The sequence below is a fragment of the Alligator mississippiensis genome, chromosome 3 (genome assembly GCF_030867095.1).
Source record: "Alligator mississippiensis isolate rAllMis1 chromosome 3, rAllMis1, whole genome shotgun sequence".
Taxonomy (NCBI): Eukaryota; Metazoa; Chordata; order Crocodylia; family Alligatoridae; genus Alligator; species Alligator mississippiensis.
In genome coordinates this window covers 236,725,781-236,797,869 of record NC_081826.1, presented here as the reverse complement: position 1 = coordinate 236,797,869, position 72,089 = coordinate 236,725,781, and positions in this window count along the sequence as shown.

The following is a 72,089-nucleotide window of genomic DNA, read 5'->3' as shown; positions in this document are numbered from 1 at the left end:
GCAGTCTGCCCCACAATACCTCAATTTGTCCCTCCTCTGATCCCATCTTGATTATGGAAGTTGTATATTGTTCCTTTACATAGAGAGCAACACCTCCCCCTTTTCTCCCTACTCTGTTTCATCTGTACAGCCTATAGCCCTCAATGCTCACTGCTCAATTGTGGGTAGGGTCTCACTAAGTTTCAGTTAGCCCAACTAAATCGAAATTCCTGTTTGCAAGCAGGAGTGCAAGGTTCCTCCTGCTTGTTCCCCATGCTCCTAGCATGAGTGTAGAGACAGTTGAACCCTCCAATAGGTGCCCTTGGTGCCCCCCTGTCCTGAAACCCATTGGGCCCCTTATTACTTATGTGGGTTGTTCCAGCACGGGGCTCGTGGTTTGTTGATCCTAGGTTCACACTGTTGTCTGCGTCCTCATTCCCCAACAAATCTAGTTTAAAGCCCTTTATTTGGAGTGTCCCCCTAGACTTAAGTTACACTAGGAAATAAAAAGTAACTGATGAGGGAACATAGCTCTGACTGTGCCTGTATCTTGCTCCTTTAACATCTATTTAAGAAAAAAAGGCATACAGCAGCAAAATGACATTTGAAAATTAATTAAAAAAATATTTCTTATTGGGAAAGAATGTGAATGATATGGTATAAATATCTAAAGATATGCAGCTCCTCTCTCACAGTAATACTGTAACTGTTGAACAATTAACATCCATCCTGATAAACAGCATAATATTTGGATCCCTGGATAGAAGTTAGTGAGAAGATTTAACTTCCATTTAAAGATTAGTCAGCACTCAGGTCTCAGTGGACAGATGTCATTTTCTACAATTTAATTTCTCAAGACTGTTAAATGTAGTAAGAGATCTCAAGAAAGCCATCAATGTATATCAAAAAAACTTATTTGGGAAATTCTTATTTCTAAGGCAAGTTGCAACTATATAGCCCTCAGGCAAAAAGACTTTTGCTTCCAAATGGGACTTTTATGGGAAGGTAAAGGTTTGGGGGGGGGGGGGGGGGAGGGGAGGGGAATGACATTTACACAAAGGCAGTGTTTTTTTTCAGCTACTTTTCAGGCTGTGTGGTTTTTTTTTTTTGGAGATCTTTTTTGCAAAAAATGTTGCAACTTTTCCTGTGCTCTTTGTGATATCTATTACCAACAGATTACAAATTCAGTATTTTCACTTGATTGGACTAGCATGAAGAATATGGACTGGGATCATATATATTGCTGTTGGTCTCTGCGTTTGTTACCTCTGTACAAGTATACTAAAATTATGAAACAGATGCTAAGGACAATGTGCATTATGATCCATTTGTAAATTTCAGCTCAGGGTAAGTGTCATTTTTAAATGCAAAAATATCACAACCATAGCTATGACTTTACTTATTTTAGTAGGCCAGAAAGGGCTGAGTTGGTATGACCATTTTTTGCTTAGATTGCCAAAGTTGTAGACATCAGTTGTCTTAACACTGCTGAGGCATGATGCACCTATACATATCTATATAGCAATTCTATAATATCAGTTCTGAAAATTTGAATCTGCTGTGAAATCCTCTACAAAATAATTTCCTGAGGTCCCTCCCTATATAGATTCATAGATGCTAGGGTCGGAAGGGACCTCAATAGATCATCAAGTCCGACCCCCTGCATAAGCAGGAAAGAGTGCTGGGTCTAGATGACCCCAGCTAGATACTCATCTAACCTCCGCTTGAAGAACCCCAGGGTAGGGGAGAGCACCACCTTCCTTGGGAGCCCGTTCCAGACCTTGGCCACTCGAACTGTGAAGAAGTTCTTCCTAATGTCCAATCTAAATCTGCTCTCTGCTAGCTTGTGGCCATTATTTCTTGTAACCCCCAGGGGCGCTTTGATGAATAAATACTCACCTATTCCCTTCTGTGCCCCCGTGATGAACTTATAGGCAGCCACAAGTTCACCTCTCAACCTTCTCTTGCGGAGGCTGAAAAGGTCCAGTTTCTCTACTCTCTCGTCGTAGGGCTTGGTCTTCAGGCCCTTAACCATACGACTGGCCCTTCTCTGGACCCTCTCCAGGTTATCCGCATCCTTCTTGAAGTGTGGTGCCCAGAATTGCATGCAGTACTACAATTGCGGTCTGACCAGTGCCCGATAGAGGGGAATTATCACCTCCTTGGACCTATTTGTCATGCATCTGCTGATGCACGATAAAGTGCCATTGGCTTTTCTGATGGCTTCGTCACACTGCCGACTCCAAGATCCCTTTCCACTTCCGTGCCACCCAGCAGGTCATTCCCTAGGCTGTAGGTGTGCTGGACATTTTTCCTCCCTAGGTGCAGCACTTTGCATTTCTCCTTGTTGAACTGCATCCTGTTGTTTTCTGCCCACTTGTCCAACCTATCCAGGTCTGCCTGCAGCTGTTCCCTGCCCTCCGGCATGTCCACTTCTCACCATAGCTTTGTGTCATCTGCAAACTTGGACAGAGTACATTTCACTCCCTCGTCCAAGTCACTGATGAAGACATTATGTCCCTGTCTGTCTATAGCCTCTCAGCTGGTTCCTTATATTACCATTCTGGTCTTGTAACAAGGTGGTCTGTCTCCTTAAGAAGGAAAAACTTCAGCACTGTGGCATTTGGCTAATGAGGGAGCATTTCACTAAAAAGCTCCCACAAGAAGTAAGGAGTGAGTGTGGTTGTGCTAATAGTTTGTTATTGCAAGAAATAGTCGGGATGCTGTGCTGGGGATGAAGCATAAATGGAATAACTCACTTCTAATGTCTAGAGAAGACAAAGGATTTTGGTTTGTTTTAATGGTCTTGGCCATAGCTGAAATTTGGTGGAAAATGAACTGTCTAACAAACTAACAACAGAACTAACTGATCTGCAAAAGGCAGCAGGATAAAAGGACCTACTTACGGGATTTCTCATAGTTCCTTACTCCTATGTCTCCTTTGCTACAAGTATGTCCAATGTATGGCTGTTTTCCTCTAGCCATAATAATAGAGGGTATCTTAATACTCGTATTTTAATGCTACCTGGAACCAAAAATTCTCCACCTTCCAAAAAACACATAATCATCTCTCCCCATGTAGCGTCCCCATTCATCAGTGCTTCTTTATTGAAAATGTCCATTTCTGTAACTTCTGTGCAACATCAGATATTTATATTAACAATACACAGCCAAGTTTAAGATGCAGTGCAGTGTATCTACTGGCTCCAACAGCAGAGAAACAATACTGCTTTGAGTATGGATTGTTATTGAAGTTAGTAAGACACAGGATCACTTCTGCTGGGATTTATAAGCATAACCTGCAGCTTTTAAACCAAATCTTATCTCATAAATGCATCACTTCTTAGCAAATTAAACTTGTATTCAATTTAAGGAATTTTACTTTATTTTTTATTCATTGCTATAATATGTATATATGTCCATCATGATGATCAAGATGCAAAGAGCTAGAGAAATGTGACTGAGATGAACAAATACTTAAATCTGTTAAGGGTCCAGAGAGTAAGTAGTAATAGATTTTTGGCTCCCTCTAGTGGAAAAATGTACTAGGTTTCAATTCACAACTTGAACATTCAGAGATGCATAAGGAAACTCAGTCAAGCTAGGTAGTGCATTATATTTTTACATCCTTTAACTCTTGTACAAAATCCTTATGCAAAATGTTTTTTGCTTCCATACCTGTTGCCACTATGTGGTCTCTTAAGGGAATTTTAGAAGCTGGTGTTTGTTTATTCTCTATCACAGAGATGGGTATCCACAGATAAGTTTTTAATTCTTTTCTTTGTTCTTTAGATTTTACACCACTAGTTCCATTGCTGAACATGTAGAAATAAACTTGGAAATATAGTTTAACAGTATTCTAAAAATATCCTAAAATGAAAACAAGAAATTAGGAGCTGCATAACACAAACATGATAAAAAGCCGAATTATCTGGTAGTCAGGGTCCTAATTTGAAAGTTTAGAGACATAAATTAATTTTCAAGCTCCTTCATAGACTGTGTGTGACCCTTATACTAATCACTTTTGGAAAGTCTAAACCTGAACCATGTAGATATAGCTTATACTGTCTCTTTCAAACACGTACATGAGTGCTTTTGCTAATAGAATTAATACCAGTTCCTTTCCATGAAATAAGTTTCCTTCCAGTCTAGCTACACCTCGGGAAAGTGACTTTTTACTCAGGAATATTTTTTTATTATTGAGTAGTTGTCACATGTTTAGTTCTTGGTCTTTTAAAAAAAAATCCTGAGATGCCCCTTTGTTTAATTAAACCAGCTGTCCTAGCCCCAGTGACTGTAAGATGCTATAAGAGCACCTACTGTACACAGCTATTTTGGGACAGCAAGGTATATGTCTCATCCTCATTACAGAGAAAAATCTGGAGTACATTACTTCGCAGTAATTGTGCAGTGTCCATCTTCTTCTGAACTTAATATCCTAACTTCTTCTCTTAATTGGCATATATCCATGTGGAGGAGCGGTGGCAAGTTCCTTAATGCTAACTGTAACCAGCCAAAAATATGAAGACTGGAAAAGTCATTTTCATTTGGAAATTGTGAAAGAATACATTTTCCATTTCCTTATTCTTTTCTACTACATGGCTCTGTGCATCTACCAGCTGCTTTTCATAAGAAAAACAGGAAACAGCTTTCTTAGGTTCTTGAGAATCAACACTAAGTGGCACATGTGTGTGTGTAGACTTGTGTACTTAAATACTTAAAATGAACATCTTTTCCTCCCCCTCCCCCCTCAACATGGCTTAGCTTCTTACAAGGTAAGTTTCCTCAGTTAGTATTCAGGTTTTTTTTTTTTAAATTGCTGACCTACAGTGACTTTCTTTAAATAAAATTATGCATTACCTGTTCTCTATTTTAGATTTCTTTGTAATAAAGATAATTCTGGGTAGAATAAAGAAGCTAGAAACCATTATATTTTAAATGAAAATAGGGAAAGGTAGGGTGAACTAAATACTGAAACAAAATGTGTACCACTTGTTTAGACTCTATACTCACATAGCGGGGGAAAAAGTGTAAACAGGGAGAAGAATGAATGGCAAAAAAAACCTGTTGGTTTCCACTCCACGCCCCACTTCCTTTTCCCTTGGGAAAAGTTACTATTTGAGCCTTGAATTTCTTAGTGTAGAATCATAGAAAGTGTGGGTTGGAAGGGACCTCAGGAGGTCATCTAGTCTAACCCCCTGCTCGATATGGGACCAGCCCCAACTAGGAGAACCCACCCAAGGCTTTTATTTAACCAGGTCTTAAAAGCCTCCAAGGATGGAGATTCTACAAACTCTCTGGTAACTTGTCCCAGTGTTTTACTACCGTTGTAGTGAGAAAACTCTTCCTAATAGCTAACCTCAACTTCCCTTGGTGCAACTTGAAACCATTGTTCCTTGTTCTGTCATCCATTATCACTGAGAACAGTCTAGCTCTGTCCTCCATTTTCATTGCCCTCTCCTGGACTCTCTACCTTGTCCACATCCTTTCTGTAGTGAGGGGCCCAAAACTGGACACAGTACTCCAGATGTGGTTTCACCAGTGCCGAAGAGGGGAATAATCACTTCCCTCAGTTTGCTGCCAATGCTTTTCCTAATGCAGCCCAGTATGCTGTTAGTCTTCTAGGCAACGAGGGTATGCTGTTGGCTCATATTCAGATTATTGTCCAGAGTAACCCCCACGTCCTCTTCTATGGAGTGCTGCCCAGCTAGTCAGCCCCCAGACTGTACCAGTGTATGGGATTGTTCTGTCCTAAGTGAAGGATTTTTTACTTGTCCTTGTTGAACCTCATGAGATTTGTTTTAGTCCAATCCTCCAATTTGTCAAGGTCTCTGAATCCTAGCCCTATCCTCCAGTATATCTACTCCCCCCCACAATCTGCAGCTTGGTGTCATCTGCAAACTTGACAGAGCCATCTATTTTTCTACCCTCTGAGCCCAATGTTTCAGCCCACTTTCTATCCACCTCACAGTCCATTCACCCAAGCCATATGTCCTTAGCTTGCTTCCAAGAATTTTGTGGGAGACTAACTTACTGCCACCTCAAGAAGCCTGCCAATGCAAGAGGCCTGGGAGTGGTCTGCAGGCTGTAGAGACTCCAGCACAGCTGTGAACAGAAACCCTAATTACAGGCTGCTCAAAAGGACTGAGTAGTAATCGCAGGAAGTCAAAAGGCTCCCAGGGAGGGGAAGTCAGAGGGATACTTCCAGAAGGGACCAGAGGACTTCTGTGTGGAGAGCCTGGAAAAAGAGACAGATGGGGTCAGATGGAATTGGGAACAAACACAGCTAGAAGGACTCCCAGAGGGGAGACCTGAGAGGGCAGGATCAGACTCCTCTAAGAGCTGGAAGATGAGAGCTGAGAACAGAGTCAGAGACCACCTGAGAAGTAGGACTGTGTGTGGGCTGAGCAGTTGTGAGTCTAAGGCTTCTTCTCAGGGGCTAGAAAAGGCTCAGTACTGTGAGTTAACCTTTGAGGGACTGGGTGGATGGTTGATGCTGAGGGCAGACTGAGCTGTGTTTAAGGGTTGCCTGTGGGGCTAGTCTGCTCAGAAAACAAGGGACTGATATGAAGCTGAAGACTGTTTGAGCTAGCAATACTCCAAATCCACTGCAGACACCACGTCAAAAGTCTTGCTAAAGTCAAGGTATATCACAACCACTACTCTTTCTGCATCCACATGGCCAGTCATCTCATCGTAGAAGGCATTCAAGTTGGTCAGGCATGACTTGTCCTTGGTGAATCCATGCTGACTGTTCCTAATCACCTTCTCCAAGTGCTTAGAAATGGATTCCTTGATGGCTCTGTGGTTTGTGTGTTTGTTTTCCCTTTTCCAGTGACTTGGGTGAGGCTGACTGGCCTGTAGTTTCCTGGATCATCCTCCTTTCTTTTCTTAAAAGGTGGGCACCATGGGCACCCATGCACATACATTGAAGTTGCTTTGACCCACTGTAATTATAGTGCACTGGAGCAGACTTGATTAATTGAGTCTGTTGGAGCATGGTAATTACTATGGTAAATCCAGCAGACTCTAGCATCATGTGTCCCTATGCTGAAAAATGGTGGCAGGGGCACTTTAACTAAAGCTCATTTGAGTGCCCCTGTCACTGTTTTTTAGCACAGGGACGATGATACACATGATGCTCTGGGTGCTTTTAATTATAGTGGCTCTTGAAGCCGCTGTTTGTTTAAAATACAACCAGCTTTCCTGAACTCCCCCTCAGACTGGTTTCCCAGGGGATCCTGCCCATCAGTTCCCTGAGCGAGTCAAGTCTGCTTTCCTTTCCTCAGGTTCCTGAATTCTCATGGTGGCTGCTGCCCATCTTGTTCACTACTATATTTCTCACTATTTGTTCCCTGTTTGTGAGCAGCAGGTCAAGAAGAGCATGGCCCCTAGTTGGCCTCTCCAACACTTGTACCAAGAAGTTATCCCCAACATGTTCCAAAAACTTTCTGGATTGCCTGTGTACTGCTGCATTGCCCTCCCAGCAGCACTTAGGGTGATTGAAGTCCCCCATGAGAACCAGGGCCTCTGATTGGGAAGCTTCCACTAGCTGTATGAAGAAAGCCTCATCCATTTCAACCTCTTGGTCTAGTGGTCTATAGCAGATACCCATAATAACATCACCTTGTTTCTCTCCCCTCTGACCCTAAGCCAGAGAATTTCAACAGGCCTATCTCCAGTTTTATATGGGAACTCTGAGCAATCATACAGCTCTTTTACATAAAGCACAAGTCTTCCTCCTCTTCTCCCCTGTCTGTACTTCCTGAAAAATTTATACCCATCTATACAGTGCTCCAGTCATGCAAGCTGTCCCCCCAAGTCTCTGTAATTCCAATCACATTATAGTTCTGTGACTGTGCATTCTTCCTACTTGTTTCCCAGGCTCTGTGCATTCAGGTACACACACCTGAAGTAGCTAGCTGATGGCCCTACTTTCTCAGGAAAAATGAGAAGGCTTCCCTTGTTGCCCCCTTCTGCTTGTGCTTCCATTACTCCACTTACCTCAGGACTTTGGTCTCCATCCCCTGGCAAACATTGTTTCAAGCCCTCCTCACTAGGTTAGTGAACCTGTCTGTGAACATGCTCTTCCTTCTTTGTCAGATGGATCCCATCTTTCTAGAAATCCTTCTTGGAACAGAAGCCGAAGCCCTAGTGATGTTGCAATCTGTGTAGCCATGCACTGATCTGCAGGATGCATCCACTCCTGCCCAGGCCCTTTCCTTTGATTAGAGGGATCAAGGAGAACAACACATGAGCCTCTGTCCCCTTCATCTTTGTAGCCAGAGCCTGGTAGTCACTTTTGATTTGCTCACGGTCACCCCTGGAAGTGTCATTGGTACCCATATGGATGAGCAGCATAGGGTAACAGTCAGAGGGCCAGATGAGTCTCAGTAATCCTTCCATAACCTCTCCAATTCAGGCTTTAGGCAAGCAGCAGACCTCCCAAGACAATAGTTCAGGTTGGCAGATGGATGTCTCCATCTCTTGCAAAAGGGAGCCTCCTGGCCTCCTTCCACCAATGGAATGTGCTCCTCCTCATCTGTTGCTGGGGCTCCATGTCTGTTTTCTAGGCAGACTCTTGCAGATGGAAATGAAGAGTTTTGCTTGCTGCCAGAGGTTACAAGCTTCTTGCTTTCACCTTCTTTGGAGTCCATGTCCTCTTCCTTCTCCAGCACTGCCTCTGGCAGTCCTTCCTCTGCAGTCCTAGAGGTCTCTTCCAGCATTGAATCAATGATGTCCTCATGGTGAAGGATGCTTTGGAGCTGTGCCACCTCCCCCAGTAGCTCTCTTACTGGCTCCATGAGGCTTTCTGGCGGTCACTGGAAGGACCCTGCAAGCCAGTCTCCACAACACCAGATCAGGACCTCAGTGGCGAACCATCCTTCCTGGACAGACACCTACCTCACAGGTGCAAGTAGAAAAAGCACTGGCAGTGGCTCTAGCATTGTGACTGTCCTCCAGCCATTTCTTTGGGACTCTAAATTTGCCACTTCTCTCTTCCTGCCCCTCTTTTCAAGCAGACCTTCCCTACTAGACTTGCATGTAAGCTGGTCTGTTTGCTGCTCCTTGGTTCTGAAAGGTTCCCTTTTCCCTGCTTCCTCTCACCAAGCTTACAGTGAGGAAAGCTGAGATTTTCCAGGCAAGTTCCCTAGCAAACTCCTCTTTGCTCAGGACTCTGTAGTTAAGCAAGGGGTTTAAGTATTGGTTTAACTCCTGAGCTTTAACTATTTACATTACGTATATGTAAGTTAGCTACTCTTGATTTAAAGAAAGGTTCCCCTTCAGAGAGTGGGGTTGGGGGACAGCAATCTGACCTGAGAACTGACTTGCAAACTGCTCACTTGCTGTTCCTGTTTGCTTGGGGAGTCTCCTTCTTATATCCTGCTGTGCCTGGCTCTTCCTCCTTGTTGGGGCTTGTGTCAGCCACAGGCAACAATACTTGGAGCATGCTCCATGCCTTCTAGGATGATTTTGTGAGGAAGCCTGCACCTGACAGAGATTAGCTTAAGATTTCTACTAATTCCTTGACTAGGAGTCTGGGGATGCTTTTCTTTGTCTCACATCCCTTTCAACCTTGTGAATCTGGGGGGTATGAATCTATGTGAGTGAATGTGACAGACTATGTAGTTAAGCTCTTGTTAAAAACACTTTCCTTTCTCTTGTCCCCCATTAGGAGAAAAATCTTAAATTTCTTAATAACTTATACACACATCCTGGGGAAAACCCTTAATAATTTTATTTCTGTAGGGAAAGAGTATTGTGTGCTTGCAGCTCTGCTGATAGGAGAAGGAAAGATAAGGGTTTGCTAGTAAAAAAAAACCCCGCAACTTTTGCATAGATTGACTCTCTTCTTGATTGCCTTTCTTATCTGAAGTTGTAGTTGTATCCTCTCTCCTTGGATTTAAGGAGCAAATGCACTTCCTAGTTTGCAGCAGTCATACAAAAACATAGCTATACTAACTGTGGATAACAGACAGTCAGAGATACAGTCCTTCAACTTGGCAGAACCTAAGACCTACCTAAGGCAATTTTCATAGTTGTGTATAAAAATGCAGCTTATGAATTAGAGAAGGAGGGGTTTGGAGGGAGACAATGCTTTAGGAAAGGAGGAGGGAAAAGACCTGAACATCTCTCAATCAGTTTACCTCTTATGAAATCATTTGTGTTTGTGATAAGTCTCCTCCAATTACCATATTTCTTTTGCCTGCTTTCTTGGGCAGGAGCTACCAAATTAATTTATTTCCACTTGGTTCAGAGCTTTTGTTTTAAAACCAAAACAAACTAAGCCAATCCATATATTGGATCTGCAACAAAGTATAGTAATTGTTTTGTGCAAGGGCATGAGTCTTTTCTCCTCTTAAACTAGTGTTGTTCTTCCTACTTTACAGTGGCATATGACAGGGGCGATTCATACCTAGTGTTTCCTAGGTTGAGTGGGGGTGGGGTTAGTATATTATATTTATCTGTAGTTTGATTTGAAAACAGTCACTAATATTACACGACACAAAAAATAGCAACTATGATGTTGATACTTTGTAAAGATTGTAGCCTGGCCATTAGCAACAGATTGCTGCATAAGGCATTTTCTCCAAATCTCAAAACAATTCTAATTTTCGAAGTGCCATACAAGGTAGGGTGTGGTTATAGTCTTCCTTGTTTTGTGAAGAGATCTTGCTTCCAGTTAAAAGCTATTTTACATGGCTGTAATAATATACTATAAAATAAGTGAATAATTGTGCTAGTTCTGCACAACTGTAGGCAACTACAAGTTGCAAAGCTTTGGAGAATTAGCCTTGTGTATATGAGGTATGTATAAACCACTAATCTGATCAACATTTGTTAGGTTAATGTACAACACTATGAGTGGCATGCCCTTACACTGAATTCGAGTCTGCCTTGTGAGAAGATGCACTGGCATGCTTTAACTAAACAAAAATTATTGGCAGGGCAAGGATTTTTTTGCATCCTTGTAATTGTAAAAGGAGAGAGAATTACAGTAATCAATTCAAGTTTCCTTTAAAAATGTGGAGTCATTTGCCAGACTATTTTGGAAAACCAATTATAGCTTAGTTTGCTGTTGAGCTTGGAATGTGTTTATAGAAGTATTCTTCATTTCTAGTAGCTGATCCCACAAAGCTAGGAAGTCAGCATTCTAAATAATGCACAGAACCCACTGTCTGGGGAGCAAATAGATTGCATTAATCTAAGGCATGACCTGAATAGATCAATATTTATCAGTTTTCTTCTTATTTAGAAACTGCACTGAAAGAGAATTTCTCAAATTTGAGAAGCAGGTCAGGCCCCAATGAATATTTAAACATCAGGATATCTCCATCCAAAATGCATACTTATGCCACCTTCCCCCCCGCCTCCCCCCCTCCCCCCCCCAAAAAGCCAACCCAAACAAACATTCACTGCTAATTCAGAAAATGAATATTTGCCAGACAAGGTGCAGAGTATTTTGAATATTTTGGTATTGCTTTGAAGCTGTTTCCTTACCTTAGCAAAATTACTTGTGGCTCTACCAAACAGTGGTATAGAGTAGCACTGGTTGCATCATAATCAGGTTGAAACTAGCTCACTGTTGTTAGCCTTTTTGTCTACAAATTTTGCTTTTGTTCTGTGAACTGATTTAAATGTATGCAGGGGAGCCAGGCAGATCCTCATTGCCATATATTTCTTTCTTGTTCAGTAAGATTCTTATTTTTTGTAAATTTTAAGCAAAATTCAAGATAAGTTACTAAACACTTATAGAATATAATTTCTTATTCAAGAGATTAAGTTAACATGGGAATCAGTCACAGGACCAATGACCAAGCAAACCAGCAACCAGGGGAGATTGAGGCGGAGTCCTGCTTGGGAGAGGATCAGGAAGATGTAGTTGCCTGTGAGGGCTTTGTCCAGGCCTGGCCACTAACAGCTGAGGCTTTTACCCAAGTTCTGGTTTGGCTGTGCAGGTTCTGTGGCCTGCATGTCCCTGCCAAGGACAGCCAAGTGGGGGAAGTATTTGTGATGTGAGATGTGCTTCCTGATGGATTCTCTCAAAAATCAGGTAAAGGAACTAGCTGCAAGAGGAAGTGGATAGGCTTAGAAGCATCCACGAGCATGAGGCCTTCATCAGCTCAATGCACAAAGAGACCTTCAGCATCATGGAAAAGGAACAGCTAGAGAAAGCACTGGAAGACACAGGTACTCTGCAGGGTGGAAGCTGCCATCTTGCCCCCGCTGGCAACATACAACACTACTCTTCTGAACCTGTGGCTATCCAGCTGGAGAACAGGTATGAAGCTGTGGAATCAGATAAGGACCCCACTCTAGTGGCAGGATAGAGCAAGCCATGCATCCTTAGAAGGGGGAGGATTGAAACTACTGCTGCCAAGAGTTGGCACTGTCACTTGCAAAGCATGGAGGACTCAATCTGCTTGCCCGACCTGTTAGCTTGAAATCTGCTGCCTGCCAGGAGCCTGCATCTGAGAAATCATGGAAAAATTGCTGAAAATCATCTGGCTATGCTATCCCATGCTGCTCATCCATGTGGGCATTCACAATACTGCCAGTAGTGACCCTGAACAGATCAAAAGTGACTACATGGCTCTTGGTGCACAAGTGAAGAGGGACGGGGTCCAGGTTGTGTTCTCTTTGATCCTTCCTGTCGAGGGTAAAACCTGGCTAGGAGCAAGCACATCTTGGAGATAAACACATAGCTTCATAGATAGGTTCACCAGCAGGGCTTTGGCTTCTTTGACTACGAGGTGATGTCCCAAAAAGCTGGACTACAGGGAAAAGATGGGGGACTAAGAGGGGAAAGTGTCTTTGTATATAGGCTTGCTAACTTAGTGAGGAGGACTTTAACCTTGTTTCATCAGGGTATGGAGACAAAAGCCTGGAGGCATGTAAAGAGCGTGGATAACCTTAGTAATGGGAAGCTATAATGGCAACCTTAGTGATGTTCTTAAAGAGAGGATAGGACAGTCAGATACCTATAATGTTTATACACTAATGTGAGAAGTATGAGGAGCAAACAGAAAGAACTAGGGTCCTAGTACAAGCACAGAATTATGATGTCATTAGAATTACAGAGATGTTTTGGGGTAGTTCTCATGATTTGAGTATGGTCATGGAAGTGCATAGCTGGTTCAGGAAGGATGGGCAGGGGGAAAACGAGGGAAATATTTCTGTGTATATATAAAGGTAATGTGTTCTGAGATGCAGTATGAAGTGGGAAGGTAGGCCTGTTGAAAACCTCTGGGTAATAGTCAGAGGGAAGGACAGCAGAGGGGATGTCATGGTGGGTGTCTGCTATAGGCCACCAACCATGAGGAGGAGGAGGTGCACGAGGCCGTTAAACAACTGATGGAAGCTTCCAGATCCCAAGACTTGTTTTTTGTGAGGGACTTTATTTATTGGAACATCTGCTTAGAGAAAAACACAGCAGTGCACAAGCAGTTCAGCAAATTCCTGTAGTGAATTGGGGATAACTTTTTGATACAGATGATAGAGAAAGCTCTTCTTGACTTACTGCTCACAAGCAGGGATGACTTGGTTGAAATTGTGAAGGTACATGGTAATTTTGGTGACAGTGATCAGGAATGGTTGATTTCAAGATCCTAAGGGGAGGAAGAAAATGGAGCAGCACAATAAGGACACTAGACTTCAAAAAAGCAGATTTTAACAAACTCAGGGAGCTGATAGGCAGGATTCCACGGGAGGCAAAGCCGAAGGGAAAAGGAGTCCAGGAGAGGTGGCTGTAACTTGTAGAGCCCTTTTAACAGTGCAGGATCAAGCTATCCTAATGCAATGGCAGAATGGGAAGTGTAACAGTAGGGCAGCCTGGCTAGATGGCTATCTTTTCAATGAGCTGATCAGAAAGGAATCCCTAAAAAGTTGAAACTTGGTCATAGTACTAGGGAAGAGTATAAGAGCATTGCACAGGCATGCAAGGATAAAATTAGGAAGGCCACAGCACAACTTGAGATGTAGCTTGTAAAGGACACAAAAGGCAATATAAAAGGATTCTACAAAGTATGTCAAACTTAAGAAAATCAGAGAAAACTTAGGTCCATCATGGAATGTGGCAGGCTGTCTAGTTACATATGATGCACAGGAGACTGAATTACATTTTTTACTTCAGCCATCACAAGTAGCAGCAGCTGTCAGATGACAAATGCAGTTGTCAGCAAATATAGGGAAGGAGACAAAGAGCCTAGAATAGTAGAGGAATGGGGTAGGGATTACTTAGAGAAGCTTGATGCTTTCAAGTTGGCAGAGTTGGATGGGAAGCACTCTAGGGTACTAAAAGAATTGGATGAGGTAATTTCAAAGAGACTGTGTGGCCCTGAACTCTGCCAAGAGAGGAGCTCCTGCCAGCTCAAGCTGGTAAGAGCATGGCACAAATAAGTCACAGTGTACTGAAATCTGAAAAATTGCATTCCTAGAAATGGATATTTTGAGAGGATTACTAATTTATATAACAGATTTACAGCATCTGTAAAATAAATTTTATAATTATTCTATAAATTCAGTAGTAGTTATGACTGATAATTATTAGTTCTCTTTGAAATGCTGGGGACACTCACTTTTACCTACCACTCTCCCTCTTTGAAAGAATCAAACCACAAGAAAAAAGGTCAGATTTTTACTTCAAAGCTAGCAATAGCAGAGTAGGTTACAATATAAGTGAAGACCTCAATGACCAATCTGTTCTTAAGAGAATGATGTCTTATGCCATCCTTATGTCCTCAGCCATCAAAGTTTAATTGCTGCATCGGATTTATATACATCAATATACCTCTTCTGCTTATGCTTTTAAAGGAAGGTTAATGTTCTTGGTACTATAATTTTAAAACAAAAAAAAAATGGTTGTGTATATATACTGTCTTTATAGCACAGGACAGGGAGCTGCCTTCATAGTGCAGGAACACGTTAAGGTTTAATGAGTGTATGGGTCTATAATTTGGCCTGAAGATATCTTTTCTTTCATGCAAAGCATTTTGGAATGGAATAGTATTCTCCTGTTTTACTTATCAGGATAAATTTGGGAGCTCAGGTTTTTTTGGGGGAGGGGGGGATATCTCCAGAACTTCCATCCTGGATCTCAGAAATTTATTTAAAATCTTGTATATTTCTGTGGGGAAAAAATACATTTATTTTTTATTTTAAACCAACATTTTTTTTTAATTATTTAAAATTGTTCTGCCTGATTAAACTTTCTGATCAGCTGGGAGGGGGGGAGGGGGGATTCTTAAGTAATTAATTTCTAGTCCACATACAGCCAGTCCTGACCCTGATATATAAACTTGACAATTCACTAATAGGCTAGTTCTCCTGAAATCTCTTCTCCAACAGCAGAATTTTTTCCTACCCAGCAGTAGCATAACTGGGTGAAAGGAGCAGCTGCCAAGGCTTGGATTTAAAGGGGGAGCCAGAAAGGCAGCCTGTGAAAGCTGGTGGGAGGGGAGCCTATCTTTCAGTGGTAGTAGTCCAAGCCTGTGCAGCAATAACAGTGGTGATGGCAGCAGTTAAAGCATTTGACACCACTGCCATTGTCACCAAATATAGTGAGTGTGTGCCATGGCAGGTAAGACTTGGCCTCCGCTTCCCCACTCATGGTCTTGGGCACTTACCACAGCCTTCTCCCCCACCCTGCTGGCCTCTTCTTGGGGTGCTGAAATAGCTAGCTATGAAATAGCTGGGGTGCTATGAAGCTAGCAGCTTCATACCTGCTACCCAGTCTCCCTTCTGAAAGCTATTTCCCTCGTTCCTTTGTTTGCTGCTCAACGGGTACCTTTTTGAGTATCAAAACTCAGGGAATGGAGCAGACAGGAGTGGCAAGGTGTCCAGACCTTTACGTCATTCCTAATCCATGTACAGCCAGTCCAGGATCTGCTTCTCTTGAAATGTTGCTTACTGTGCTGCTAGAAAAATATTTTTTGGAAAAAATCAAAGCCGGTGGATTAGGTAAGGCAAAGTAATGAGCATAGGTACCTGTTATCTGATAACTGAGATGTAGTTAGCCATGTTATTCTGACTTCAAGTAGAAGGCAGGGTAGATTTGCACCTTTATAGACTGAGTCATTTTATATAGCACAAAGTAGTTGTAAAGCAAAAGCTATGAGGGAAGAAGAGAGAAAGAAACAAGATGGAGAGAGAAATTAGGATGACATAATTACATATCAATGTGTAAAGTAACAGTTGTCATTCAGTGCTGCTTTTATACATCTGGAGCTAGCGTGGTTGAGTCATGCCATTTTCTATAACTACTTGCACCCAAGAAAGTAAAGTGTCTAGCAGCATGTCCAACCATCCTGAGCCCTGTAGCCTAAATAAGTCAGTCTGCTGCCCCTAGCTAGGGTCAACTAGGGATAGCCTTCAGCATGAATCTGATTTAGGGCTTGAACTAGTGTGTCTGAAAAAATGCAGTTGGGCACTATTGGGCTGGATGAGTGGTGTGGGGCCTATGGGGAGTGAGGGGTGGGGCAGGGAGGGCTTCTGGTCCTGGTTGAGTGGTGTGGGGGCAGTATTAATTGCTGCAGGCCTGGGAGCAATTACTGCTGCTAAGGCTCCCTGCCACCATATTTCTGGACCTGTAAGGGGAGCCCCAAAGACCAGAGGATGCAGATCTGCAGCCCGGATTTTCTCCAGGGCTGGTGGTTGAGCACTACTGTGGTACAGTGTAGGGTGGTATACGTGGAAGCTGTATTTGGAGAGAGGATCAGTTTATATGTGTTGATGAACAAGTGGGATTTGAAAAAAATAGCAGAGAGCAGGAGAAAAAACCTGGAAATGGGAATTAAAGCAAGTATCTAATTTATTCAAGTGTAACACCCACACACACTTGGATTGTGTATGGTACAGTGTGTACTTTTGGTTGTCCTGTATTTTGTTTTTGTGTGTTTTTTTTATGTGGGTGAGATGGCAGCCCCTATTGTTCTGGCCATGTGCTCTGCACATGGAAAAGTGGGGCCAGTATCTGGGCAAAATATATAAAATCTTTTGGCCTCACTGGCTAGAGGAAGCAGAAGATTCTTCAGGCAGATTGAGTAAGAGAGAGGCTGGAGCATGGCGCTCCCTAATTGGACAAGGCTTGGGTGATGTCACACCAGGTATATAAGAACAACTCAACTAAAGTTTTCTCTATTTCTCCTGGGGCTGCTAAGAGCTGCACAGCTGACTTGGGAGCCAGAAAAACTGCTCCCCATTAGAGGGGTGGGGAGGGGAGATCTTCTTCCCCCACTTAACTTTTGCTTGCCTCTCTGGTGATGTGAAGAGAGAGCCTTATGTGCCGGGAGAGAGAGTGTCTCTGAGTTTGAAACTCCTATTTCCTCCCTCTTTTCCTCCTTCCCTTTTTTTGAGTGGGTTATTACCAGGGGGCTATTAATCCCAGGAGCAGACTGATAAGTAATGGAGTCCTGGAAATTTTGCTAGTCCTGGAGTCCTGGCAGTTTTGGCTACACAGGCCCTGAGTGTGGGATAACCCCCTGGGGGTATTAATCCCTGGAGCAGACTAACAAGGAATGGGGTCCTGGCAGTTACTGGCCACATGGGCCTGGCCCTCTCTGTTTTGTAATCGTAGTGTCTCAGCAGAGTGGTATAGCTGAGACTGGATATCCAAGCTGCAGCCAGAGGCCTGGGCCCTTTTCATTGTTTCACAGCTATTGCATTTCAGCCTAGCTGTGTGGCTGAGCCACTAGCTGGGTGGCTGGCAGATTTGGACCAGGGTGGAGCCTGACATGTGTAGCCCAGGTAACTTGGGTATATACTCCCCTTCTCCAACTGAAGGGGATTGTTAGCTAGCAGGTGTGCTGTGGGGTGGGAACTGCAGACCACTCAGTTTCCCTCTGTCCCTATAAAACCAGGCCAGGACAGTCAGGGGACTTAACTATATACAAATGTATTTACATTAACTTATCACAAGGGAAAGGAACATGGATATAAACATATGTACAATGTATTTATAAGATATAAGATATCTAAACCAGTAACATAAACAATACCCTCTAGGTGAATGACATAAAACCTTATACTAGTGCTCCAGATACAGGTAAGTCATTGGTAAGTATCTGATCTGAAACAGATAAACCTCAAAGATAAACAATCCTGAGGGGATACTCCAATGCCCTTGGGCTTTTCCCAAGCCCTACAAAGAAGCTGGTAATTTTTAGGGACCTCCCTGTCCAGGAGCCCTTAACTAAGTCCCCTCCCCTGTGGGAATCCTCTTTTCCCTGCAACTCATGGCTCCCAGGCCTGGAGGGTGGTCCTCGTCTTCTGTGCCAGGCTGCTCTCTCGCCTGCAGGGGGCATTGTTGGGGGGTCGCTGTGCCCTGGAACAGGGATCTGCAATGCAGGGCTTCTGGGGCCTCTGGCTTGGCCCTGTCAGCTGGCTCAGTAGCCCAATCACAGTCTGGCTCTCTGGACTCAACCTTTTGCTATGGGTCGGAGGCCTGGGCTGCTCCCGGACCCTCCGTGCAACGCCTTCTGCACCGAGCTCCCAGCCTCGTTCTGCGGGTTGAGGACCTGAGCCACCCAAGCACTCCAAACGTCCTACTCCATGCACCAGCCTGTGCACCATGTCTCTGGCCACATGCCAGAGGTTGCAGACCCAAGCTGCCTCATGCAGCTCCCATGGTTTGGACGCTGTGTGACATGCTGCACACTGACAGCCTAGTTGCTGGAGCCATCCGCTGTTCCCCGCTGATGGAAGTCTTCAGGGGCACTTCTGAGCTACTGCTATGCCCTGCTGAGCAGCTCTCCTCAGTTCTTCTAAGCCCCGCTCTTCTCTCTCTCTCTCTCCTGGACATGCTCCCCTCATGCTGGGCACACAGCTCCTTTTATATGTTTCAGGGTTCCACCTCTGAAGTCTTCCGGACCTGAGTGTTGCAGTCTTCAATCAGGTCCATGGTGGCGGGGAGGGGGCGCTCCTCTCCCCCTCCTCTCAGGAAAGGGGATATCTGAACTCTGGCTGCTTCCTGATTGGGGGATGAGCTCCACCAATCAAAACAGCAAGATTTCAATCCTGGGACTCAACCCAAGCTCCAAAAGGCAAGCCTGCTACACAGGGTTTGAGCCAGAGTGAGACCTGGCACTTGTTGATCCAGGCCTGTGTGTGGTATAGGCCTGGTTGGTTCTTGTTGCCCAGTCCAGGCCCAGCAAGATAGTCCTGGGCCTCCTTTTGTCCCTTTTGTAGTTTGTCCCAACCAATTGGCGTGGTTGGGTGGTAGCTGTAGTTCAGGCCAAAGCCAGGATAGGCCTGACCTTTCCTCTGAGTTCTTTTGGGGTTTTCTGCTCAGCAGAGCTGGGATCCAGACAAGGAATTTTGGGGTGTGGTATGCTGACAAGCTGCAGTTAATCCCTCAAAGCCACCATCTGGAAGTAGAGGTTGGTGCTCTACCACCTCTCCAGGAGCAACGGAACCCCTTGCAACACAGAAGGACCCATGCTCTCAAGCAGTTTCCCATGGCGTAGTCAACCCAACGGCTGGGGACAGAAGTTATACGTAAACCAGTTTAAGTGATCAGAAACTGGTTTAAACCTGCAACATAACAGAAATTCAGTGCACATAAACCAAAACTGGTTTAAGATAAACTGGTTGAATGTAGTATCAGACGTAACTGATTTAGGTCATACCAGTTTACAGAACTTCTGTTCCAGACCCCTTCCTGGTTTATGTGAACTCAGTCCCCGAGCATCCTAGGATGCTTTGCAGGGCTGGGCTGGGCTGGGGGATCAGGGTTGGCCCACCCCTCTCCTCCCTAGCTGGAGCACTATCACAGCTCTGGCTGGCTGAGAAGCAGGTGGCAGTGGGATGAGTGGTGGGGTTGGGCAGGGTGTGGCCACATGCCAGCCCAGGGCCTGAGGCGAAGGCTGGTATTGTCGTGGGCAGAAGCAGAGGGGAGATTGGCAGGGGGAGAAATGCCCCTGGAGGGATCCTGGCATTGCACCCCTCTGAGATGCAACAATAGGGAGAATGCAGGGTGTTTGAAAGTGGATGCCAGACCCAGGAGCAACTGCTGAGTGGCTTATCCCACTGGGACCATGTCCAGGCCCAGGCCTGGTGCAGGTGGGTGTCCCCAGGGGAGGGTGGCACCGATCAGGAGACAACCCCCCTTCCTCAACCCCCTCTGCCAACTCTGCCTGTGTCACTGTCACCTACCTCTGGGGATCTGCAGCTGCTGAGGAAGTTGTCGGTGCTTGCCTGCAGAGTTACTGGGTGCTGCAGCTGCCTGATCGAAGTCTCCTCTTTCAGACCAGCCAGCCTGGGTGGCCCAGCAGCCAGGCCAACTGCTGCGAACAGTGGTGGGGCTTAGCACAGCGAGGAGCAGCAGTAGTAGCAAGTTCCTAAGGAGGAGCCAGCTGCCCCTTGTGGCTCCTGGGCCAGCCTGCACCTGGATGCCTGGCATCTCCCTGCCCACACAGGGCCCAGGGGCAGCAGCCAGGGCATTGCAAGCAGGGAAGTGGCCTTGGGCTCTCCCTGGGCTGGGCCTGGCCTGGCTGGGGCTGCTTCCATTATAATAATAATCATTTAGGGGTGGGAGGGGGATGGGGGTTGGAAATAATGTTCATGTCAAGATGACCTAAATATGTCATTCATCAAAATAGGTTTCTGACAACTAATAGAAAGAAAGTGATAAAATCTTAGTGTTTTGTCATAATGGAATCAGACTATTAATCATTCCACAGATAAAATTATACATTTTAAGCTAACAAAAAGTATTTATAGGAGGAATCAAATATATCTTTACATGTTTTAAATTGAGATGCTTGTTAATCCAAATATCAGACAATAAAAGTAACAATCCTAAGTGTTCAGAAACCATGAAAAAAGTCCAAAAAGTCATGAGACTAATGTTGTAATGCAAGTGAGTCAAAAGGCAAACAACACTTTTATTTTCCTTTGGCTTCTGAGTTTTGAGCTTTTGTGGCATAGAAGGGTATAACAGGGTGGCCTTTCCCCTTAAGGGAAGGCAGCTAGCTTGGTTGAAGGGCTGCAGCTGTGGGAAAGAGGCTCTCTGGGAACCAAAAACCCCAGCAGGCAGAACTAGGAGGAAGAGTGGAGTAGAAGCACCAGAGCCAGGAGACCTTTAGACTGAGGAGGGGAAGCCTGAGAAGAGAAGGCTAAAGCCACAGCAAACCCATCCTAGGCTCTAGGACAATAAGGCATTTTGTTTGCTTGCTTTGTTTAGTGAAAAACTGTATAAATTTTGTTGAGTACAAAAAGTGTTGGGGTATGCTGAGATGCTTGGGGAAGGGGAAAAGCTTGTGTGAGGCAAGCAACTGCTACATGGCAGGGTCATATTGTCTAAGATTTCCTCCAAAACTGAGAAGCCTAGAAACCCATCCTTCCTTCTTTCCTTTCCTCTCTGCAGGTCCTTGGTCTCCCAGGTTCTCTTCTACTCATACCTGGAAGAGATTTAAGGGTGATATTAAATAGAGAAAGGCTTGCATTGCTGGCAATACTGGGCTACTAAAAATAGAAAATTGGTACACCAGTTTGATGCTAATTCTAATCTATTAAATTTGCCTGGCATTTAAACAATCATCATTAATGAGCCATAGGCATAGAGTCTCTATTCATCCTGCAAATGAATCTCTGTGTATTAACAGTAGCTGGTGTAAGGGCTGCAGGATCAAATTGCAAAAAGTTATTGATTTTTATAATAGCTATAATTAAGCAGTAATTGGGTGAATCTCTAAGCAGCTATTGACTTCAACTTTACTAGGGCAATTTCATCCTTATAATTAACCAAAATAAAAGTAAATAAAGAAACTCTAATTGCAAAATCTTACTGGTTCATGGACCTGTACACACAAACAGGTTTATATTCCTTAATGTTTGCTCAGGTTAAGGAACAGTTCTTTCTTTGGAACTATAATAGACAGAAGATACAGCATCAGGATTTACTGCCTGTCAGTTAAGAGTGGTTTTAAAGGTATTTGAGGTTCAGCTCTTAGGAAAAATGGTATTGGAAGGGTTAAAATCATAAGGAATTTTGAAAATGATTAAAAGGGAGGTCAATATAAGTAAGGCTGCTATTCTTTGATTCATAATGTTAAAACAGATTCTATAAATGGTAGCTTTCTGTACAAGTCTCCTGTTCCCTCTGAGTAATAACAGTAATAATCACTGGCTAAAAGGATACCTTCAAGCAATTTATTAACAAATTTAGGAAAAGAAATTGTTGGGTTTCTTTTTTTTTTCAGCAAACAGATCTTAAAACAGTAAATCAGACTACATGCATGCTTCTCTCTTTTTTTCAAAGCTTATCATTCCCTGAATCTGGGGAAGGCCCCATAGTTTGAATCACTTTCCAGAGTCTGTCTGTTAGGGTGATTTGCAATAATTAGCTGCCCTGTCTGTGTGAGTGCGTGGTGCTTATAGGCCTTTGATATGTTGGTTCCCATATTGGTAGAATAGCTGTGTCACTGTTGGAAGTACTCGATATTTGCTGGAAAGCTGCTTATGTATAGGTTTCATATTGTTTTTCTGTTGGTGTGTCTTTTTGTTTTTTGTCCCTCCGAACCTCTAAGATGCATTCTTTTTTTTTTGTTTGTTTGTTTGTTTGTTTTGGTATAAAAGTCTAAGGACTGAATGTGCTGCAACTTCCCCCTCACATACTAAGAACTCCATGATTATTACACATGACTGCTCTATCTTGAAGATCTCCGTATTACTGTGGTGTTGCCCTCCCTTTGTTTTTCCCCCGTTTTTTGTAGTTTTGCAGATATATTAAAGGTGCAATAATGAAAAACTTTTTGTGATATAACTTTTTCACTGTCGCCTTCTTAACCTGTCAGGTTGAGTAGTTATATATGCTTGTCCATAATATAGATGAATATCAGCTTTGAGGCAAAATGCCAGTTAGATAATCACATATAACTTACAAGTAAATACCCGGGCAATTTTATAAATTTGAAGAAACTTTTTTTGTTTTTTTCTATAAATGAAGTTGAGACAACAGTAGTTTTTTTTTGTTATTAAATGACTGGTTTTGGATAACTGAAAAAAAAACTCCTGGAACATTCCTCACTTCTCTAAGTAAATGGTGAAGTTCAGAAGTTTCAAGGAAATAACTCTTTTTTTTAAGTAATATGAAAATGTCCATTACTCTTAAGACGCTGCAAAATATGTGATAGCATCTGTTTGGTGTTCTTTATTTTGTTTTTGTTTTTCTGGGTTTTTTTTTTTTTTGTAGGCCTCCAAAGCTGAGCCTAGAGACCTCTTCTTTTTGTTTTTCCATGGAGGAAAAACTTCATTTTTAAATGTGTTCAAACTTTTAAAGTTTCTGATTAAAACTTGACTCCTCCTTTTATAAGCACTCAAATCCTTATGTAATTTTTTTAAGGAAAATGTATAGATGGGAAATGTTATGTAGAAAACATTTCGTTCATTTCTTAAATGCATAGAAATGATATAAATCTGATATTCTTGCAAATATACTGTATTTAAATGCAAGCATTATAATAATTGCCTAATACAATTGCTATATAAGGAGTACAATGTCCTAGGCATAAATACCACTGCTTAGCCACTTTCTTAAATTATGCCAGATTAAGTAAAACATTGTCCCTTCTAACCTTTGAGTTTGGGAAGCAAATTTTGTATAAAATAGTTAAATGAGAATTACTCATTTTAAAGACTCTCCCTAAGAATTTTTCAACTTTAGAAAAACTATTTTGAACACTAAAATGGCTCTTATAAAAGTCTGCATTTATTTAAAACAATCTCTATTCCTTTCAGAAGATGGAATGATTTAAAAATGTTAATAATCTAAACTCTATAGATGTGTTGAAAGCTTCCCAAAGAAGAATAAAGACATTCATGTGCTGAAGATGTTTCCAGGTCCATTCATTAAGGCATTGAGTCAATGAAAAGATGATGGCAGTGAACATTTATGTCCAGTTCAGCCCACAAAATGTTTTCTCTTCCAGTTAAACAGAGAAGAGAAGAAAACAAGCTGTTCATTCTGCTCCTGTCCTTCAACTTCAAAATTTATCTTGTCTCAGTCTGTTCAATGAACCTGTCAGGCATGTGAGAAGGCAAATACAGAGAGCCCACCATGAAGCAACAAGGGAAGCAACCTTTCAATACAGCACTGGTTCTTAAATGTTGGGATAATGTCAGTACATTGCATGCCTGGAGCACCCAGATGAGCACGCACATGTGTTTCCCCAAGGACAAATAACAGTGGCACATAGTTGTGCCACTGCTACTTGTTGGAGGGGAACGCCTGTGCACACGTGCTCTGGCACATGGCAAGTTGCCATGGGTTGGGTAGGGGAGTTTGGGGCCAGCACCTGAGCTGGCCCCAGCAGCCTTACCTGGGTGCCTCCAAGGGCTCCAGTAGTGGGGCATGGAATCTGGCCAGCAGTCGGAGCATGTGACAACTTGCTTTTTTTTTTCTAGTGTAGGTTTTCTTGAAACGGGGATCTCCTGGTGTAAACCCCTCACCATGCTGCAAATTAGCAGCACAGTGAATGCCTGCATGTGCAGTGCATGTAGCTTGTGGCGCTGCAGACCTGTCTGCAGCGCTGCGAGCTGCATCTGCATGCTTGTCTGGAAGCACCCCTGGATAAGAAGTAGTTTACTAAAGCATTGACAAAGGATTAGGTTCAAATGTTTTTTGTAATGATTAAGTGCAGGGCTAGTAACCTATGGCCTGGGGTCCAGATGTGACTTACAGAACAAGAGAGCTTCAGTGTCATTCCAGCTGTATGGGGCTTTGGTGGCAGGGGGCTTCATCCATGTTATTGCTGCAGCCAGGTTCTAGCACCAGCCCTCCTCACACCCTAGTTGTGTTATTGTGGTTCACTGACATATAAAAGTTGCCAATTGTTGACTTAGTTGGATTCTGAAATAACTTATTTAAATTCTTTAAAATAAATATATAATGTTTTTCTGGAGAAGAGACATAATTTAACAGAAAATGTATTTAATATGAATTAAACTTAACATTAAGTTACCTGTCTATGTTAAGTTAATATGACATTAACTTACCTGTCTTAGTAAATCTGCTTGGATGGCTTAAGTAACTGCATTTAAGTGCTTTCTTTAGTTTCTTAATATTTTAGCTAAGATAACTTGCTTCTTCCCACTTACAAATAAAACAATACTTGCCTACTCTTAAATTAAAATCTCTGCTTATTTATATGGTATTCTAATTATCTGTGGCATTAAAACAAGACTTGCTGTTAACTCTGGAGATAATAGGTCCGTTTTAGGAATAGCACCTCGTGAAGAGTGCCTACTTTCAGTATCCTCTGAGGGGTTAAGACTTGGGTCACCATTTGTAGGGGTGCACTGATGGACATTTTGGGGACCGATACTAATAGCCAATTTTTAAGGAGGCATATTGGCTGATACCAATCCAATTTCCAATACAGTTGAGTCCAGCTGTTAAGTCTGTTGTGGTGAAAGGGAGGGCGCAGATCAATGCCCTTGGTGGTGAGGGAGGGAGTGGGGCTGAGGGGTAGACATTGCCCAGCCAGGGCGGGGCAAGCATGGGATGGAGCTGCAGCTTGTCTAGGAGGCATGGGGGTGTGTGTGGCTCCAGCCACTGCATGCTGTTTGTCTGGCAGCTCCTGCCATTGCTCCCATTAAGGAGGGCATTGGGTGGGGGGGAGGGGTTGTGTATCCCCAGATCTGCAGGGGGTGGAGCAGGGCTGGCTGTGGCTGCAGGTTGGGGCCAGGGTCACGCTGTGCTGTGCTGAAGGCGGGCAGTGGCAGCACTGGGCTATGGCAAAATTTGGGGTGGCTGCAGCCCCCCCATAGCTGCCCTCCCCGTGCTGCTGCCACCCACCCCAAGCACAGTGCAGGGTGCCCCCCAACCCACAGCTGCAGCCTGCCCTGCCCCGGCCCACACAGATCCAGGGGCACACGCATTCGCCCCCCCCACCCCGTGTCCTCCCAGATGAGTGGTGGGAACAGCAGCGGGAACTGACAGATGAGTAATGTGCAGCAGCAGGAGCCACCTGCCCCCTTCTCCTTCCCCTCTTCCCTACACCCACAAGATGAAGCCGTGGCTCCGTCTTGTGCTCATGCCACCCTGGCTGGGCAGTGCCTACCTCAGCCCTGCTCCCTCCTTCACCACAGGGGGTATTGATCTGCCCCAACATGCCCCTTCTCTCCCCTTCCACTACACCAGACTTGCTAGCTGAACGCAGCTCTCCAAGCTTCTGGGCTATGCTCCTTGCTGCCTGTTGTTGCTGCCGTGCACTGCAGCGAGGGGTTCGGGGCCTTAGGGGCCCGGTAGGTGGGTACTTGTGACGCTAGGAGTGGAATTGGGCACGGATGCTTATCGGTTGCAAAGCAAGATAGTTTACTTACGCCGTCAAGATGGTGAATGACGGAGGTCAGAAATACTTAGTTAGTTACAGCTTAGAGTTCATGAGGTCGGTCTGCAGAGGTGTTCGGGCCGGCAGTCGTTGATTTACGTCTAAATTTGTCGATGACGGGGAGGCTTTGGCAATTGATCAGATTGTCAAGTTACTCTGATACGTATGTTCAGAGGTCTCTGATTTTGCGGAAGTGCAAGCGGGTTTTATTTGTGTAATAACCAATTGTTTCACGCCACGTCATAAATTTAATTAGAATCGCGAATTATATAGCGGTCTCCTCTAGGGTTTTGTTGCAGGGCTACTCCCTTTTTTACTCTGACCAATTATAATGATTTATGTAAAGCACAGAAGGCTAAAGTTTTACCTCTTGTTAGTGACGCAGCTATAAATCTCTTTCGTTGGTATGCACAGCAAAGAAGGCTGTTACCAGCAAGGGCTTCTTTTTTTTTAACCCTTAGTTGACTCCAGTGCGGAGTGAAAATGCTTTGAATAGTATCTCTTGCTAGTGACATGGGCACTGCTTAATTGGGTTGTGACACCTGTGTGCTGCACTGCAGCTGCGCGCACGCCCAAGTATTAATCGGCCACTTCAGGCCAATTGCCGATGTAGTCAATATTCTTTATATTGGTGCCAATCCAATAATGGACTGATGTAATGGTGCACCTCTAACCATTTGTATAAAGTTTGTGACTTCAGGTTTTTTCTTTATCTTCCTAAAGTAATAACAAGCAAAAAACTGGCTTGTTAATTAAAAAGCTGACTCTTAATGCCGATATTTGTTAAGGAATTAAAAAGAAGCCTATATAACTAAAATAGAATAGTAGTCCAGATTGGACATTAAGAAAAGCCAAATTTTAATATTGTCTGTCACTTGTTTGTCTAGACTGGTCCTGTCCATCTGGTGACCCACAAGGAGCTAAGTTGTGGCCCCCTGGCGCTCCTGACTGGTTGTTGCATCCCTCGCTGTTCCAGCTGCAACACCAGATGGAGTTTCTGAGTTTCCCCTCCCACCTGGAGGGGTGGAGCAGTGCAGTGTGACTCAGCCAGGGGAGCTGAGGGTGAGTCTGGGGCATGGGCAGGCAATTATTTTGGCTGAGGACCATTTAACGAGTTTTGGTGAGCTGTTTAGGGCTGCAAAGGGAGCCCCATCCCTTGATAGGTGACCCATCCCCTGGTCACCATCTTGGGACTGGAAGTAACCCCGATCTTTGCCACCAGATGTCCCTCCCCTTGCTCTGGAAGTACTCCTTTTGGGAAGGGGGTGTGCCATCTTGGAACTGGAAAACCCCCCCCCAAATGATATACTAAAAATCAAACATCCACAGTAATATATTTACATTTTTTTTTTTAAAAATTGTCCTGATTTGTATGTATTTGCGTTGTGTATATAGAGGTGATTGCATAATAGCTCAAAATGAAGTCTTACTGTTGTATATTGTGGGGGGTATGGGTGGGTATGGGTTTTGGGGGGGCTGTGGGTGAGTAGGGGATTTGTGGGGGGTGTGGGTGCATGTGTGTGGAGGGGTGTGTGCATGTAGCACTAAGGGGGCCTCCCCCCAGAGGTATGTGGGTGTGTGTGTGTAGGGGGTGCATGTAGGGAGGGGTGTGGAGTTTGTTGGGGGGTGGGATGTGTGCAGGGTGTTATTGGGTGTGGTTGTGGGGTTTGTGGGGGAAGGTTTGTGGGTATTGTGGGGTGTGAATGGGAGCCACCTGTGCAGAGGCAACCTGAGCAGGGTGCAGGGCCCAGGGCAAATCAGCCTATGCAGGGCCTTACCCCACTCTGATCCCAGACCTGAAGAAGCTGCTATCGGCTCCATGGAGCCCCACAAAGCACAGGGCCAGGGATGGCCCAGCCCCTGCATGTGCCTCCCTGAGCCAGTCAGCACTCGCTTCTGCCCTACAACAGCCCAGATGTGTATTCTGTGGCATCTCCCCACTACTGCCAACAGCACTCAGCCCCATACCTGCCCCATGCCTGCTCCAGGCTCACACCAGTGGGAGAGGCTCAGCTGGAATCTGTGCTAGAGCCCTGATCCAGCATGCCCCACACCTGCTCCAGACTCACTTGCTCATGCTAAACAGTGGTAATAGCAGTGCTGGTCAGGCAAAAACTGTTGCTCAGTGTGGGGGGAAAAATGGTCCCTCCCCCTTGCCACTGTCCGGCACTTACTGCTAGCTACAGCTGCCTGGAGCCTGTGCTGTTTTGCCCTGCAGCTCTTCTTCATTGCCACCACTGCTCTGTAGTGACAGCAGTGGAGCCACAGGGCAGCCCAGGCATGGACACCGGGTGGCTGCAGCAGAGCACCAGGCAGTGGTGAGGGAGAGGAACTACTTTTCTCCCATGCTAAGCAACAGTTTCTGCCCTGCCAGCACTGCTGCTGCTGCTGTTCAGTGTGAGCAGGCAAGTCTGGAGCAGGTGCAGGGTGTGCTGGGTTGGGGCTGTGGCATGAGTCCCTATTAATACTGCACAGCTGGGGCCAGTGGCAGCGGAAGATGGAAAAAGCTGCCGCCACCTGCTCTGCCTAGAAAGATGGTCCAGCTGCAGAGCTGCCCCACACCCTCTGTGTGCCCAAGGAATGGCAGGACACATGACAGCCAGACAGTGCCTGGGCCAGGCAGAACCAAAGGACCCACCACAGGCTGGACAAAGGCCCTCTATGAGCCAGATCTGGCTCGTGGGCCATATTTTACCCACTCCTGGTCTGGGGCCTCATAGTGCAGTGGTAGTGGTGAGGAAGTGTGGGTCTGTGTGGTACAGCAGAGGCAGAGAAGTTGAACTGCTCTTATTAGTTGTTTTTTTAAATATCAAACAATATCAAACCCAACAGATTGTTGTTCAGCAACGTCATTTTATAAATGGGTGCTTTTGAGGACTAACCAAGTGCTTGGTAAGTAAGAAAACCATTCTGTTTTCCTTCTGAATGAGGATATGGCTTTGTCAAGCATAATCAATGGATAGATATCTTTGGAAAAATTTCCAATTATTATAAGAGCCACCTCTCCTGATTGCTTTGGATATGTGTCCAACCATGCATGAGGAAGGGGGACATTGAGAGCACACATACTGCAGAGGATAAGGAATAGCTGACATACAGGCTTGATGAAGAACAGCTGACTTGGAGATTTCAAATATCTGAAAAGTGGCAATAAAGGAGAACATCTGTTGTCTCTTGCTGCAGAGGACAGGATGCAAAGCAGTAATCATAAAGTGCAGTAAATAGACTTAGATTAGATATCAGGAAAATCTTTCTTTGCTTTACTGTTCTAACAGAAAGGAATAAACTTCCCAAGGAACTTTAGATCTCTGTCTTTTTGGAGGTGGCTAGATAAGCACTGGGCAAAGATGATATTAATACTTAGTTATTTAAAAATAGTAAAGTTTCACTCTTTCACCCCCCCCCCCCCAACCGATTCTTTTCACTGCATTTTAAAGATATTTGCAACATGTGGTCAGGTTGTAGATCTCTCCAAAATTGTTAATGAGCCCCATTACCATCACGTGCAAGTCCTTCACACTTTTTTTTAAAAGCACATTTGCCTTCATTGTCACCAATGTGGTAGGGAAATACTGTTTTGACAGGTGTGGAATTGGGGCAGATGCACCAATGCCTACATCCATGGTGGATCTATGATTCTAGAAGTAGCTTTCCTACAATCATGAAAGGGGTTGGATCAGATGCCCCTATTCCAACCCTATGATTCCGTGAGAAATAGGCATGGGTAGTTGGGTTAAAAAAGACAGCCCAGTTCCCTGCCTCCCCCCATCAAGGAGGAAACTGCAAGAAACTGAGTGAATAAGATGTCAAAGCTATTAGTTCTTTATTATATATTGCTCTCATACAATAAAATAGGACCAAACATTTATTAAATAGTATTTGCAAGTAATGATGACATGGTCAGCTTATATCAGCAGCTAGCCAAAGAAGGGTGATAAAATAGAAGTATTACAGGGCATCTTTTATCTTTCCATAATGTGCACTACTTTATTTAATCATAGTATTTCAGAGATAAATTTACTTTTTATACTGATTAGAGCTGGATGGAAGAAAAACATCTTAATTCACTCTCAGTGAATCATCACCACAAAAATAGGCTTGTACTATATCAACTGATGATATAAAGGAGATGGCCTCTTATAGAGGAGGAAGAAGTTGGTGTGGTATAAAATTCCAAAATAAAGGAGTTTCAAAAAGATTTTTTTTTAATTTTATTATTCTCCCTTTAAATGTTTATTGTGTTGTAGGACTATTTTTGATTCTATTATCTAAGCCTAGACCATTGAAAGTTTTTGGGGGTTTTTTTTGGTTTTGTTTTTGTTTTAAATCAGTACCATTTTTTAAGATGAATCTCATTGTAAAAACTGCAGACCAGCTCTATTAACATTTAATAGATTTTTTTAACTTTATTTCTTTCTTTGGGTTAAAATTTTAAAGTATAGCTGGTTGCTTTTATAAAGCTATTTTAGATGCTTGTTGAGAATTAGTGATTGTCGGTGATTCCTCAGTCGAAGATGATTGCTCCCATGGGTGAAGTAAGAAGTTGTGGATGAATCTGGCTGAGAGGACAGATCCATAGCTGAAGACTTTGGTAGATGCCACGGGTGGTAGTAAAAGGGAGGGCTGGACCTCAGGTTTCTCAGTCTTGTTTCCTTTCCTTCCACTTCTGTTGTTTTTCAGTCTCCAGGACAAGATGGTTTTCCTCAAAATAAGATGCACATGTTCTCACAAGGGGTCACTATGTCCCAGGCTGGGGGTCAGCCCTGTCCCAGGCTGTTTCTCCCAATTTGTGATGTCAATGCCACACTTAATGTACTGCTTGACAGTGTCCTTGAAGTGTTTCTTTTGGTCCACATGTGTCCTTTGCCCTTGGCTGAGCTGGGAGTATAGCAGTTGTTTTGGTTAATGTACATCAGGCATGTATGCACAAAATGACCTGTCCACTGCAGCTGATGTTGAATAAGCTATGCTTCCATGCTGATGAAGTTAGCTTCAGTGAGGACATTGGCATATGTGTGACAATCCTCCCACTTTATGCCAAGGATCTTCCAGAGGTAACGCTGGTGAAAGTATTCAAGGTTTTTCAGGTGGTTCCTGTAGGTCACCCAAGATTGATAGCTATAGAGAAGAGCTGGGTTTACCACAGCCTTGTATCGTAGGAACTTTGTTTCAGTCTTGAAGTCATGATTGTTGAACACAAAATTATTGTCTTCTGAAGGCAGAGCTGGCACATCCAGGCTTATATTAGAATTCCTCATTGGTGTTGGCCTTCTTTTGAGGGATGGCTGCTGACGTATGCAGAGTGTTCAGTATTCTCCAGATTCGGTCAATGAGAATCTTTGCTGGGGGAGTTGACTGGCCCAGAGTAGGCTGGTGAAACACCTTTTTGTTTTTCCAATGTTAAGGGTCAGTTCCAGGCATTAGTATGCTTGAGAGAAGTCATTTAGGGCTGCTTGTAGGCTGTTTGTATGTGCAGTGACAGCACAATCACTGGCGTACTGAAGTTCCACAGTCAAGGCCAGTAAACTTTTTTGATTTTGGCACAGAGGTGGGAGAGATTGAAAAAGTTCTTATCTATCCTGTACTCAGTGCCAATGCCATGTGGCAGACAGTCACAGATAAGCATCTTGATGACTGCAAAAAAGATGGAAAACAAAATTGGTGCGATCATGCAGCCCTACTTAATGCCAGTTTGAATGGAAAAGTTTCTGTAATGAATGAAGCAATTATTTGGTAATGAAGGAGTCTTAGGATGGTAATACATTTTTTGGTGAAGGCAAACTTTGATAATATCTTCCATAGAACCTCATGATTAACAGAGTCAAAGGCTTTGGTCAAATTGATAAAGGCCATATATAGTTCCTGGTATTGATTTGGCACTCTTCCTAGATATGCTGTGCCACAGAAATCCTGTCCATGGTGCCTTTCAGTGGTCTGAAACCTTATTGAGACTTAGGAAGGATTTTCTTGGCAAGAGGGAGCAGTCAGTTGATCAGGAGTACAAGACTCCCAACAGTGTTGGTCTTGGGGTCATCGGTACACGCAAGCCTCTCCGTCCCATCAAGGTGGCAGTCTATGGAGTGGTATGAATTAGTAATAGAGCTTTGGACTTGGCTTAATTTTAGCTTGTAGTTCCACTCCTGAAAGCCATGCTCTATGCAGCAGGATTCTCTCTCACTTAAATATGCCAATAGAAAACTTGTTACATGGTACCAGTGCTTAATGCTATTGGTAGTAAAATGGAACTGTCCCTTCTCTGCTAAAAGCAGAGTGTTCTGTTTCCTTCCTTCTGGCTTGGGGAACTGGAAATCTCTTTGCCCAAGTACTCTTGCTGCTTTGTGGCTCAATAGCATTTAATATATTAAAAGATTATGTTCTTGTTCAGCCATAAGGTATTTGGTTTTATGCAGGAAACACTGGATAAAATTCTATGGCATATATTATGCAGAAGATCAACAAAGATTATCCTAATAAACCTTGCAGGCCCTGAAGTTTATTCCTTGACAATTTGTACCGGAAAGGGTTCCTATTTTAAGACAAGGTAAACTTACTCATTTTGTCATACATAATTAGAAGGAAAAGTGAAAGATGTAGGTCCAAATTCCTCTTTGGCCAGGCACTTTCTTTATAACAACGTATATAGGTGCCTAACTTCCATTGAAAATGTGACAGTTAGGCACTAGATACCTTTTAAGAATTTAGGCAGGCGTAGATCCACATTGGTACAGTGGCATGGTTGCACCTCCTTTTTGGTTCATATCATGGGAGCAGCAGATGGGGACCTTTTCTAAATTCCTGAAACAGGTAAGAGTGTTCCTTCCTCTCCATGCCCAATAGCATGTCCACTCCCTCCCTTACTTGCCACCCATCACTGCCATGCTATAGGTGCCCTGGGGGTGAAAGGAGCTCCAGAGCTATTCTTGCTGTGCTCCAGCCAGGCTATGTAGGGAGGTAGGCTCATCCAGAAACAGCATCAGTGAGCAGATGGGTTCCTCCTCTTTTCCTGGTCCCCTTGGATGTTCTCCACCGATCCAAGGACAGGGTCAGGGAGGATGAACCTGCCTGCTGCTACTGTTCACAGCTGATCCTGACTCGTTTTGCAGCTGCTGCATGCAGTCTCAGCTGGAGCAGGGCAGGAGTTTCTGAGACAGTGGTGGGAGCCAGTGGATCCAGAGGCATAAACAGACAGGGTGAGGGAGAGAAGAGGAGGGCAGGTGCCACTGAGCACAGAAGGGAATGGATGAAGTGCTTAGCCTAGGGGTGGGGTTACAGAAGGTAAAGTTTCATACCTGATTTGGGGACTTAAAATAAGTTCCTAGCTACTGCTCTCACTGGGACAGGCAAACCACACCATGAGGTTGGGGAAGGTGGGTGGGAGAGCTGGAGCACACTAGTGCAGACACCCATGCAGCACCAATCATTGTTCTTGTACTCCTCTTCATAAAATTGTGGCTCCACCCATGGATCTAGACATTGGTATGTCTGCCTCAATTACATGTCTGTCAAAATGATATTTCCCTACCACACAGATGACAATGAAGGAAAATGTGCTTATAAAAAATGTGAAGGACTTTCATGTGATGGTATTGGGGGCTCTTAAGGATTGGAGAGATCAGCTATCTGGGCACATGTTGCAAAGATCTTTAAAATGCAGCAAAAAGAATTGGGGAAAAATTAGTCATTTTTAAGTGACTAAGTATTATTCTATTTTATTTGTTATATCTATAAACACTGGATAAATTAGTTCTAGAATATCTGAAAATGCATTAAAATTATTGGCTTTTCATGGAGAAATCAATCTGTCTATTCTGTATCTGGTAAGATTTTTTTTTTGTTAACTCCTTTCTTCATACCTTATTATGTAACACTCTATGCTTCTCTTCCGTAATTGATCTTCACGATACTAGCCTGAAGAAAGTTTTATCCCAATTTTACAAATAGGGGAACACAAGCAGAATTGTCAGGTGACTTCATCAAAGATAGAGTCATTGTTGGAGTCAGAATTATTTGTCAAGAGTTCTGGATTTCTACTCCTGTGTTAAGGGGTGCTTACTGTTGTTAGCTGTTTGTTTGTTTGTTTGTTTGTTTGTTTGTTTGTTTGTTTGTTTGTTTTTCAGGTATGTATTTGCATTTGTGATATCACAGCTCTCTAAAACAGATATGAGGTTGAACATAGAGCACATCCATAAAGGCAACAAAATAACCACAATAAATCCCTGGTAATAAGTTTGCTTGACTTCAGGCAAATTCTGGCACTGTATGTCAATAAACAAAAGCTTGTTGTAAAGCCCACAATATTGCTGTGCACATATGCCTGATGCAAATATGCAAAAAGAAGGAAATGGGAACATTAAGCCAACCAGCAACTTACTGAGAATAAGCTGGAGCTATTTCACTTGAAGTAGTGGCTGCTGTACGACTTGAGTTCAATTCCTTATAGTGTTTGCATACTTAGGCTCAATATAAGTATTTGTACATGTGCACTATGGCATTCCTCAGATGCAACAGAAGGTTAAATGTCTGCTGATTACATTTTTATATGCAGTGGAGGCACAAGTAAATGGAGTTCCAACATCTGTCTTTAAGGGGTCTATATCTTTTACGAAAATATGCACCTTTTGCTCTTCCACCCTTAACACTTGAGCATAACTGTTATACGCTACAGACAATTTATCATAGCCTTCTATATGCCCAATAGAAATATTTCTTCTGTTTAACACTTGTATTAATTCTTACTCCTCATACAATTAAGTAGTATACTCAATGCTAATAACTAATAGTACTTAGAAAGGGGCAGGAATGGGTGCAGAAAGATGAAAATGATGCAGGATTAAAACATCAGGGCACACTGATGTACAGTAGTTGTTGTAATGGTTAACATAGAACAGTTAATAGCACACACATGTTCTTCACAGCAGTTATGAAATACATTGAAGTTGGTAGTTCTGCAAGTGTCTTCAGTGATGCCAGGATTTCTTCCCAAGAGTCTATATGATAAATCCCAAAGGTACTCTAATTTTCCCAGGAGCAAAATGGTCTTCCGAATTGGCCTAGCTCAACTGAGGCTTCTACTGAACCTGAGACAGCCATTTTTGTGGTTATTATGCTGTGGTGAAAGTAAAATGTATGCACCTTCCATAAAACTGGAGGAAAAAAGCTCTCCAAATTGCCTTTTTGTAAAAGCTTCTCTAAAAACCTCACCACAGGCTTGAGTTGGGGATCTTTGTTCCACTTCTGCAGGTTGTGTATGTCCAAACAACTGGCCCAGAGCTGATTAAAGTAACCCCTAGCCAACTGTGGGTCCCTACTTGATCTATGCCTTTGAAGCAGCGTTTTCTGCTGTGAGCACTTTGAATGGAAGGCTGACTGGAAGCAAGAAACTGGCCCTGAGTTTTATGGATATTGGTTCCTCTTTTTGTCTTTGTCCTAATTCAGTGGGGCTGAAAAGATGGGTTAGCCCTATTATAGTACTTGCAGGGCTTAATAAACTATAGAGAATTAGCCAAAACACTAAAAAATGGCTAGCTTGAAAGAAAGATCAAAAGCTGTACTTGTTCACTAGAGTATTACAAATGGGAATTCAGGTTTTAATTTTAGTCTTAACATCATATTTGCTTGATTGTAAAACAATGCTTTCCCCCCACCCCCAGTCAGTTTGGGGGTGGGGAAGGGAGGGTGAAACAGGGTGGAAACTCATAGTCTTACATTCACATACAAGAAATACCATGCATTTAATAAGGCTATCATTAAACTACTGGAAAAAACAGCATGTGCTCAGTAATGGAAACTATCTATGAAGTTGATTAAATGCAGCCAACACTGAACATGACTATAAAACACAGAGCCCACAAACACCTGTATGTATGTTTAATGATAGCCTCATTAAATGCATGGTCTTTCTTGTATGTGGATGTAAGACTACAAGCTTCCACCCTGCTTCACTGCCCCCCTCCCCCCACCCGGGCGCCCCAAGCTGACTGGGGGGGAAAAAAGCCTTGTTTTACAATAAAGTGAATGAGAGAGTGTGAGAGAGAGATTTTTCATATTCCAAATTCCGTGTGTTGTTAAACAATCAAATGTGGCTCTACTGCCAGCAAACATCCTCCACCCCCACCTGGGAGTTCAGATGCTTCCAAATCACTTGGTGGTCATCCTATGTGCAGTCACATGCCAAGAGGCTTGGGGTTTGGATGCCCCCGGGTTTTGCTTGCCCTCAGCCATATGGCCATAGGAGCAAGCTAGGGAGTAGTCTACCAGTTCTATAAAGTGGGCATAAAGCCAAGATCTTCCCACTAGAAATGAAATGCATTACCTCTGCCCGGGTATTAACTGATGCCAGAAAAGTGGTTTCCCCTGTCCCTGAGAACCACTGTGTTGATCATGGTATTTCCCTTGCCAGGTCACAAGGATATGTTAATGCAGCTCATCTAAATAAGATATATGGTAGGGCCCATTGCACTCAGTCCTTCTCAGTGCTTACTCCATTTCAAGTCATCGTGAGCTACTACATTGAATACATTTTGATTTCCTTTTCACTCCCACAGCTGAGCTGTTTCTTTTTTTCTTTCTTTCCCATTTCTAATGATTCCTGTTTATTCATCAGCCTTAAGTGTCTGGTAAACATCACCGAAATGGGGCCTTAAACATTTCACCCAGAATCCCACTGTCGCCCCCCTCTCGGCCTGGTGCATATGATTAATGTGGCCCCACCCTCAGTGAAGTGGAGCCAGACCAGGTTGCCCTGTGCCTCATTTGCATATACTTTTTTTAGCAAATTCCAGAACTCATGAGAAGAATACCTTATTCCAGTCCTTTGTGTGGGGGTAGGGGGAGGTATTTGTAGTGCACACACATACTAAGCAGTGCTGAGCTGTGGGGTCACCATGGTTTGAATGCTGTTGACTCTGCTGTGGCCGAGCCCAATGAACCATATGGTAAATCATAAGCCTTTTGGCTTTGGACTTAATATCCTGCATAGTTTGTATTATATACAAGTAGGTGCAAAAGTGCTGCTTAAATGTGTTTATGGATTACCTGTGCTAAAATTTACAGCAGTTTCAAAAAAGATAAAAATGAATCTGTTCTGGATGAACCAAATTATTACAGGCAAGTTTATTTCAAGGTTAGTTTTTTCATATTTGTTCCTCACTTCCATCTGCTCAGGGAGAACAAGGTCTAACTGTAATGGGAGGGGGGAGAGGTTCTAGAGGAAAGATGTTGGGGGAGGCAGAGCACAAGATGGCCACTTGATCCCTCCCCAGATTTATTTTCCCTGCTGTAGCAGTGAGAGGGGGAGAAATTCAAGGCAAAACTCCAATAGTTAGATTCAATACCTGGAAAATTATAACAAACTTTATTTATATTTTATTTGGGAGTCATCTTATATTTAAGTAAAAATAGTATTTCTCAATTTACACCCAAGTAGTTTCTGGGAAGAAAATACTATATCTAGTTTAGGAGGTAAGTATGATTGCCAACAATATGACTTTATCTTCAGAAATGGATAGAAGATTAACTTGTCATGGAAGCAACTGCAACTTTATATTCTCACCACACCTTCTTCCTCTGGCAAAACTGTGAATGTTTTCAATAGTATCTTCACTGAAGTGAAGAGCAGGCTCCAGAGATTCATTATGTGTGTCTGTAAAATACTGGCTTACCAGGTGTTTGATTTTTGTCTCCTTTCAGCGTCAGAACCTGAAAAGGATAACAGGTAGTCAATTGATGACAACTAATGGTGTTATTTAATTTGAAGTGGTAGCTGCTATAATACAGTTCAATTTGTTGTGTTGACTGTAGTGTTTGTGTATATACAAACAAGATTTGACAAACAATCTGTATATTTGTACATATGCCATATAAAATTTCCCAAGTGTGACAGAGGATTAGGTATCTATTTATAGTTACAATATTTGGGATGTGGGTAAATGGAATTTTAACAGTCTTTAAGGAGTCAATGCCTTTTACAAAAAAAAAAGGCAACTGAGACTCAGAATTGAAACTGAAATGACCAAATCTATTCTAATTCATACGTGTATTTATTTACACTCATGTCACTGAATTTTAGCTATTTAGTAGGCAAGTCTGTGTGAGAGAGAACAAGCCAGCAAGTATGTGGCTCAGTGAGATGGCTGTTACTTTGCATGGGAGGAAAACCTGGGTTCTGGTTTGAGTCATTGGTTTTAGTGGGGTAGAAACTTCTTTACTACTCTCTGTCCATTTTCTCTAATGAGTAGTTAATGTAAGGTGAGGTGGCTCAACTTCAGGAAGAGGGCTGGAGAGGGGCCTGATTATATCTAACTTGTGGGTTGGTAGTTAAAGCACTGTGCTAGGAGGTTCAAAGTGTCTCTGGGTCAGGGACTTGGAACTTGGGTAAATGCCCTAATTACTCAGCTATTTGCCTAAAACATGGGCACTCCCTTCCTCTGGATTGTGAGTTTTTTACTATATTACAGTTTTGGTACTTAGGTGTGTGCTTGGGTATGCATATGGTGCTGTATGTCTGCCTGGTTAGAGCACAGGCTTTCTGAGCATGCTCTGGGTTCCAATCATTGCTCCAGGATTGTTAATGGATTTAATGTTAGTTGTTGGGTAACAATTAAAAAATAATCCTGGAAACAAGCATCTCTTCCTGAGTACTTTAACCACTCTGCACAGATTTCTTCTTGGTTTCTTACTTGCTGTCTCTCTGACCTATGACTTTAGTAGTCCTCAGCATGTGAAGGCCCAGCTTTGACAGATGAGGTAGAAAATGTTCTCCATCCACCCAGAGAGCTGTCTTGGCAAGTAGTAGATGTAGGTTTGAATTGCTGAGGCTGAGGAGGCCCTTACATCTCTCTTTTCTGGCTGTGCTCTTCAGTGAAAGTGACTATGGCTATTGTGTTTGCATTGAACTCAGTGGTGTTTATGAGCTCTCAATATAACTGATAGATTGGACCTCTTAAGGAACACAGGTCAGTTTAAGCCACATATAGACTTTTATTTTCTACTAGGAAATCTCTGCTCTCCCATGAGTGTACAGACATTCAAGATTTTTCTTCTGGAACAAAAATAGCTGCTCTGGGAGAAAAATAACCCAGAAACAGCCAGGGTTAAATAACTCCTGGGAGAGTTTCCCCTGGGAGAATGAATGTCTGCACACTTTCTCTTCTGAGAGAAGCTGCAGCCCCCTCCCTGGCCCCCCACAGTATGCCAGGGTACTTTGCTCCCACCATCTCCCTGCTCACCCCCAGGAGACAGGGTGTCACTTGGGCTGGACTCTACAGCTCCATCTGAACAGGGAGTAGAACATAGCCCTTAAACATTTTTACATTGTGTATTTTGCTCTTAATTTAAGATAGGGGAGACGTGACTAAACTGAACTTTGAAGTTTTAAGTAAACCCTGGCTTGGACTATCTGTTTAGCATAATTATCGCTTTTACAAATTCATTCTTAATCTTGTTTAAGAAGACTTGCTTGAAATCTGACAATCCCACAGAGGAAATAATGTTGAAAAGTAAAATAACTGAAGCCTTGATCTAGTTTAAAGGGTTATGCTAAAGGTGTATAGAATAAGAAATCCCCTCCATGGGCTGTGATGAATTTGATTCTGTGGTTAGGTGGATGCATCTAAGTACTAAGAAAATGACCCTATTGATGCAGATAAGACCTCAGTGGACACATCCTGGTGTGAGTGGATGTTTGGTTCCCCAGGGACAACTAGCATCGGCACATTTGCGCACTGTGGCATGTAGCAAGTTACCCCAGGGGCAGTAGGGGAGGCTAGGGTTAGCACTGGGCTGGCCCCAGCAGCCTTAGCTGGAGTCCTGGGGGCTTCCTGTGGCTGCAGCTGCAGCAATTCTGCTGAGCAGAGCCTAGCTGGAAGCTGCAGCACAGCTCTGAGTGGCCTGGCTCCACTTTTCAACAGCACACGCTGCCCAAGCATGCTCTACTCGAGGGGGACAGTTTTTTTTTTTGCTTCAATATCCAGGGGGCAAAAAAACCATGGGGAAAAAATGGAGCAGCATATGCATGGGCAGCATACCCTTGCAGCGTGGAGAACACTGGACTGTGTGGTATGTGGTGCTACAAACTTGTTTGTGGCACCACATACCTCATGACTGCACTTGTTTGGACACACCCAGCTAGATGATACATAATTCAGGGTGTAGAAAAGGAGGGACAGATCTGAGTTTGAACAGCGTGCAGTTGTAAAATTTCCTTGCTTATTAACGTGTCATTTTCTTTTATTTCTGCTTTCACTAGCACTATGTAAACAGTTAGCAACAGTTCCAATTCATTTTCAATCAAACAAGATGCATTCCTTGTAACTAAAATAAGCATAAGGAACAAGTCAATTTTATAATGAGCCCCCAAATAGTTACCTGTAGAAACATACATTTTTTTACAATCCATATGTACCTCTCCAGGTGCTGGGCCCAAACTGCTCTTCAACTACTCTACAGAATATAATAATGTTGCTCCTTTCCACAAAGCTATGTGGGTCTTACAACAGTGTAACTGAGTGCAGAGTTTGGCCTGTAAATTAATTTGTCTAGCTTGAATCTCTCAGATGAAGGAAGGAATTAACCTTTGTCTTTATATGCTCTGAGCAAAGTAATTTCCCCTTTCTGATCTTGTTTTCTTCTTTCTGTTCATACCAGAAAAATGAGGTTTTATTTATACAAACAGATGTAATAGCCTTTTCATATTTACTTGGATTGAGGTGGTCCTTTCCTCAAAGTGTGCTCTATTCTAACGTTCCCACATTTTTTTTATTATTCTTACTGCATCAGGATTGGGAATTTAAAAGAATTAGATTCCATAATCCTATTGAAATTTAATGGGAATGAGGTACCAAAGTCAAAGTTCCTTTTGAAACTCACACCAGATATAAAAGCAGGCTATATAATAGTGCAGTTTTTTTCCATGGATACTTCTTCAGATCTACTGATTACAGCCAGCTGATGTTCAAGGTAACTTGGCTAGATATAATTTTATCTTCTTAAAGGATGACACAGGAATGTGCAGGAATAACAGCACTGATATGAGTTTCATGTACCACCAATAGTGTATTCAGTGGCAGAATTAGTACTGTTAGTGACCTCTGTAATTTTCTGTTTGTGGGGGTGGCAAGGAAGGGTATTAAACTAATGAGTTTTCTTCCTCTCTAGTATGCCTCTGTTTTTCATTTTGATTGCAAACCTAAAAGAAATGAATCTCTCACCATAAAGAAAGTACACAGGTGAGGGTGAAGCTTGCCCAAATGCTATTTAAGGTTGCTTGTGCATAGTGGCATAGGAATTACCCATCCCTTAAGGAATACAAAAATGAATAAAACACTGTGATACTAGGAGTGTTGTCCTATCCTCTGTATGGAAAATCAGACTGACCCTGATACTGCCTGAGGTTCAGTATTATTCAAACATTTTATACCCAATGAGAAAATAAGAACATGTTAGATTTTTCTTGTTTATTCTTCAAGATTTCATGCAGTGGGAGAGGGGAAGGCTTAATCTAATCAATTTATCTTATTTATTTCCCCAAGATTTCTTCTTTATAAATCATTATGAATGTTTAGCTCTTAAATGATACCTAATTAAAAACTAAGAATCAGATTATTTGTTTTTTTCCACACTCAGTGAAATATCTTTAAGTAATGTGTGGCTATAGCGGAGAGGCAGCCCCTTATAACCACTTCATTTTGGATTCTTTTATCAGGTTGGCTACACATAAAGACTTAAGAATGCTATCACTATTACAGTAATTGGGTCCAGTGTTCTAAGGGCTGCCTTTACAATTGAAAAAAATGATTCAGGTCCAAAAAAGTTTGACTGAATCAGTCTGTTGGCCTGCAAACGTGGGTGTTGGATATTTAGAGAAAGCAAAATAAACTGGTTCAAGTGACTAGTCCCTATGCAATGCTTAATTGATCTTAGCTTGCTCATCTACAGACATTTTGATGTTTTGGTTCATTTTTTGTGTAGTGGTTAAGATCAATTAAAATGCACTCTCTTGCTCACAATATCTATAAAGGATGGTGTTAAGACATTCTTCCTCAATGAAAGATGAGAAAAAATCCCCTCAGTGGTTTTGAGTGGGAGTTGGTTGCAAACCAGTGTTGCCTTACAGGCAATCCTTGGACTGACGACACATTTGGTTCCTGAAAACCATGTCTTAAGTCAAAACGTTGTAACTTGGAACCGATTTTCCTGTATGAAACAATATTATAAATGTGGGGTTGGTTCCTGAACCAAGGCCTGATACCTAATTTTCACCAAAAATAACCCAGAATGTTGTACTCAATCAATTAGATGTGTAATAATGCTACATTAATGTATTTATATTGTAAGTAGCAATCATAGTGATTTGGAAGGACTTCTTTGAGGTGGCTTTGCTGGACTTTTTGAAAGGCTCTTTGTTGGACTTTTTGAAGGGTTCTTGGCTGGAGTCTTCACAGGAGTCTTGGCTGCAGGTTTTTATGGAGTCTTGTCTGCTTTCTTAAAGAAAGTGTCCAAGAAAGTTTGGACAGATGTTCTTCAGGGAGATGGGTGGCATAGCTAAGCTGTTCGCTGGTTTGGTGTCACATCGGATCAAGCATTGTAAAGTTGAAATTGACATCAGAAAGTTGAAACAGGGTGTCAATTTATAAATGTTGTAAGCATGAAATGTTATAACTTGAAACATTGTAAGTCAAGGACTGTCTGTATTTTGTTTCATTTAAACCTGGAGCTCTCCTTTCTGGTGAATGTTCCTGAAGAAGTACAAATTCCATGACTCTACACTTCTGGAGATATCTCTTGTACAATTACTGTTTGAAAAACATTCTGACACTACTTGACTATTTAAAAAAAAAAAGAGCTCCATCAGTTTGGTCAGTAAGTGGCATTTGAGTTCACACATAATTCTCATAAAGTTTCATGAAAGTTTTCCTTAAATTATTCTCACTGTTCCAGACTTACTTAAAATCCATATTATATCAATGTTTAACCAAGAATATGGAAGTACATGGCATGTTGTCTTAAATTTATTTAAATGTAGTTCCTAGTGCTGTTCAAAAAAAACGAATGCTTCCTCTCATGTCATATTTTTAAGTTTGCACAAATCAGTTCATTTTATAACTTCAGTTTTAATTTTCTTAGACCTATGAAAGGTATACAAATTGGTTATTATTTAAATGTCATGATTTATAATTTGGGTACATCAATATTTAAAATGTATATATAATTTTAACATTAACTCATATTAACAGATATAGGCAAGATATAATATGCTAAAAATCATGCTTTTAAAACTGTAGTCTATTTATGTTTGATATTTGTTCTTTTTTAAGTCTCTAAATATTACCAAATTATAATTCCTTTAGAATACAGATTTGCAAACTACAGCAATGTACATCAGTTTCAATATTTTGCCCCAAAGCATTTTAAATGGCACTATAATCAGTAATTTACAGAAATACATATGTTTAGCTGCATAGTGAAGTGAATGACTAATCTCTGAGCACCTGAGAGTGAACTGAGTGTCTTATAAATGCATCAGGACCTTTTTCAGGGTAGGTACAGACATTCAGCAAGTTTAGATAATGTTAAATGGCCACTTGATCTAACTTAGTTCACCCAGGTACAGACCTGACATTTAGATTGACTTAACTAGGAATTTAAGTGTGAACTGTACAGAAGGTGAAGGAGTTTAGATCAGCCTAAAAATGGCCAATTTGATCTAAATGAACTCTACTTAATTTAGATTGGGTGCAGCAAGACTAATTTTAAGTGAACTTCCCAGTGCAGCCCAAGGTCTGGCAAAGCCCAGCCACTGGAGGGGTAGGTCGCTGTGGGGGCTGTTCACCTGGGGTTAGGTGGGTTTGGGAGCTAAAACTGATCCCTGATCTGGTGGGGAGAGAGCCTCCAATCCCCACTGTGGACTTCACAAGCTGTCATATCCTGCCAAACCCTTTTTGATGCTCCAACCCCACTGTTGACCCCACTTGCATCCCAATCCCCCCATAACCCTGCCCTCCCCCCCCCCCGCCCATGGACCCACCTTGCTCCCTCTTAATTCCCCCCATCCTGATTTACCTTAGATTGGGTGACCATCTAACCTCCCCAAATGGCTGTCTATACCCTTAGAGTCTACCATCTCATTCAAACCACCACTTGCATGCTTAAATTAATGGACAAGATCCCAAACTATCCTTTTATGCCTACTTTCTTATTTAAAACCTAAGGACATTTATACATGTGCTCCGGGAACGTATGTGTGTGGTGGGGGGGAAGGGGGGTGGGGAAGGAGTTGCTTTAATTAGAGTGGCTCCAAGAGCTGTTCTAATTAAAGTGCCAAGAGTATCACACGTATCAGCATCCACACACTGAAAAACGGTGGCAGGGGCATTTTTAATTAAAGCTCAGTGAATGAGCTTTAGTTAAAGCACCCCTTCCACTATTTTTTACTGTGGGGATGCAGATACATTTGATTTCATAGATTTCATAGACATTAGGGCTGGAAGGGACCTCAGAAGATCATCGAGTCCAGCCCCCTGCCCCAGGGGCAGGAAGTCAGCTGGGGTCATAGGATCCTAGCAAGATAAGCATCCAGTTTGCTCTTGAAGGTGTTCAATGAAGGCACTTGAACCACCTCCGGTGGCAGGCTGTTCCAAACCTTGGGGGCTCAGAAAGTAAAGAAATTCTTCCTTATGTCCAGCCTGAAACAGTCTTGTAGTAGTTTGTGACCGTTCAACCTCGTCATCCCTTGGGGCGCTCTGGTGAACAGACGTTTCCCCCAGATACTGGTGGTCACCCCTGATAAACTTATAGGTGGCCATCAGATCACCCCTGAGCCTGCACTTTTCCAGGCTAAAGAGCCCCAGGGCTCTCAGCCTGTCATCGTAGGGTCTGCTTCCCTGACCTCTGATCATGCGCGTGGCTCTTCATCCCAGCCAAGGCTTGGTTGATATTTGAGTCTGCTGGATCATGGTAATTACCGCATTCAGCAGACTCAATTAATCAAGTCTGCTCTGATGCACTGTAATTATAGCATGTTGGAGCAGCCTTGCTACATGTGTATAGGTGCCCCAAAATAGCTTCTGTTGAGGTAAACTAACACACACTTCATGAATAGCTAAAATATAGCCATATTTGGAGAACCAAAGAAAACAATTCTGGCAAAAACACAGTAGACATAGAAAGAAGTTCTAAATTTCTTTAAAATTCCCTACACAGACTTGGAGTCCTGTCATCCCACTGCTTTTTTCCAGACTCAGGGCTGTTCTTCAAGAAACCCCAGTAGCTTAAAACACAGGTTGCATGAAACTTTGGCTTAATTCTGGAAGGCAACAATGTGTAGTCTGGGGTTAGACAGACACAATGATAGCCTTTATAAATGTGTTACCCGCCTCCCCCCCCCCCCCCACATGGTGATTAGAAGTAGTCAAAACCATAAAGCTTTATTTCATTTGAAAAGCAGCTTTTCTTGGGGGGGGGGGGGTGTACACACATGGCATGCTGGGGGGATACTCTCATTGTCTATAATATTTTATGGATAGTTTTATTTTTCAAATGTTATTTTTGCTAACAAATGATTCTGATTTAAAAATGAAATGAAATTTAAAACAAAATGTTTAAACCCTTCCAGATGGGAAAGAATAGAATGGAGGAACATACCTGCATACCGTATGTTAATCTCTGACTATGCTGCTTGCTGCTGAGATCAGCTTTGAACATCTCTACAGTATAACAATATACCCTGATGGGGAGGAACCAGGGTCAATCGCTGCATTTTGGTGCACAGTGAACTAAACATTTGGGTGGCTTTTTTTCTTTTGTTAAAAATTGTCTTGCCGACCACAGTAGCAGAATGACAAATCCACTTTTTATGCTAGGAGACTGCATTCTCACTCTTCTGCTAGGTTCAATTATCTGTTGGCCATTTTTATTTGTAGGTATGCCTCTTCCCACCCAGAGCTCTCTGAATTGTGACTGTAGCTTTTTTACTATGAGCATCTATGATCATGGATCATAAAAGAATGAAGGCTCAGCTTTGCTGTTCTGTCTGTCTGCCTGATCTTGTGATGCTTCTGTTAGCTATCTCTGCTTACTGTACAGTTATATTGCCTGTCTTGTGCTATTGCCTTCTCTGTCATTACAGCCACCTAATATATAGAGATCTATTCTCTGCTCTTGTTCTCTTCACCCTGTGATGGCTAGAAAATGGCATTTAGAGGTTTGCTTTTGGAAACTGGCTTATAGGTAATATGTATTAGAACAATAGTCCAGGGAAGCAGCAAGGGTTAATTGATTTCTAAAGGTCTAGTCACACAGTTCTCACAGTCTTTAAGGCAGACAGAGTGTCTAATAGGGCTGTGCAAAATTTTGGCAGCCGTTTCATTATGGAGGTGTTTCGGGCTATTTTGGGGCCTGAAACACCGAATGCAAATCAGAATGGAAGTCTCAGAAACATCTCTGAAATGAGGCATCCAAAATGTTTCAGAAATGTTTCAGAAACTTTCGCAGTTTCAGAGCTGGGCTTGCTTGGAAACAGCTGTACGCTGCTGCCCTGCTATGCAACTTGGCTCTGCAGGGAGCAGAGATCCATGCCGAGGTCTCCTTGCCACCACTGCCTGCCCTGTGCAGCCCAGATATCAGCTCCCTTCAGAACCAGGTTGCACAGCAGGGACCATCACTGCTCTGCCATGTGACTTGGCTCTGTAGGGAGCAGAGATTCTCATTGGGGTCTCCTTGCTGTCACTGCCCACCCTGTACAGCCCTGAATCTCTGCTGCCTGTGGAGCCAGGTTGCATGGCAGGGACCACCACTGTCCAGCCACGTGACCTGGCTCCACAGGGAGCAGAGATCTGGGGCTGCACGGGGTGGGCAGGGGTGGCAAGGTGACCTCAACACAGATCTCCACTCCCTGTGCAGCCAGGTCATGCAGCAAGTTGCTCGCCATTCTGTGCTGCTTCCCTGCCCCACGACCTGGTGTGACGGGTATCAGAGATCTGCGCGGGGATCTCTTCACCTGCATGGAAGGCAGCAGCCCTCCCCCTCCCCCAGATGAGCCATCCATGGCCCTGTCCTGCTTTCCACTGGTGCCCTGCAGCCCCTGGCCCTGCAGCCCTTCCCAGCTGGGTAGGGCTGTGCAAAGCTTGTCTTGCAGCCCATTCAAAACTGATTCAGAGGAGATTCGATGGAGCTGAATCTCCAAAACAGATTCAGCTGAAATGAAATAGGACAGCGATCTGAAACACCGAAAAGAATTGCTGTCCTCCGAAACAACTGAATCCAAAACTGAATCAAAACACAGCCATTTCTCACAGCCCTAGTGTCTAACACAACAAGGCCAACAGATATATACATAGCCTGGGAAATTGTGGGCATATACCACACTTCCATAACATGAGATAAGGTGGCACCAGCTCACAAGGCCCAAGAAGTGGGGGGCTTGAGAGTTCTGGTTTTGGTGGAACAGACCAAATTGGGAGAAGGCCCGGAAAGCCCAAATTAGGATGTGTGAATGTGATGGGCTTGTGAAAGGAATATGTTGACAGGACAGAACGTGGGCAGTATGACAACCACAGAGAGATCAACCAGCAATAGGCACAGATGAAGTGTCATCAGGATGGGAAAAGAATACAAAAGCAGGGACTTTAGAATAACAAAGGGTCCCCGCCCCTGAGAGGTGTCTCCCTGAGAGGGGAACCTGAGGCACATAGACAGAGGGCATACCAGCAGCCCGTTTCATCTACTCCTCGGGAGGGAGGGGTCTCAGCCTCTGACCTCCAGGGTGCTGATCTAACATTCAAGAAAGAACCTCAGAGTGAAGCTCACATCCTGGCCAGATGTATCTCGACTCTGACGACAGCCCTAGGATAGGTAGCTATAGAATTGCTTATATTATTCTTTTCTGTTATCGCTGTGTATCAATAAATTTGCCTGTTATTGAATGGAAAGGTCGTGGTTGGTCTGAGGGTTTTGGGTCTCCCTGGAACAAGGCATCTGGGTCCTAAATCCAGTGGCAATGCCCTGCTGATTGTGATCTGTGTTTTATCCCTGTATTTTCTAGCATTTAGTAAAACTGAGTATTCATCTTTGCCCTAAAAATAAAATTTTCAGTTTTATTTTTTTCCCATTATAGCTAGGACTGAGTTTTGGCAAACCAGGTAAGTTGTGAAATACATTCCAAAGATTTCTGCTTTAAATAAAACCAAAGACAAAGTGGAGGCACAAGTACTTTAAAACCACAATGAAGTTCAGTTTCAAGCACATTTGACAGGACTGACTCTTACCACTTTAATAATAGTGTTATGATAGTTGATGTGTCTTTAAAGCTTCAGACAGTCTTGTTATTATATGTAACAATTTCAGATTTCATTTAAAAATTAAAAATCAGGGGGACTTCCAGTCGTTGCCTTTTTCAGGATAAAAACCCTGAAAACCCAAACCTTAAAAGTCACCTCAAATTTTGTTTAGCCGCTTGAGTTTAAGTCATTCTTGTAATTTTCTGGAGGTTTAGCTCATGATTATTATACGTTTGGGAGTGTACCAAATTAAAAATAATGTTTATTAATGATCGGTGTTTCTATTTTTTGGTTTCTCAGCTTGAGATAATCGGGGCAATCTTGCTGAGCTCTGTTCTCTGCAGTTGTAGTCTATGGGAGGCACAGGAATGTATTAAATCCAAAAATCTAGCCTCTAGTATTTTTGTTTGGACATCTGAAAGTGTCCAAAGTAAATGCTTTTGAAGTCTGGCATGTGCTTTATGACCTTCAGAGCCAATTATTGAAAATTAGTGCAAGCATAGTGGTTTGTTCAGGTAGGCATGTAATCTCTTTAAAAATGCAACTCTTTTATGATATCATGCAGGACAGAGAAACCTTTGAGACTTGTTTATACAAGAATGACCATGCCAGATTGACCTCAAGAGGTTTCTTCTAGCCATTCTATCATTTTTTAATGATCTAAAAGGCCTTTTTGAAAATGACACTTTTATGTTGACATTATCTGAAATTTGCAGTCTACCTGCACTTGCAGCCATTTTTTTTCATGTTGCTGTACACCTAGGGATTTTAAAGGTTAGACTTGCAGGTTGTTACAATGTAATCTGCAAAATAAATCTTTTGGTCAAGAATTACTCAAGCTGCGTGCTTGAAAAACAGTAGAGGAACAAAAGTAAAAAAGGAGGTGGAAAAGCTGCACAGGCTGCTGAGGGCATTTATCTTGTGAAGTAAAAGAATGTTTGAGTCAGTGACTTTCAAAGGAAGAAAAACTAGAAGAATCTCCAGGTAGACTACATTTCCATTGTAAATGACACAGTGCATGTGTTCTGTTGCAAATAAATAAATGAAGATCATCCTTCTTTGTAACCATTTTAGACATTTCTTCAATTCCAAAAATACCTTCTGTTCAGTCAAGAAAAATTAAGGCTTGCAATTCCTTTTTCAGAGCAACATTTCATGCTTCTTTTAAGGAAAATTACTTGGGAAGAAAATATTGTATTCAGAAGTAAAATCTTATCTGGAAGAGGCAAACAAAAGAATGATACTGCTGCTTTTAAGAAGGCCCCCATAAGGAACAATAAACAAAGAAATATGAACAGCTAGACACAAGGAACCAACCCTTTTCTCTCTGCTTTGATCAGAGCCCTTAGTATTGGAGAAATAATTTTGTCCATTCGTCAGTAGATGTCCTCAGTTCCATACTTTATCAAGCACATTTGAATGCCAACAAAACCTCTTTGTCTTCAAATTACAGTGAGCCTAGTTCCTATATTTATATTCAGTTCCTTCAGCCAACTGATTGTAATTAAGTGAAGAAGCTTCAAATTCTGGTTGGAAGAGGATACTTTCAGGTTTCACCAAGAGATATGATGGAATTAACATGTTCACAAATTATACTTTGGAGTAGCATTTTGAAAAAGCGTGATAGACGCTAACAAGATGTAAGAAAAAAAGAAAACATAGAAAATCTCCAAGGGGAAAAACAAGCTCAATACCATAGAAACAAAAAGGTTTGTTCTATGTCACTAAATTTATTTTTCTTTTACTATAACTACTAGAAATAGACAAATATGGCAAATGAAAGACAATGGGAGGAAGCTTTGAAAAGACTCATTCAGAAACCCCTTAAAAGTCCTTAAAAGAAAAAAGAAAAAAACCAAATAAACTGAAGATAGTATAAGAGTCAGGCAAATTAAAATATTTTTCCAGATAAATAGCTAGTGTTACCTACCTAACTGCAGTATTTCTGACCATGTGCAAAAATAATGAGTCTCATAACAATTATGAGTTTTCAGATTGATTTTACTTTTACCTTTTTAGTTTCTGAGCTGCTGGTGTGCACTTTCAAGGATTTAATTTTTTTCTGCAGCTGTGAGAGCTAGAAACTTACTTTTTAAATAAAAGGTAGAGATTCTTACCTAAAAACATGAACTGGAGCTTTAGAAAAAATACCAAATATCATGATTCTCATATAACATAATTTGCATCTTCCTTTGAAAGTAAGAGTTGCCAGAGCTGTTACTTCTATTAGCATTGCTACTGCCTTTTTGATCAAAGTTTAAGAGTCTGAGTCTGTTCTTATTTTACTGGTGTGAATTAGGAATAACTGCATTTTAAGAGATCCATCATAAGTGGAAGGATGTATCAAGCCTAAACATTTCCCTTTTCCAGCAAATAATAGATCTTCTAATTTCCAGGAATGCTCAGAGGGAATTTCTCTCCTACTTGTTTTTAAAAATCTCAAGTGAGCTTCTTTTCCTATGGCCTGCAACATGCCAGCTGCAGGATGCTCATTGCTGTTCCAGGTGTAACTGATAAGTAGAAGATTTCTAGAATGCAGTTGTGGCAGTTAAAAATGGAGTGTTGGCTGTACTGCTTGGGGGCAGTAGATAGCTTGAGTGGTGTGGCAATAGAAAAAAACACTTTTTTGCTCATTCTTTCTTTAATGAGAGATGGAAGAGAGAACTCTTATGAGTTTGGGCACATGACACTTATACCAATGTAATCAGCTATTTAAACTGGAGTGAACAAGGAGTGGACATAAAACTTACAAGCCTATACTAGTGTAACTTAAATTTGTTATAGATTTAGCTGGGAAGAAGGAATAAAAGTAGATGGATATAAGTTATATTGGTGTAAGTCAGGGGTCCAATAGAAGCTGGTCACCATGTGCTTGTGCAAAGGTTCAAGGTGATGCATATTAACTTCTGAAGAGCCACATGTGGCTCTCAAGCTGCAGGTTGGCCATCCCTGTTGTAAGTACTTGTTCACAGCCATTTAAGTTAGCTGCTTGCTGTAGGCCACATAGCAAACATCTACTTCTTGTCTACTTTGGTTCCCATTGTAGCATGCAAAACTTATTTGAATTACACTAGTGTATATATTTTGTGTGAAGGTCCTAAGTTACCTTTCTGAGGCTGTAATTACATGTGCGCTTCATTGTGGAGTAAGTTAATTAGTTGCAAAGGAAAGCATCACCGTCTACATATGTGACGGTATTAAGCTGCAGTAAAGTAATTAACTCTGTCATAAGATAGTACTGTTAGGGGCCTAGCCACATGGTTCCACACTTTCAGCACCCTCATGCCCCAGCCAGTTCCTCTGCCACCCAATCCAGCCTCCTGGGGCAGGACTGGGTAGAACAGGGGTGGTGTTGGTGTAAACTGCTTCACCGCACCTCATATTGCTGCTGCCCCAGGTGCACATGAAGATGCTGCACCCAGGAGTAGTTTACCCCAGCTGAAACTGCTCTGCAGTTTATTGCTTTGAATTAAATAAACATGTAAATGCACCCTGAATGACACTGTTGAATATGGAGGTTTTTAAGACCCGGCTAGACAAAGCCTCGGCTGGGATAATATAGTTGGGGATGGTCCTGCTTTGAGCAGGGGGTGGGACTAGATGACCTCCTGAGGTCCCTTCCATCCCTAATTTTCTATGATTCTATGAATATTATATATTCTAGGATAGGTAAGGCAAGTGTTTTTTGGGTCTCAGCAGTGCTAAGACAAAATAGCATCCTGCTGGAGGGAGGGAGAGAGGGAGAGAAATCAGAGGGATTCTTTTTAAAAATCTAGTCATAGCAGGAATTTCTGAGCCCTTTTAGTATTCAGCTTAAATCCTTACTATCTATCCTGTCAAGGCCTGCTATAATGCGTGACCCAATGTGTTTGTTTGAGTACACGAAATTTTTTTAAAATATAAGGCCAAGGGCTGCAGTATTATTTTATTCTACATTCAAGGCATTCACCAGAAGAGCTTCATTATTAGATGAAGAGGATTAAACATATTGCAAAATTAACTTTTCAGCAGTGCCTATTTAAGTATTAAAAAGGGGACATTACATACACTACAACCTGTAGCTTAATTTAAGTGTCTTAGCTCTTTCTGTCCCAAGCAAGTGTCTAAAAAATTATCCTTCTGCTTTCTCATCCTGTTTTTGTTGGCTTTGTGTGCAGTGAAATAGGATGTCTACGCATGTAACTGGTGCACCTGTTTATGATGCACTACAAGAATTAGGTATTATTTTCTTGCATATATCCATTTTGTTGTTTATTCCTAAGAGAAATTTCAATATGCGTGAAAAGAGAAATCAGGATCTCATCTGTTTTATTTATATAAACCCATAGTATTACATATATCATAATACCTGTAGTGGCAAAAAGGTGGCAGTTACAAGAAGTTTGTTAAGCACTTGGACGAGACCAGAGTGCAATTCAGCAGCTGTAACTGTGACTGAGCAGCCATCTTCAGGATCCTCTCTGCTTACCTCATATGGGGAGGGGGCTAGAAAAGGTGCCCTAAATATAGCCTGACTACTTTTCTTCCTGACTGGATAACCACATTCAGTGGGAGCACCTTTACTGTGGTTGAAAATACCTGCGAAGGTGCACCATCATTTTCAGGACCTGGAAGATCAGGTCCCTCATGGACAACCCTAATAGTGAACATCCAGAGCACCACATTGCAATCGTGGTCTGAGAACTAGGGTGACATAACATCATTGTAGCTGCACTGATCAAGACCTGGTGAGCAGGAGATGGGCAGCTCAAAGAACATGGAGGTGGCTATACTTTCTTCCAGAAGGGTAAACAGGAAGGAGAATGCTGACTACATGGAGTTGGTTTGCCATTAAGAATGAGCTCATAAACCAACTCAGTGAGTTCCCTGTTGGAATTAACGAGCACCTCAGGACTGTCTTAAACTGGCAGGGAGCCAATATGCCACTATCATCAGCATGTATTCCCTGACTCTTGACGCTGCTGATGAAGCCAAGGAGGAATTCTATGCTAACCTTCACCAAGTCCTTTCTGATGTTCCAGAGGGAGGCAGACTTATTCTTCTTGGTGATTTCAATGCTAGAGTCAGAAGGAACGCTAACCTCTGGAATAGAACCATTGGCAAGGATGGAGTAGGAAAGGTCATACACTTGACCAAATGTGCAAAACATGGACTCGCCATCACCACCACCCTGTTCCTCCAGAGAAACAAACACAAGATGTCCTGGCAATGCCCACTATTGGAGCAGGAGTATTGACACCCGATTGACTATGTCATTGTCTGTGCCCAGGATCACAAATATGTCTGCAACACCTGAGCTATACTAGGAGCTGATGATTGCTGGACTGATCACCAGTTCATCTGTTCAGTTATGTCACTCACACTGGCTCCTAAGCAATGGCTACAGCACAAGCAATGCCAACAGAAGATCAATGTTGACAGACGTGAGGATCCAATCAAGTGAGACCCCTTTCACCAGTGCCCCAATGAAAAACTGGTCAATTTCAATCAATAACAATGAGAGGATTTCAGCAGCATGTGGGATGCCCTCAACACCATTGTCATCAGTGCCTGTCAAGAGACACTCAGATTCTCTACCAGGAAACATCAAGATTGGTTTGATGAGAACAACCAGGAGATCGAAGAGTTGGTCTATCACAAGCACAAGGCCTTTTGTGCTTGGCAAAATGACACCAACTCCAAGAAAAAGAAATTGGACTTCTGCCTTGACTTGTTGGCGATTCAAAGGAGGACCCATGGTATTAGGAACAAATGGTGGGAAGACAAGGATAAGGGGATTCATCATCTTACTGACAACCACAATATGCACGGTTTCTTCCATGCCACCAAAGACATCTATGGTCTGAGCACTCGGGGACCAATCTCCTTGAGACCTAAGGATGGAGGAGACCTCACCAAGGAAAGGAGAGCCATCAATGCCCATTGGAAGGTGCATTTTGAAGACCTTCTCAAGCAAGACAGTGCTGTTGATGAGAGTGTTCTCAACTCCATCCTGTAACACCCAGTCAGAGACGAGCTCTGAATTCCTCCAACCCTTGGTGAGGTGAGAAAAGCCATCAAGCAGATGAAGATCAATAAACCACTTGAAGTGGATGGAATCACCACTGAAATCTTCGAAGAGGGAGAAGCTCACATCACAGCTTCATGCCCTCATCTTAAAGATCTGGAATAATGAGGAAATTCATGACCTCAGGGATGCCATGATTGTGACAATCTTCCAAAAAGGAGACAAATCTGACTGTGGAAACTTATAAAGGGATCACCCTGCTGTCCACTACATGAAAGATTATTGCAAGAACCCTCCTGAACCATCTCCTTACACTTGCTGAACAGCTCCTCCTGGAATCAAAGTGTGGGCTTAGAGCATCAAGAAGCACAACTGACACGATCTTCAGAGCTCACCAGCTGCAGAAGAAATGCCAGGAATAACATAAGCTTCTCTATGTGGCCTTCTTTGACCTCACAAAAGCTTTAGACTCGGTCAGCCAAGAAGTGTTGTGGAGGATCCTTCTGAAGTATGGATGCCCACTGAAATTTGGCACCATTCTCTGCTTGCTCCATAATGGTATGCGAATGGTGGTTCTCAGTAATGGATCTTTCACAGATCCCTTCAAGATTAAGATGGGAGTTAAGAAAGGTGGCATCATTGCTCTAATGCTCATTTCAACATTCCTTGCCATGATGATACATATGAATACCAACAAGCTTCCAGCCAGAGTGGAGCTAAACTACCAAATGGATGGTAAACTGTTTAATCTTAGCTGACTCCAAGCCAAAACCAAGACCACTTAACAGTATGCTCATGATGCTGTAGTCTGTGCTCACTCAGAAGCAGGCCTCCAGGCAATTATCAATGACTTTGCTGAGGCATACAAGAAAATGGGACTGATACTTAACATTCAGAAGGCTAAAGTCCTCCACAAACAAGCTCCTAATGAACAGTCTCCACCTCTGATAATCCAGATCCATGGTGAGACTCTGGAGAACATTGAGTATTTTCTGTACCTTGGAAGCCAACTCTTGCAGAAGACATTTGGTGATGTTGGATTTCCTCATCATTGTGCAAGTGCAGCTTTTGGATGCCTGAAGAAACGGATGTTCGAAGATTGTAACATTAGATCCAAAACCAAATTCATGGTTTATCAAGCAGTCATGTTTGCCACCTTGATGTATGGAGCTGAGACATGGAGATAGGAGACATCTACAGTTGTTGGAGAAGTACTATCAACACTGCCTGTGGAAGATTGTCTGAATCCAGTGGGAAGACAGATGTACCAACATTTAGCATTCTCCTGCAAGCAAACACCATGAGTAGTGAAGTGCTGATCATCCAACATCAACTTTGTTGAGCTGGCCATGACATCCAGATGTCTGACTCCAGACTCCTGAAGCAAGTTTTATTCTCCCAGTTCAGCCAAGGTATGCATTCAAGAGGAGGTCAGAGAAAGCGTTTTAGGGATGTCCTCTAGGTCAATTTAAAAAAATGCAACATCTATGTCAATTCAAGGGAGGCTTTCACCCAGGACTGCCTCAAATGAGGAAAGAATTTGCTACAAGGTTTTCAGTACTTTGAAATCTCGTGACAACAACAGGAGATGGAAAAGCAGGAACAGCAGAAACAGTGGGTTGTGGACCAAATCAAGAATCCAGTGTCACCCACCCCACACAGAAATGCATGTCTGAGTACAGTAGAGTCTATCAATCCAAGATAGGTCTCATCAGGCATCTTTGGACACACAAATAAGACAGTCATCCTTGACTGTGAGGACTGCCAAAGAAGAGTATATTTGCTCACTGTAAAAATGCAAACTGAGGTCAGGTACAGATATTACACTTATACCCATAAAAGTGCTTGGAAACCTGTCTAAACCCATAACAGAACAAAAGTTTTATTTACATAGACTGGTTTAAAAATGATGGAACACAGTCTAAGATTAACCTAAATCAATTCAGAGTGCACATTGATACAGGTCTGACTGGTGTATGGAATATCTGTACCAGATCCCATATTGATTCAAGTTACATGGCTGTCTGCTGGCACCCTGGGCTCCTTGTGGGTACCCACTAGCCCCTGCTTGCAGGAGTCCATGCTAGCACTTGCTTCATGCTTTGCTTCACTGTCCAAGCACCCAGCCACTACCACACCGGGATTCTCGCAGAGCTGAGCCAGCATAGTGGCTGATAATGATGAAGTAGCAGGGGGAGATGTGCTTACCCATCCCTGAAGCCTGGCCATGCTCCCTGGGGATCCCTGAATGGGTGTCTGGGAACCCATCCAGGGGTCCCTATACCCCGACAAGCAGGTGCAGCCCCAGGGAGCATGACTGGGCTTCAGGGGATGGTTGAGCATGGTTGCCTCCACTGCCTGCCTGCAGTTGACAGATGTCTGTGGCTGAAGATGATGGGGGAGGTGTGCTTGCTAGTGCTGGCACCCAACCAGCCTGCTGGCCTCAGCCAGTGCTGGTAGCCTGTGTGCCCCCAACCGAAGGGTGAACTTGTGTCCTGGTTGCTCCCAATCTAACCTAGGCTGCTTATAGAAACCCACATAAGTTTGGTCAATTCTACCTTGGGCTTTTTTAATATCTGTACCTAGCCTGGGTTTAATCCACTTTTTTAATGCAATAACTGAGATTGCTAGACTTTCCCAAAGCTGATATTTTGAAACTTCTATGTAATATCTGAAAAAAGTGGATTTGAAGAGAAAGTGCTGACTGACTTTTAAACAGCAGCAGTAGCAATACACCAAAACAAACAGACAAAAAAAAACAACCCCCAAACCCTAAAACTGGCCATCGCAGGATGACTTTATTCATCCCCAACTTTCATTTGCCTGAGAAACTAAGAGATTAGATGTGGTGATAATTGAACGAATTTTAATAATGCTGTAGTTTTGTCTTTGTATGTTGGGTTTTTTTCTCATTTCATACCGGTTTCCTTTCTGGTGACTCTTGTAACCTAAATAAACAGGTTACAAAGTTTTAAAATGTGATGACTTGGACTGAGAGTCAATTCTTCCAGAACTACGCTATTATACATCTTCAATTGCAAGAAACTATATGAAACCATGGTATGACTTAAAAATATGCAGTTATTTGTGAAGAACCCAGGTCATTCAGGAATAATTTACAATCTTTTTGTGGTATATCTGTGTTCTGTTTGCCTATAGGAAATATTTCTCTGTTCTATCACTGTCTCAAAAAAGCTTTCACCTGAAAGCTACATCCTAACTCTGTTTCTATTCTAGAACAGGCCAGTGTGTAATGGTTTTTAAAATCACACCCTTAAGATTACTGCCATTTAAGAGTCTGTACAAAGAAATGGGGATAAGGGTAACATCGTAGGCTAAGGGTAGTTCCATACTGAATGTCTCTGTTCTTGCCTTTGTTAAAAGAGATGCATTAATCAATCACCCACTAGAGTTGTCATTCAAGTAAGGCCTCTTGGATAAATGGCTTGGCCATTTGTGTCTTTACAGTATGTGCAGAATCCAAATGGTCTCCTTTCGCAAAAGCCCTGGTCTTTGCCCAGTGGCAACATGCCCAACAACCCCCTGACAGCACTGGTGCACTCCTTGACAACCAGCATTCCCTGCTTAGGCGATGGGCAGGGGGGGAAAGCAGGAGCACTGGTGCCCCCCTGAGAGCACCGGCTGGGGAGCGGAGGCACCAGGAGAAGTGCCCCGGTCCTTCTGGGCATGCCTCTGGCCCTTCTGGGTGTGTTGCTGGCACTTCTGGGTCAGCACAATCTGTCACCGCCACTTGGTTGGCGCGATTGGCCGCTGGGAGACCGCCCACTGCGTCAGCACAATCAGCCGCAGGGGCCTCCCAGTTGCTGACTGGCCACTGGGGGGAAGTGCCCCCCCGACTCAGGAGGCATGAGTTGCTCATGTCTTTGACATTTGAGCTTATAGGAGAATCTCAGTTCAGCTCACAGTAGTAGAGAGCCTGATACACAGCTGCACAGATCTCACATCATCCAGTACACAGCAGAGGCACACATGCATGCTAACCAATTTATTACAATATGCTTTTTACTTTCCTGCTAATAAAACACTGCCTTTTAAAGAACTACATCTCAGCGATATGGGAGATTGGGGGGGTCATCATCATCATCCTTTTGTGTTTGTTTGTTTATTTATTTTTGTAAGAGGAGTTTTAAAACAATAAAGCCTACTTTCTCTGATCTGAGATAATGCATCTGGTAGTCAGAATTGCCCAAGCTAGACCTTTGTTATAGTTGAAGAGATCTGCCTTAAGAACAAGCCCTGTCTGAGGCCCCAGGCTCTGAATTTGCTTTTATTTAAGTTATATATGATCTTTCAGACACACTCTGAAGACTATCTCATAGCTCTATAGGAAAACATGAGGTTGTGTTTCTTGGTATAATCTGAGGCCAAGAGGCTTTTTTTTAGGATTTTCCCTTGGAGGTAAATTGTTATTTTTAGTTGCTTGCTTGAGGCTGCTGGCTAAAGGAGAAAATTTTCTGTAGAATAGTAATGATACCAGCTTTTTTGTTTTATAAATATAGTTCCAATAATCCTTTCCAGGATGGATATAAATATAGATATATTTTTAAATATAATATTAAATCTGAAATAACAGTCATTGGTGTCCCTGGCTTTTTGCAGATGATCGTATCTTATTGGGGGAAAACATATGGAATCCATTCATCAATGAGTGGTGGTAGATATTGCAGCTATTCTACTGACTGGTGGTGCACTTTCTTTTGTGGCTGTAAAGACCAGTGTTAGACTTAAAGGTTCTGCTACAGTGCTCATAGGTGTACATGACATTATAGGGACTACTGTACTGACAGGTTGTTTCCTTCGGTCACATTTCCGTTTTCCTTCTGTCACATTTTGAATGACCATTTCTCATGATGTTGAACTCCACAATTGAGAAGGGAGCACCACTTTGTCCTGTCTCCTGCTAAGGCCTCCCATAGGTTTGGGTCAATTCCATAAGCCTTCATATCCTGCTTGCAATTGTCTTTTGAAATGCAGTTTTGGGCACCCTGCTCTTCTCTCCCCATCTGCGATTTGCCCATACAGGATGTCCTTTGGGATGTGCACATCTTCCATCCTGCAAAGATGTCCAAGCCAGCATAGGTGCCACTGTTTGAGTAGTGCAGTGATCGTTGTCAGGTTGGCTTTGGCCATGACTTCTGCATTAGTAATTTTGTCTTGCCACTTGATGTCAAGGATGCACCGTAAACAGCATAGGTGGAAGCTGTTCAGCTTCTTTTCTTGGTATGCATATGTTGACCATGTCTCGCTGCTATACATAAGGACACTGAGGATGCAGGCTTTGTACTCAACCAGTTTAGTTTTTATTGTGAGTTGTATTGTTCCAGACTCATTTGGAGAGCTTACTGAAAGTGGTAACTGCCTTTCCAATGCACACATTTAGCTCTTCATCCAGTGATAGGTTGTTGCTCACTGTGGATTCAAGTTAGTAGAACTTGTTCACTGTCTCAAGAGGTGTGTTATCAAGGCTGATAGATGGTGATGGGTGAACACCCTGTCCTAGAACCATAGTCTTCTTGATGCAGATGGTCAGAGCAAACATGCTGCAAGCATGGGAGAGGTGATTTATGAGTATTTGTAGCTGGCCTTCTTCATGGGTGGTGAGTGCAACATATCAGCAAAAAGGAACTCTCTAGTAAGTATGTGCCTCAATTTTGTCTTGGACTTTAGACATGATAGATTCTAGAGTTTGCCATCTGATCTGTTGTGAAGGTATATGCCTTCTTCCAAGCCATCAAAAGCACAGTGCAGCAGCGTAGAAAAGAAGATCCCAAAGAGTGTGGGTGCCAGAACAGAATCCTGCTTCACTCCACTCTTCATCTCAAACCTGTCAGAGGCTGATCCATCAAACTTAACTGTGGCCTGCATGTTTTCATGAAAGAAGCATTATCATGTTGAGTAATGTTGGGGGACATCCAGTCTTTACCAGGACTTTGATCAAACCTGCTCTGCTGACAGTGTTGAAGGCTCTTGTCAGGTTGACAAATGCTATGTGCAGTGGTTTATTTTCATAGTACCGTAGTGCTTAGGGTCAGAAGAGACCTAAACAGATCATCAGGTCTGACCCCCTGCCCTGGGCAGGAACGGGTGCCGGGGTCATTTCATCCCAGCCAAATATCTGTCCAGCCTCCTTTTGAAGACCCCCTAGGTAGGAAAGAGCACAACCTCACTTGGGAGCCCATTCCAGAGCCTGGCAGCCCTAACTGTAAGGTAATGTCTCCCGATGTCCAGATTGAACCGTCTCTCTAGCAATTTGTGGCCATTATTCCTAGTAACCCCGGGTGGTGCCTGGGGGAGCAGAGCCTCCCCCAATTCCTGCTGGTCCCCCCTGGTGAGTTTGTAAATGGCCACCAAATCACCTTTCAACCTTCTCTTGTGGGGGCTGAATAGGTTCAGGCCCTTTAGCCTCTCTTTGTAGGGACCGCCCCGCTGCCTCTTGACCATGCAAGTGGCCCTCCTCTGGACTCTCTCAATGCTAGCCACATCCCTCTTGAAGTGCGGCACCCAGAACTGGATGCAGTACCCCAGTTGTGGCCTGACCAATGCCACAGAGGGGAAGGATCACAAGGATCATCTCCCTGGACCTGCTTGTCATGCATCTACAGATGCATCACAAGGTGTGGTTAGCCTTACTGACTGCTTCCTCGCATTGGCGGCTCATGTTCATCCTGGAGTCAACAATGACTCCAAGATCCCTTTCTGCCACTGTGTTGACAAGAAGGGTATTCCCCAGCCTATAGGTATGTTTCTGGTTCCTTCTTCCTAGAATCAGTACCTTGCACTTGTCTGCATTGAACTCCATCCTATTCTCATCTGCCCACTTCTGTAATTTGTCTAGATCTAGCTGGATTCTGTCCCTCCCCGCCAGCTTGCCCATCTCGCCCCACTCTTGGTGTTGTCAGTGAATTTGGACAGCGTGCATTCCACACCCATATCCAGATCGCTGATAAAGATGTTGAACAGTACAGGCCCCAGGACCAAGCCCTGGGGGACTCCACTGCCCACATCCCTCCAGGTCAAAAACGACCATTCCACCACCACTCTCTGGGTGTGATCATCTAGCCAATTTGTCACCCATCTGACTGTGTAGGCATCAATTCCACAGTCATTTAGTTTTTTTAAGAGAATGTGGTGGGAACAGTGTCAAAGGCCTTCTTAAAGTCCAGAAAGATGACATCCACCCTAACAGTCTCGTCCAGGGACTTTGTGACCTGATCATAAAAGGAAACCAGGCTAGTCAGGCAGGACCTACCCTCAATGAACCCATGTTGGTTGCCCCCAAGCATTACCTCCCCTGCTGGGCCCTGGCAGAAGGTCTTCCCAAGGACTGAGGTAAGACTGACTGGTCTATAATTGTTGGGGTCCTCCTTTCTCTCCTTCTTGTAAGTGGGGACCACAATGGCCCTTTTTCAATCCTCTGGTACCTGGCCACGAGCACTCATAGAGCTGTGCCAGGGGCCCCACTATTACCCCTACCAATTCCCTCAGCACCCTCGGGTGAAGAGCATCTGGACCTATTGATTTAAACACATCCAGCCCCTCCAAAAGTTCCCTACCTAGGTGATCCCTGACCCGAGGCATAGTGGCATGCCTCCCCTGGGTCCATCCGCAATTCTAGTGGGGGAGATGTTCTGGTCCCTGTTCAGGAATATGGAGGCAAAGAATTCATTAAAGAGGTCAGCTTTTTCATTTGCTGCAATCAGCAGATTGCCAAGCCTATCCTGTAGGGGCACCATGTTACCCGGTGCTGCCGCCTTACTTCCTATGCATTTGAAAAAGGACTTTTTATTATCCTTAATTCTGGTCGCTAGCCCTAGCGCCATCTCTGCCTTGGTGTTCCTAACAGCCTCCCTGCAGTCATGAGTAATGGAGGTGTAATCTTCCTTGGTGATAGCCCCTTGCTTCCACTGTTTGTATACCTCCTTTTTTGCCTTCAGGCATCCCTGGATGCCTCTGCTTAGCCATGGGGGCTTCTTAGCACTCCTGCCCTGCTTGGTGTGCATTGGGACTGACTCTCTTTGAGCTCAGAGGATTGTCTCCTTGAGGAACAACCACCCATCTTGGTCTCCCATCTCATTGAAGCTGTGAGACCCCGATACCTCTCCTACTAACCTTCTTAGCTTACAGAAGTTGGCCCTCCTGAAGTTGAGAACCTCTGCCTTGCTGCTTGCTTTCACCACCTGCGCTAGATAGTAAATTCCAGCAGGTGATGATCACTGTCACCCAGGTGGTTGAGTACCCACAGACCCCTCACCAGGTCATCGGCTGTGGCAAGGACCAAGTCCAGCAAGGCATTTCCCCTGGTGGGACTATGCAGCTTCTGGGTTAGGTGGAGGTTCTGTATCTTCTGTATCCTGGCTAGGAACCTACATGAGCGGTCAGACCTGGCTGACTGCTCCTCCCAGCAGATGTCTGTGTAGTTTAGGTCATCCATGACAACCACATCCCATGACTCTACAGCCTCCGTTAGCTGACCTGAGAATTCCAGGTCAAGCTCATCCCCCTGGTGAGGTGGTCTGTAGTAGATGCCTACTATCAAGTCCCTTTCCCCACTCCCACCTTGCATTCTTACCCAGAGTGCCTCATGTTGCCCCTCCTCCTACTTCACTCTGATCATTGAGGATGTGTATTGCTCTTTGATGTATAGCACTACATCTCCCCTTTTCTCTGCTCTGTCTCACCTGTACAGCCTGTGTCCCACCATGTCCACCGCCCAGTTGTGGGTAGAATCCCACCAGGTTTCCGTGAGCCCCGCTAGGTCTGGGTTTTTGCTAGCTAGCAGGAGGGAGAGTTCCTCCTGCTTTTTCCCCATGCTTTGAGCATGTGTGTAGAGGCGTTTGAGGGCTTGTGTAGGGGCAAGTGCTGCCTCCTTATTCCTAAGCCTGCCCTGGCCCCTGTCACTTACCTGGTGTCACCTGTTTTGACAGTGGAGTGTCCTCTTGTTCCTCTGCATCCCCATCCCCTGGCGAACCTAGTTTTAAGAATTTTGTTCTCTGCGTTTTTCTTGCAGTTGTTGTAAGGAGACTATCATGTCCACTGTTGATCTCCCTGCTCTGAATCCACACTGTGATTCCATATAGACATGGTCAGCAAGTTATGCAAGTGTTTCAAGATGACTCTGGCAAAAGCCTTGGCTGTGATGCTGAGGAGAGAGATGGTCCTGGAGTTGGTATAGTCACCCTTGTCTCACTTGTTCTTGTGGACTGATGATGTTAGTGTCATGCATGTCCTAGCATACTTGACCTTCCTTCCAGCAGCACTCTAGGAGTTGATGAAGATGTGGTAGCAGGCTAGTGTTCCCATGCTTGAGAACATCATCAGCTGGGATGCCATCCACCCCTAGTGCTTTTGGCTTGCTAGAGAGTCTATGGAGAGTTCTTCAGCTATAGGTTCTTTGTCCAGTACACTTAGGCCACAGCCACATGAGCATGGACATTTGTTTCCCTGGGACACAAGGAAGCAGCACACCTTGTGCCACTGCTAGTTGTCCCTGGGGAATGCCTGTGCCATGCACCCTCTGGCACTTGGCAGGTTACTCTGGGTTGAGTAGGGGAGGCTGGTGCCAGTATTGGACTGGCCCCAGCAGCCTTACCTGGGGTCCTGGGGGCCTTCTGGGGATGCAGCAGTGGTGATCCTGCCTCTTGGAGCCTAGCCAGCAGCCAGAGTGTGGCTCCAGCTGGCCAGGCACTAGTTTTGGGTGGTATGCACTTTCTCTGTGTGCACTGCCCCCTTTTTTGACCCCAGGATCTCCTAGGCTCAAACTAACACTGCTACCTTGCAGCTCAGAGAACACCTGAATGTGTGATATGTGGTGCTGCAGACGTGTCTGCGACATCACATACTGCATGGCCACGCTCATCTGGACATGGCCTTAGTTGGAAGTTGATCCAGTGCCTCTTCTGAAAAGTCTTTTTCATGGGAGTAACATTCCAAGTAATGTTTGACCCAGTGTGACATACGCTTGTTCTTGTCAGTGATTTTTACTTTGCCAACTTGATAGTTGAGGGGAGTGACTTCAGTGACAGTTGGGCCAAGAGCTTTCTTCAGGCTGCCATACAAAGTTTTTAGGTTTCCTGTATCTGAAGCAAACTGTATTTCTTGACATGGGTTAGTCCAGTACTGGTTTTTTTTCTGTACCATTGCCCTGACATGCTTCAGCTTAGCCTTGGAACTTTCTGTTGGATTCTGGTTGTATTTCCCCTAGGCTGTGTTCTTGGCTTCAGCAAGTGGTAGCATCTCTTCTGAGTATGCCTCAAACCAGTCTTTATTTGACAATTTCTTTTCCCCAAATACTTCTGTGGCTGTTTCCTGGGTGACTGCTCTTGTCTCACTCCTTCAGCATTTGTAGTTGTTCCTTCAGCATTTGTAGTTGTTGCTTTTGTAGACATAACTAGCTTAATGGTCCTTTGAAAGTCAAGGCATTTGCTTTGGACTTTTGTACTGTGTATGGTAATTTTTGGCTGACTTGTATGCGTGTTTCTTTGGTATCATTTTCACTTTGCTGACAATAAGGGAGTGGCCTGTGTCACAATTTGAACTGTGGGTGTGTAGTACACTGGGAAGGTCTTTCCACCTGGTGTTCATGAGGTCTAATTAATGCCAGTGGCCAGATCATGGGTGTCTCCATGATACTTTTTGATGCTCTTTGCCTGCAAAGTAGGTGTTAGTGCTACACAGGTGGTTTAAGGTACAGAGTTTGAGAAGACACTGACCATTTTCATTCACTTTCCCCAGGCCAAGATGTGCCATGCAGATTGGCATGATATGCACCTGCTCAAGCATTAAAGCCCCCTAGAAGCTGCCTTTCATTTGATGGTAGGTGCTCAATGACTTGCTGCTCTCCCGCCTTGATTAGCATTCACCTTTTGGTGGTATTTCCTCCACCAGGAGTAAAGGCTAGTACCCCCTTCTAGGTTGCTTTTTTGCCCAAAGCTGTTGGCACCAGAAGTTGCTATGCTATTTCCCTCTGTCTAGCTCTTGGTGTTGACAGGTGCAGGTAGTACCAGCTACTGTCATAATGGTAGCAGACCTGGCCTGGTCTAACCTTACCTGACCTATAAAGCAGGGAAAACTTAACTATTTGCTTATCAAGTTACAGAATTGAGTTTAGTGGAAATGATTTTTAAGGGCCCATCCAGTTTGCATCACAGAAGGTAATTTTATTAAAAGTATCTGGCAAACCCTTAATGACATCCAAAACAAGGTACAAGTAGTGATCATTGTTTTATGTGCTATACCTGGCCAGAAAGCTCTAGTGAAGCATTGTAGCTTTTCACATTTTTTTTTTCTTATCTTTAACGGCTTTTTTGACTTTGTGTGAAAGGATCACACAAACAGTGAGTGAGACATTAGGGCTCAAGTACAGACAGTGAAAAAGTCTGAGGCTGAATCAATTCAATCTTCACAGGTTAGTCTAAGCTTCATAGATGGAACCAATAAGCAAGTGAGCAGACATTCACTTTTGATTCTGGAATGCAGCCACAGGCCTGCAGTGGCCCAGGCCAGAAGTCAGGGGGCACTAGAACACACCTCCCTGTTCTGCTGGTGCAGACAGCTTGGGCCAAGGCGATCCTGTTCACTCTGAGAAGGAGGGAGGTGGGGTTTGCAGGAGTATTGCAAAGTATCCTGGGATTCTGGGGGACTGTGAGTTAACTTGAATTTGGAGGGGATCTGGGCGAAAAGTTCAATAAAATGATTTAACCTAAATCAGTTAAATCTGATACCACATCCATCCAGGTTTGTCTTAAACTGGTTTCGGCTATTTTGAAAGTGGTTTATGTGCACTGAACTTCTGTTGTTACAAATTTGAACCAGTTTCTAATCACTAATTCCAGTTTATGTAATTTCTCTTCCTAGCCTGAAAGTAGCTACACACAGTACTGTCAAACTTGCAAAGTAAGCAAAGCTAAAATTGATTTCCTTTGATATCTTCAGTTAGAAATACACAAAGTATTAGTCAAGAATGTGTGTGTGTGTGTGTGTAAGTACATAAAACTTACTTTATTTAAAATTGGTGTCTCTTTAAATATTACAGGGCCACTCATTGGAAGCATGTAAAGTGATATTTTTGCCTGTGTGAGGTTTCTAACACATTTATAACAGAAACATTTTGTTTTAAGTTATATGTTATGTATATAGGGACTACACTATTTTCTATACATCAGATGCCATTGAACCCATATACCATTTTTCATAATTCTTGCTTGGAAAAGCAGTTTATTTTTCATCTAGAGGCTGGTTTCCCCCTGGAAATGGAATTAGGGTTTTGTTGTCATGGCAACAGATTTCACTGCTTGTTTCCCACAACATATATTTCTCTGGGTAGCTACAATCCTGGTGCTTATCAGTGTTTTATCCACTGAGTGAGCTTGGTGGTGGCTGACATCTAGAATAAACTTCAAAACAGTGACCTATGATATTTCTCAGAGGAGCAGGGCAGCTTGCCACTCTGTGCACATAATGTTTTTACAGCTTGTCTTCAGTCATTTAACTAGATGCTATTAACTTATCAACCTTTTTTTTAAAATGGCGTGGATGTTTTAATTCAGAGATAATTTTAAATGGCTCTTTTTCAAAATAAGAAAAAAAAATGGACACAATGTTAGAGCAGTGACCAAGAATCTATGATCAGTGCCTCTCTTGAATGTTAAATAAAAGTACTAATTACTTATAGTCTGGTTAAGGCATGTAAAAATGGAGTAGGACACCATTTTATATACAAATACTCGATACGTTTATACACCAAAGCTCTAATTCAAGGCAGTTTCCCACTTCTGGATGATATTAAAGCACGTGCTTAAAACCCATTGATTTAAATGGATGATAGTGCATGATTTGCACTCTATTGTGAAATGGGAGGCCAAGGGAGGAATGGCTAATTATGGGAATTTACTGTAGAGTCAGGGAAAAGAGCAAGAGAGACAGAGAGCTAAAGCTTAATATTGGGAAGGGCAAATCTTGCATACAGCAAGATCGGTTAGCCATTGAAATTTATTCGAAAGCCTCAGTCTGTTTTAAGGGGGGAAAAAATGCTACAATCATTGCAGCTTTTAAAGCTCTTAAGTTTTGAGTAAGAGCTATAAGTAGATTAACTACCACAACCTTACTGCTCAAAACTGGCCCAATCAACATGGCATTAAAATGACCTATGACAAAAGGCAATTTTGTTGTGGATCTCATGATGCTAATGTCTGGGGAACTGAACTGATGTTAGCAATGGATGGCTTTGAAAAGATGTTGCTTGAAATCCCTGCCTTTCAGAAAGCAAGTTTATTTTTACCAGTCATTTCCAGAAACAAGACACCCCACTTTATTTATACTTTCTGTGATAGGGACTCTCTTCATTGTGTTCATAATCTAAAATAACAGTAAAAGTAATCTGCATTGAAACATTTGACTTATTCTGATTATGTGACTGTAGATGTGTGAGTAAAACTATCTCCGGCATTCAATAGGCATGAAAGGGAAATTGATGTCTCTTGCTTCCTCTTAGGCTAGGTACAGACATTAAAAAATCCTGAGGCAGAAGTGATCTAAGTTTCACATTTTACTCCAAGCACCTTAGCTTAGTTCAGGAGTGAACAGAACACGCCCTCATCCTTTGGTGGAGGGGTGGGAGGATACACATGCTGGAGTGCTTTTGCATGTCTCCCTGCCTCCCCCGCTGGCTTGCCAGGCTGCCGGAGACTCCACAAGTGTAGCCAAAGAGGCAGGCCACCCCTGATTGGCTGCCGGGTGTGAAGGAGCAGTCTCCTCCTCTTTCTCCCCCCCCCCCCCCACTAGTTCTGGCTTTATGTTCTGACTTTGGGGAAGGAGAAGTGGGAGAAGAAGAAGGGGAAAGGCCTCTGTGTGGAGCTCAGGTCTGGCAACACCTGCTCCCTGCAGTGGATCCAATGCCTTGGTAACTTTGTTTCTGTAGCTTCACAGCCAAAGGCAACAGTGAGCTGGGCCACTGGGCAGTGGAGGGCATCTCTGCCTTGCTGGGGCTGTGGTGTCCAGGAGCTGCTGATGCTTTTGGGCTCTGAGAAATCACTAGGAGGAAGTTCCACAGCTGGGGCTGAGCAGTGGAGGGAGGGAATGAACGAGTGAGCAGCTGGGAGTCTGGGGGGGAAGGGGGTCCAGGGGACAAGTGAGGGATCCAGGCCAGGCTGGAATGCCTGGGGGCCAGGCTCTGGGTGGGGGAGCCTGTCTGCTGAGTGCCTGCAGGGGCAGGTTGGGCACAAGCATCTTCTGGGGGCACCCATCCCACCCGGATCTGATGCAGACTAGGGTGGGGAGGAGAGAGGTGAAGGGCCAGGCTGCTTGGGGCCAGGCTGTGTATATATATATATATATATATATATATATATATATATATATATATATGTGTGTGTGTGTGTGCGCACAAACACTCTCGCACGCACGTGTACACACTTTCTCTCTCTCTCTCTCTCTCTCTCTCAAGCCCTACACCTTGCTGAGCAGCAGCAGCATCTACTTGGGGCCAGGCTGGCCCCCCACAAAGCCTCATGCCCTACTGAGCACCAGCAGCAGCACAGGGATCTGGGAGCTGCAGCTCACTCCTTAACCTGCACACCATAGCACACAGGGCACAGCTGCCAGCAGCCGTCGCTCACTTGCTCTGCCTGGTTTGCCCTGCTGCCACTGCCTGGTGGAAGCCAGAGCTCCAAGGGGCCAAATTTTTCCTTCTGCAGCACATGATGCTCCCTGCCTAGGAACATTTTATAAAGATAGAAAAATATAGAGCTACAGATGCTCTCTCTTTCCCCCTGTTTCCCCAACCTATGGCTGACTGCTTGGAGCAGCCAAGCTTGAGCCAAATTGCATCATGCTTGACAGGGATGAGGATAGGAGGGAGGCCACAAAGGAGCCTGGGATAGGGGTGGACTGTGACCTAACTTGAGTCAGGAAAGGATCTGTATAGAAAGTTTGATAGCTTGGTCTGATTAAATCTGATACTACATTCATGCAGGTCTTTCTTAGACTGGGTTCTGCCATTATTAAACCAGTTTATGTGCACCAAAATTTTATTCTGTTACAGGTTTGGACTGGATTCCAGTCACTTAGTTATACCTGTTTATGAGTTATGTCTCTACCTGGCCTTAGTGATCTATAGCAGCTTGTTTAAATTCTAGGTTGCACAGAACTTCCAGGGTGGCCCAAAATTCCCAGAAGCATAATGTATATCTGCTATTTTCTCTAAATTGTTAGTCCTTAGACTTTGCTGACCTACTGGAAAAATATTGAGCCAGTAACACTTCATTAGCTTTCCTTGTCAACCTACATTTAAATTTTTAATTTCTTGTGGCCATGAGCAATATCAGTCCTGTGAGCAACGTTACACGTGAGCCATGTATTTGGGCTCATTACTTTCAATGAAATTGCTATTCACCCTGCTATTTCTTCCCCTGCTTTCCCAATTCCCTACAGAAAACAATCATACCTCATTTCAAAAGGGATTTTTTATTTTTATTCAGTAAAATCTCTTGTGAATTAATTCATATTTCTTCTGTGCTACTATGCCTACACTGAAGACAGCACTGTGAAAACCAGGTATTTAATGTGGAACTTAGCATAAGCTAAGAAGCTGAGTATTTATCCAGCTACTTGGTCAGGTTTCACCACCCCCAGGATTTCTGTATTGCCTTGGCTACACAGGTAGCAGTACCTCCACCAGCTCAAGTGCCATGAACTATATAGCACAGATATAGTATAAGCTTGCTTGTAGATAAGCCAGATGCTACAACCAAACATTATGGATGTTGCAGTTATAAGAAATTTCCACAAGTGTATCTTGGCTTTATCATGTGCTGATATTCTAAGAGTAAATTGATAACTTTTCACTCACCTTTGATGTACCAGAATCAGCAATTGCTTTCTTAAAGATGCCCAGAAATTCAATATCAAACCTATGAGTGGGTTTTCTTAGCAGAACTGAGTTAAAAATGACTGCTCTTTTATGGAGAAGTTGAATGCGTATGGGGGAAGCTTTTCTTAAAATTTCTTATTAATTCTTTTGGTCAAAAAATTCCTGAAAAAGAAATTTTATGCTTTCTTAGTTGGCCTTAATTTTATTCTCCCACAACCATGCTTCCCACAGCCACCCTTAACCCACCCACTGGACTCCCCCACCTCCCTCTGCTGCCAACATTTTTCTATCTTATTCAATGGCAAAAGGGGAGAAGAAAACCAATTTTCTTTCATGCCTTCTCTGGCAGGTTTTTAACTAGTTCAAGAACTCATCTGCTATGGTAAATAAGCTTCCATTTTTATTTGACTTATGAAGTTAATACTACACATCTTTCTTAAATGTTAAGACTTAAGATAATTACAATGCTAAGTATAATTAAATCTTAGCTTGGACCTAAAACAATTGGTGTGATAAGCAAAAGATTATCAAGTAAATCAAGCCAGGAGAGAGGTAGGAATTTCATAGACATTTGGGCTGGAAGTGACCCCAGAGGATCATTGAGTCCATCCCCCTACCCCGAGGGCAGGAAGTCAGCAGGGATCATAGGATCCCAGCAAGATAAGCATCCAGATGTGTTTTGAAGGTATTCAAAGTGGGTGCTTGAGCCGCCTCTGGTGGCAGTCAATTCCAAACTTTGGGGGCTCAGACAATAAAGAAGTTCTTCCTTATGTCCAGACTGAATCGGTCGCGGCGGAGTTTGTGACCATTTGATCTTGTCATCCCTTGACTACTTAAGACATCATCAAGAATAGACTACTTAAGACATCATTGTAAGACTAAGGGAGAACTCATGTCAGAACTTACCATACTTGGGCACCTACACACGTGCCCAACACCTGCTCCAATGCATTGCAATGGGAATTAGATCCTAGGCCATGACTTGTGTCACTTCATCTTTAAAAAAAAAAAATGAAACAGATATCAGGATGAGAACATAAAAATAAATATTTCTCACTTCTTCCATAAGTATTCCATATTTCTCACTACTTCTGTCATTTTGAAATGTGGAATGCTGAATACACTAGACCAGGGGCAGGCAAAATATGGCCCACAGGCCAGATCAGGCCCACCAGGCCACTCCTATCTGGCCTGCGGGGCCCCTAAAAATTTAGAAAATTAATATTTATCTGCTCTAGCAGCCTGTCAAAGCTGACAAAAGCCAGGGGAAGTAGGACCCAGGGGGAGACTCAGCAGGACTGAACAGCCCAGCCCCAGTCATTTCACTCCCTTCCTTCCCCCTTTCTGATCTATGTGGCTGCTGGATGTATCGCTGGACTGGGTAGCATGGGGCCACACTGGTATAGGTGTGTGTGTGTCTGCAGGCAGGGATTGTGTGTGTGTGTGTGTGTGTGTGTGTGTGTGTGTGTGTGTGTGTGTCCCTACAGGAAGGGAGTATGAGCATGTGTGTGTGTGTGCAGGCAGGGATTGTGTGTATGCAGGTAAGGATTGTGTGTGTGGGCAGGGAGTGGGTGGGTGGATGGGTGTGTGTGGGCAGGCAGGGAGTGTGTGTGTGG